The following is a 72089-nucleotide window of genomic DNA, read 5'->3' as shown; positions in this document are numbered from 1 at the left end:
CAAAGTATTTTCTAGTTTTTAGTCTTGTTAATGATAATAGCGAATTAATAATAATGAATACATTCATGGATATGTTCATAATCGACATAGTGAACAGATCTGAAAATGTGTCCCCTACATCCACCAAGTCACATGTACTCTAATTATGCACTAAATGTAATTCTGAGCATTTATATATGATCTAAAAACCATTAGAAAATAATGATGGATTTATTATAGGATGAGTAAAAATGCTCAAATAAGGTGCTAACCGAGCATGCTCCTGTGCTAACCGAGTGACTTCGGCGTGCTCAAAAAATATGTTCAAGTCCCCATGACCAGGGCCGGCTCTAGGTTTTCATGGGCCCAGGGCGAAAGAGTCTCAGTGGGCCCCTTAACACATACCACGATTCATGATGCACATGTACGGTAAAGAAATATTAGTATAGTACAATGCCAAATATTTCACTTCTTACATTACATGAGTGATATCTACTGTAAATTCTACAATATATCAGAAACCGGCGAATCCTCAAAGCGCACAGTGTGTGATGTGGGGGGATTCAAAAATTTTCATTTTAGACCAGCCAGTATAATCCTCCATACAGTTTTATGGGCACCACATAGTCCTCCATACGGTATAATGAGCCCCATAAATTGCTCCATACAGTATGATGAGCATCATATATTGTTTATACAATGCCCTCTCCTGCTCCCAACTGCTAACACTTTCTCTGCTCCTTCTCACTGCTGGTGATATCTCTCCAAATCCTGGTCCTCCTCACCACATTCCCACAGTCATTTCTACCTCCCATCCACGCTCTATCACAACCTTCTGTAACCACTCCAACCTTATACCCATTCACCCAGCCCCCGCTTCCCCAGTCCCACTAACAGGAGCTCTGTGGAACGCTCGCTCTGTCTGCAACAAGCTTTCCTACATCCATGATCTTTTTGTTACTACCAAACTTTCCTTCCTCGCCATCACCAAAACCTGGCTCACCCCTTCTGACACAGCCTCTCCTGCTGCACTTTCATATGGTGGCTTCCACCTTTCTCACCCACCCCCCCGCCCCAGCAGCAAACATGGCGGAGGAGTTGGCTTTCTCCTGTCAGATAGCTGCTCCTTCACCCCAATCCCACTGCCACCCTCTGTTACCCTTCCTTCCTTTGAGGTACACTCTGTGTGCATCTATTCCCCCTCCAACCTCCAACTGGCTGTCATCTACCACCCCCCAGGGCCAGCCACCACCTTCTTTGACCTACTTCACCACCTGGCTACTTCATTTCCTTTCCGCAGACATCCCTACTATCATCATGGGTGACTTCAACATCCCCATTGACACTTCCCTCTCAGCTGCCACTAAACTTCTATCTCTCACTTCCTCCTTTGGCCTCACTCAATGGTCTTCTACAGCCACCCACAAAGATGGCCACACACTGGACCTCATCTTCACCCGCCTCTGCTCCCTATCTAACCTCTCTAACTCACCTCTTCCTCTCTCTGACCACAACCTTCTCACATTCTCTTCCCTCTCCACTCCATGTCTACAATCCCCACCCCACAAACTTTGACACCCTCGCAGAAATCTTAAACACCTTGACCTACACTCATTCTCGGAATCCCTCCTCCCTCTCACAGATACAAGTTCCTTACACAATGCGGATGACGCTGCTGCTCTATATAACACCACAATAGCTGTAGCTTTGGAATCTGCTGCCCCACTTACACATACCAAAGCTCGCAAAAACAACAGACAGCCATGGCACACCAGCCTGACCAAAGAACTGAGGCGAGCTTCCAGGGCTGCTGAGCACAGATGGAAAAGATCCCACTCCAACGAGCACTTCATCGCATTCAAACAGTCCCTAATTACTTTCAAGACCACACTCGCCACAGCTAAACAAACCTACTTCTCATCTCTCATATCCTCCCTGTCTCACAACCCTAAATAGTTATTCAACACCTTCAATTCTCTCCTCCGTCCCCCAGCACCTCCTCCCTACCCACTCATCTCAGCTGAAGACTTTGCCTCATTTTTCAAGCAGAAGATTGATAACATCAGAGACAGTTTTGGTCAACAACCCCCAGAGCCCTTCCTCCCGACTTCCCAGCCCTCCACCTCCAAAACCAACTTCTTCACCATTACAGAAGATCGACTCTCCACTCTACTCTCAAGATCACATCTCACCACCTGTGCACTTGACCCGATCCCATCCCACTTCATCCCAAACCTCACCACAGTCTTCATCCCAACCCTAACCCATCTCTTCAACCTATCACTAACAACTGGTGTTTTCCCCTCAAGCTTTAAACATGCCTCCATCACACCAATCCTCAAAAAGTCCTCTCTTGACCCATCCTCTGTATCTAGCTATCGCCCTATATCACTTCTCCCCTATGCCTCCAAGCTACTGGAACAACACGTCTACCTTGAACTGTCCTCCCATCTCTCTTCTTGCTCCCTCTTTGACCGCTTACAATCTGGCTTCCGGTCACACCACTCCACTGAAACTGCCCTTACTAAGGTCACCAATGACTTCTTAACCGCCAAGAGCAAGCGACACTACTCTGTCCTCCTCCTGGACCTGTCGGCTGCCTTTGACACAGTGGTCCATTCCCTATTATTACAGACCCTCTCATCCCTTGGCATCACAGACTTGGCCCTATCCTGAGTCTCATCATACCTAACAGACCGGACATTCAGCGTCTCCTACTCACACACCACCTCCTCACCTCGCCCCCTATCTGTCGGAGTCCCACAAGGTTCAGTCCTAGGACCCCTGCTCTTCTCCATTTACACCTTTGGTCTGGGACAGCTCATAGAATCTCATGGCTTTCAGTATCATCTCTATGCTGATGACACACAGATCTACATACCTGGACCAGATATCACCTCCCTACTAACCAGAATCCCTCAATGTCTGTCCACTATTTCATCCTTCTTCTCCGCTAGATTTCTGAAACTTAACATGGACAAAACAGAATTCATCATCTTTCCCCCATCTCACGTGACCCCCCCAACGAACCTATCCATTACAGTAAATGGCTGCCCACTCTCCCCAGTCCCACAAGCTCGCTGCCTCGGGGTAATCCTTGACGCTGATCTCTCCTTCAAACCACATATCCAAGCCCTTTCCACTTCCTGCCGACTTCAACTCAAAAATATTTCACGCATTCGTTCATTCCTCAACCAAAAATCTGCAAAAACCCTAGTCCATGCCCTCATCATCTCTCGCCTTGACTACTGCAACCTCCTGCTCAGCGGCCTCCCCTCGAACACTCTCGCACCCCTCCAATATATTCTAAACTCTGCTGCCCAACTAATCCACCTGTCCCCCCGCTATTCCCCAGCTTCTCCCCTCTGTCAATCCCTTCACTGGCTCCCCATTGCCCAGAGACTCCAGTACAAAACCCTAACCATGACATACAAAGCCATCCACAACATGTCTCCTCCATACATCTGTGACCTCGTCTCCCGGTACTTTCCTGCACGCAATCTCCGATCCTCACAAGATCTCCTTCTCTACTCCCCTCTTATCTCCTCTTCCCACAATCGCATGCAAGATTTCTCTCGCGCATCACCCCTACTCTGGAACTCTCTACCACAACATATCAGACTCTCACCTACCATCGAAACCGTCAAAAAGAGCCTGAAGACCCACCTCTTCCGACAAGCCTATAACCTGCAGTAACCACCGATCGACCAAATCGCTGCATGACCAGCTCTACCCTTGCCTACTGTATTCTCACCCATCCCTTGTAGATTGTGAGCCTTCGCGGGCAGGGTCCTCTCTCCTCCTGAACCAGTTATGACTTGTATTGTTTAACATTATTGCACTTGTTTTTATTATGTATACCCCTCCTTACATGTAAAGCGCCATGGAATAAATGGCGCTATAACAATAAATAATAATAATAATAATACAGAATAATGGACCCCATATAAAATAATGGATCCCATATAAGGCTGCATAAAGAATAATGGACTCCATATAATACCCCATACAGGACAGGCCCCATATATTGCTCTATGCATAAAAAAATGAAGCTAGGCCTTGTCAGTGCTGTATAATGCGCATATAGACGTGCCTCATATGCTGACAGAGCAGACACAGCAGCTCGGGCTGTAGGTGCTGTGGGAGCCGGCAATAATGGAGATGAGGCGCAGGGCTTCTTGTCAGTGCAGCATGATGTGTAGTAGTTGTTGTCAGGAGCAGTGCGTCTGCGCAGTCCGGGCGCAGCCTCCGCTCCTCTCCAGTGAGCGCCATGCGGGCTGCTGGTAGCTGCAGTGGGACCAGTTGTTGGATTTAGCCGGAGCCGCAGCTGTGAGGGGCACTTCTGCCTTCTTCTGCACCTTAATGCCCCTATCCCCGACTGCCCACATCACCAGCTCGCATCCTGCTCCTAGCACCTAGCCCACTTCCCACCCGTCCTCCATTCAACAAGGAAGTGATGGGCAGGGCGGGAGCACTGCAAGGATGGGCCCACCCCATGGGACCCCTTTACATCACGGTGCAAGGGGGATGAGGGGGGACCCCTATACAACATGGTGCAAGGGGGAGGAGGGAAACCCCTATATATCACCTATATATCACAGTGCAAGGGGCAGGAGGGGGACCCCTATATATCACAGTGCAAGGGGCAGGAGGGAGACCCCTATATATCACAGTGCAAGGGGCAGGAGGGGGACCCCTATATATCACAGTGCAAGGGGCAGGAGGGGGACCCCTATAAACCAGAGTACGGAGGGAGTAGAAGGCCCCCTACATACCATAGTACAGGAGAGGGGTAGGAGGACCGCTATACACCACAATATTAGGTAAGGAAAAGGACCCCTATATATAACTACATACCACAGTACGGGGGGAGGGAGAGGACCCCTATTTACCACAGTACGGGGGGAGGGAGAGGACCTCTATTATAGAGGTTCCTCTCCCTCCCCCCATACTGTGGTATATAGGGGGTCCTCCTCCTCCCCCCGTACTGTGATATATAGAGGTCCTCTCCCTCCCCTCGTAATGTGGTATATAGAGGCTCTATATACCACATTACGGGGGAGGGAGAGGACCTCTATATACCAAAGTACAGGGGGAGGCGGAGGACCCCTATATAACAGTAGAGAAGGCACGGGAGCGGGCAGTCTCCGGTGCAGGCCGCTCACCTGGGCTTCCTGCTGCACTCGGTGACATGAAGGGTTCAGGGCGCAGCACAAGCGGAGGCTGCAAGAGGCCACGCTGCTCCCGGCTCAGCGTCCGCATCCTGGGTCCGGGGACGGGGTCCCGGCTGTACTGTTACTAGGCCCGGGAGAGGGGAGGAGTCCAAAAAGCAAAGGCAGCGGCCATGTCCTACCAGCCCCGCCCACTGATGGCAAGAGGAGCCGTGCCACCACCTCTCCCCACCCCGTCCTCCATACAAGGAAGTGATGGGCGGGGTGGGGAGGGAGCGCCGGAAGAATGGGCCCACCCCAAGGATTCAGGGGAAAATGAATACGGGGCTGCGGCACGCTGTAGGAGACAGCGTGAGTGGGCCCCCTTGTCTTGCCAGGGCCCCGGCACTTGCCCGGGTACGCCGGGTGCTGACGCCAGCCCTGCCCACGACTGCATGTCTCGTGGCTGTTTGACTGCCCTAACACATACATGGATTGCCTGTTTGTTATCCGAACACGTTCGCTTATCACTAATATTTATGTTTACACTTACGCTAAATTGTTGGGCACGTTTTTGTAGAGACGTCTGAAACCAAGAAATTATGTTTCTTTTCTCCATTTTTAATGTATATCATTTCAAAGAAAAACAGATTCAAACATACATGGCTGAAATCATACAGCCAGTGCCAGATACAGCATGTATCAATTGTCAGGTTGCCTTTAACCACTGTAAAGGGATCTGGGATTTTGATTGCAAACTCATTTTCTCCAGCAATGCTCTAGGAGTGCTGAACGCCTATGGAGGAAAACTCGCACACCAGAAAACTTCATCCACTACAAATTTATGTAAAGAATCTATGTCTTCCCTTGCCAAACGGACCTACTTCACCACCATGATCTCCTCCCTATTTAACAGCCCAAAAATCTTTTGACACTTTTCACTCCATCCTCAGTCCGAAAACATAGGCCCCTATCACAGACATTTATGCTGATGATCTGAACTCACACTTTACAGAGAATATAGAGAATATCCATCAGAAAATCCGCTCCCAGCCACCAACTGCTGTAATTCCCATCACTCCCCACATCTCCTCTGGCTCACTCTCCCCATTTGATCTTGTCACAGAAGAAGTCTCCAGGCTCCTCTCTTCCTCTCGTTCTACTACATGCACTACTGACCCCATTCTCTCACATGTCCTACAATCTCTCTCTCTCCAGTCCTCACTACTCACCTAACTAAAATCTTCAATCTCTCCCTCTCCTCTGCCATTTCCCTTGCTCCTTCAAACACGCTATAATTACTCCATTATTAAACATCGCGCTTGGTATTATCTATCTATCTGTCTATCTATCTATCTATAGATATACCAAGAAAAAAATTGGAACAGCACCCAGAGAAAGGATACTATATCCAAAACGTCGCCACTAGAGTTGAGCGAAACGGGTCGAAAAATTTCAAAAGTCGCCAACTTTTGGCAAAGTCGGGTTTCATGAAACAAAACCCGACCCTAGGATGAGGTCGGCCACGAGGTCGGCGACTTACGCGCCAAAGTCGCGTTTCAAAAGTTTGTTTTGCGCTCTTTTTCAGCCAATCAGGATCCACGGACACTGTGGGCAACGTGATGACATAGGCAGGGGTCACCACCATCTTTCAGAAGGGCATGCAAGTGATTGGCTTGCTTTGGTGGGCGTCACAGGGGGTATAAAAGGGCGTGCACGCCGACCGACATCTTACTTCTGCCGATCTCAGTATAGGGAGAGGTTGCTGCTGATTCTGTAGGGAGAGCGTTAGGCAGGGAAGAAGACAAAAAAACTGCTTCTGCTGCTAGCGATTTGGCCTGCACAACACACCAGTCACTGTGTGTGCAGTGCAAGGGGAGGCTATATAGTGGTGTATCAGTGGTGTTGGTTGTTGGGCTGCCTTCTAAGGCTTCCTGACATTCCTGCATTGCTGTTTACCCACTGCTCCGCAAACTGCTTTTTTAAAAGCAATCCCAATTTTTTTTTTTTGTCCTGCTGAGAAGAAAAAAAAACTGCTTCTGCTGCTAGCAATTTGGCCTGCACAACACACCAGTCAAACTGCAAACTGCTTTTTTAAAAGCAATCCAATCTCCCTTATCCCTTAGCCTCTAGTCACTTTGGTCACAGCTGTGCCATCGAGCCTGTCACATAGCGCTCAGATATTCATTGGGCCTCACACAATCCAAAAGTGTCCAGTGTCCAAAAGTGTGTGCAGAGATTCAAAATCTCCCTTATCCTCTAGTCACTTTGGTCACAGCTGTGCCATCGAGCCTGTCACATAGCGCTCAGATATTCATTGGGCCTCACACAATCCAAAAGTGTCCAGTGTCCAAAAGTGTGTGCAGAGATTCAAAATCTACCTTATCCTCTAGTCACTTTGGTCACAGCTGTGCCATCGAGCCTGTCACATAGCGCTCAGATATTCATTGGGCCTCACACAATCCAAAAGTGACCAGTGTCCAAAAGTGTGTGCAGAGATTCAAAATCTCCCTTATCCTCTAGTCACTTTGGTCACAGCTGTGCCATCGAGCCTGTCACATAGCGCTCAGATATTCATTGAGCCTCACACAATCCAAAAGTGTCCAGTGTCCAAAAGTGTGTGCAGAGATTCAAAATCTCCCTTATCCTCTAGTCACTTTGGTCACAGCTGTGCCATCGAGCCTGTCACATTGCGCTCAGATATTCATTGGGCCTCACATAATCCAAAAGTGTCCAGTGTCCAAAAGTGTGTGCAGAGATTCAAAATCTCCCTTATCCTCTAGTCACTTTGGTCACAGCTGTGCCATCGAGCCTGTCACATAGCGCTCAGATATTCATTGGGCCTCACACAATCCAAAAGTGTCCAGTGTCCAAAAGTGTGTGCAGAGATTCAAAATCTCCCTTATCCTCTAGTCACTTTGGTCACAGCTGTGCCATCGAGCCTGTCACATAGCGCTCAGATATTCATTGGGCCTCACACAATCCAAAAGTGACCAGTGTCCAAAAGTGTGTGCAGAGATTCAAAATCTCCCTTATCCTCTAGTCACTTTGGTCACAGCTGTGCCATCGAGCCTGTCACATAGCGCTCAGATATTCATTGGGCCTCACACAATCCAAAAGTGACCAGTGTCCAAAAGTGTGTGCAGAGATTCAAAATCTCCCTTATCCTCTAGTCACTTTGGTCACAGCTGTGCCATCGAGCCTGTCACATAGCGCTCAGATATTCATTGAGCCTCACACAATCCAAAAGTGTCCAGTGTCCAAAAGTGTGTGCAGAGATTCAAAATCTCCCTTATCCTCTAGTCACTTTGGTCACAGCTGTGCCATCGAGCCTGTCACATTGCGCTCAGATATTCATTGGGCCTCACATAATCCAAAAGTGTCCAGTGTCCAAAAGTGTGTGCAGAGATTCAAAATCTCCCTTATCCTCTAGTCACTTTGGTCACAGCTGTGCCATCGAGCCTGTCACATAGCGCTCAGATATTCATTGGGCCTCACACAATCCAAAAGTGTCCAGTGTCCAAAAGTGTGTGCAGAGATTCAAAATCTCCCTTATCCTCTAGTCACTTTGGTCACAGCTGTGCCATCGAGCCTGTCACATAGCGCTCAGATATTCATTGGGCCTCACACAATCCAAAAGTGTCCAGTGTCCAAAAGTGTGTGCAGAGATTCAAAATCTCCCTTATCCTCTAGTCACTTTGGTCACAGCTGTGCCATCGAGCCTGTCACATAGCGCTCAGATATTCATTGGGCCTCACACAATCCAAAAGTGTCCAGTGTCCGAAAGTGTGTGCAGAGATTCAAAATCTCCCTTATCCTCTAGTCACTTTGGTCACAGCTGTGCCATCGAGCCTGTCACATAGCGCTCAGATATTCATTGGGCCTCACACAATCCAAAAAAGTGTCCAGTGTCCAAAAGTGTGTGCAGAGATTCAAAATCTCCCTTATCCTCTAGTCACTTTGGTCACAGCTGTGCCATCGAGCTTGTCACATAGCCCTCAGATATTCATTGGGCCTCACACAATCCAAAAGTGTCCAGTGTCCACAAGTGTCTGCAGAAATTCAAAATCTCCCCTGTCCTATAGACACCTTGTACCTTGTTTTACATTACTATATAGTTTGTTGGATTTTGTCTACATTTCTACCAAAAATGAGGAAGGCTGGTGGAAGAGGCCGTGGAATTGGGCGGGGGTTGGCAGCTGGTAATGATGGTGTTGGTGGTGGATCTGATGGTAGTGGCAAGAGCAAAATAGGACCGAATGCAGGAGGTGTTGAGCCTGCGTTATCGTCTGGCTACATAAGGCCTCGAACGCTTAGTTTTCTAGGAGTTGGCAAACCGCTTTTAAAGCCAGAGCATCAGGAAAAAGTTTTGTCTTACATTGCTGACTCAGCCTCCAGCTCTATCGCCTCCTCTTCTTCAGTTGTAAAAAGTAAAAGCACTGAGTCGTCATTGGAGGCTCATGTTCATGAACCACACCTTTCCTTGTGTCCTTCACCCCAACCAAGATTGAAGGATGACGCAGGCCTTACTACTGATTACTCCATGGAGCTGTTTTCACATACCATGCCTGGATTATCAAGTGAAATGGTGAATTACCCAGGCCAAGATGAATCTGACATGGAGTGCACTGATGCACAGCCGCTGATGGATGATTCTGCTGGTACATTCACTGAGAGCACTACATTGTCCTCGCAGTGTACAGAGCCAGATTCTGACCCTGATGAGACTCAGGTGCCCCTTCCCGCACACTATACCACCATACACGGTGACACAGAGGAAGGTGCACATGACATAGAAGAGGAGGTGATGGATGACCCAGTTGTTGACCCAGATTGGCATCCATTGGGGGAAGAGGGTGCTGCTTCCAATAGCTCAGATGAGGAGCATCCACAGCAGACATCGACATCGCAACAGCTGTTATCTGGCAGGCCCGGAGCACTCCAAAGACAGGTTCCAAACATCAAAAGAGTTGCTGGACAGCTTGTCCAGAGGGTCAAAAGATCACAGTGTGCTAGGCCGCAAAATGTCTGCCAAAGTAGGAAGAGTGCAGTGTGGCACTTTTTTGAACAAAATCCTAATGATCAGGCCAAGGTTATCTGTAAGAAGTGCGCAAAGACCTTTAGCCGAGGGAAAAATCTGAAAAATTTGAATACCAGTTGCATGCTTAGACATTTAACCAGCATGCACTTGCAAGCGTGGACACAACACCAAACCTCAAGTGCCACATGTGCAACTGATCACAACGAAGGTAGTCAGCAATGCTACATTGTTTCCCCCACTGTAAGCCCACCGGTTAGCACAGCAGCAAATGTTGAGGTGTCGTTGCAATGCCACAGCAGTCAGGGAATCCCACTGTTATATCAACGAAAGACTGATTCTAGGCCATCAGAAAGAACAACAACTCCATCACCATCATCAACCCTCTCTCAGTCCGCCCTGTCCACCGCTACTTCCACCATATGCAGCTCTCAAGTCCAGCTCACCCTCCCAGACACTATGAGTAGGTCAAGAAAGTACTCAGTCTCTCATCCGCGTACACTGGGTTTGAACGCCCACATTGCCAAACTAATCTCGTTTGAGATGATGCCCTTTCGGTTGGTGGAAAGCGCAGCTTTCCGCGAACTCATGGCCTATGCAGTACCATGCTATCACCTACCCAGTCGCCACTTCTTCTCTCGCAAAGCCATCCCAGCCCTCCACCATCATGTGAAAGACCGCATTGTCCATGCACTCAAGCAGTCAGTGAGCGGAAAGGTGCACCTCACAACTGATGCATGGTCCAGTCGGCATGGCCAGGGCCGTTACGTGTCCATCACTGTGCACTGGGTTAATGTGGTGGATGCAGGGTCCACAGGGGACAGCGGTGGTGGGACAGTGCTGCCTAGCCCACGGTATAGGAAACAGTTGGCTGTAGGCGTTCGACCCTCCTCCTCCTCCTCCAGAAGCGAAAGCTCGTCCACAGAGCGCAGTCGTACGAGCACTCCATCTGCAGCTGCCACTGTTGCACACGATGTGTCCCCCTATCGAGCAGCTAGTGGAAAGCGTCAGCAGGCTGTGTTGCAGATGATGTGTTTGGGCGACAGACACACCGCCGAGGTACTGGCCGAGTACTTGAAGCGACAAACTGAGTCATGGCTGGGCAGTGTACATCTTGAGGCAGGCAAGGTAGTTAGTGATAACGGCCGTAATTTTGTGGCAGCCATAGCCCTTTCAAAACTCAGCCACATACCTTGCTTGGCTCACACCTTGAACCTGGTGGTGCAGTGCTTCCTCAAAAATTATCCGGAGTTAACAGCCCTGCTCCATAAGGTGTGAAGACTGTGCGCGACCATCCACCGGTCGCCTGTACACTCCGTTCGTATGCAGAAGCTGCAGCGATTGCTCCACCTTCCCAACCACCGCCTCATTATCGACATTGCAACAAGGTGGAACTCCACCCTGCACATGGTGGAGCGGCTGTGCGAGCAGAGGCAGGCCATAATGCATTTGTGGGAGGATACACGGCCAGGCACTTTGAGAGCAGACATGGAGTTGACAGGTGTGCAGTGGTCGAAGCTGAAAGACCTCTGTAAAGTCCTTCAGTGTTTTGAGGAATGCACACGGCTGGTAAGCGCAGACGACGCCATCCTAAGCATGAGCATCCCACTTATGCGTCTGCTCATGCAAACTTTGACGCACCTTAAGGAGCAGGCGTCTGCAGCCAATGTTGATGAGGAGGAAGAGGAGGAGGGAATCCTTGATGACATTCAGCCATTGTCTGCTCAGGGACCTCTCCTGGACGAGGTGGAGGAAGAAGAGGAGGAGGAGGATGATGATGGGGATGATTACTTAGGGGAGGAGGATGCATCTCGTGGGGCAAGTGAAAATGTTGACGTGGCAAGGTCTGGTACAGGGTTTGTGCGTGACTGGAGGGATGTGGATTTGCCAGAAAGTGCTCCTCCAACCAGCACTCGCAGTGCATCATTGAAACCGGGAACATTGGCCCACATGTCAGATTATGCCTTGCGGATCCTAAAAAGGGACCCCCGCATTGCCAAAATGATGAACGATGACGACTACTGGTTGGCCAGCATCCTGGATCCACGCTATAAAGGCAAATTACAAAACATCATGCCACAGGAGAACCTTGACCTAATATTGGCTAATAAACAAGCAACTCTGGTAAATCGGTTGCTTGAGGCATTCCCAGCACACAGCAGCGGTGATGGTTCTCACATGAGCCGTACGGGCCGGGGGCAGCTTGGCAGAGGTGTTCATGGTGCACACAGCAGAATTGGCGTTGGAGACAGGGGTTTCATGACAATGTTGTGGACTGATTTTTCAAATACCGCTCACACAACTTGTAATACTGCATCGATGGAAAGTGACAGGAGACAGCAGTTGTCAACTATGGTTACAAACTACTTTTCCTCCCATATCGATGTTCTCCCACACAGGTCATTCCCCTTTGACTATTGGGCCGCTAAACTGGACACCTGGCCTGAATTGGCCCAATATGCCTTACAGGAGCTCGCTTGCCCAGCTGCAAGTGTGCTATCGGAAAGAGTCTTCAGTGCAGCTGGATCAATCCTGACAGAAAAAAGGACCCATCTGTCAACCCAAAATGTGGATGATCTAACCTTCATTAAAATGAACCATGCATGGGTTTCCAAGGATTTTGTCTCACCTTCCCCTGATGACACATAGGGTGACAGAAAAATGGCTTGCTTTGGTCCACCTCTTCCTGGGACTTCACCTATTTCGCCTTTTGCATCAGCTGAATGTCCAACATCAACATATGCCACTTTCTAAAACTCCCTAACTGTGCTGCCTGCCTCCTGAGACATATATTTTGAATGTGTACGCTATCTATACATGTTATCCGGGGAAACGGTACCCTTTCTAACCTTTGTGCAATCACGTGCAATCCATACTGGGCCTAACACCGTCTGAGCCTGCCTCCTGAGACATATATTTTGAATGTGTACGCTATCCATACATGTTATCCGGGGATACGGTACCCTTTCTAACCTTTGTGCAATCACGTGCAATCCATACTGGGCCTAACACCGTCTGAGCCTGCCTCCTGAGACATATATTTTGAATGTGTACGCTATCCATACATGTTATCCGGGGAAACGGTACCCTTTCTAACCTTTGTGCAATCACGTGCAATCCATACTGGGCCTAACACCGTCTGAGCCTGCCTCCTGAGACATATATTTTGAATGTGTACGCTATCCATACATGTTATCCGGGGATACGGTACCCTTTCTAACCTTTGTGCAATCACGTGCAATCCATACTGGGCCTAACACCGTCTGAGCCTGCCTCCTGAGACATATATTTTGAATGTGTACGCTATCCATACATGTTATCCGGGGAAACGGTACCCTTTCTAACCTTTGTGCAATCACGTGCAATCCATACTGGGCCTAACACCGTCTGAGCCTGCCTCCTGATGTATAGACATATATTTTGAATGTGTACGCTATCCATACATGTTATCCGGGGAAACGGTACCCTTTCTAACCTTTGTGCAATCACGTGCAATCCATACTGGGCCTAACACCGTCTGAGCCTGCCTCCTGATGTATAGACATATATTTTGAATGTGTACGCTATCCATACATGTTATCTGGGGATACGGTACCCTTTCTCACCTTTGTGCAATCACGTGTAATCCATACTGGGCGTGAGAACGGCTGGCGAGCTGTTAAGCAAGCTACAGCACCTGTGGTTTGCACACGTAAGTTTTTCATTTTTTCAGGAATGACGGTTAGGCCTAATTCCGGAACTGCGGTTGACCTGCACTTACTGGGAAATCATTGTTCGCGGGTAATAATTGCAATCAGTGATCCCCATCACTAACGTTGTTCAGCGGGTTATCTGCACCTGTAAGCGACAAACGCTGGCCTTTTCAGTGTAGCACACATGCAGCCACGGACATGTAAGGGCATGACACACCAGTTATTGGCCAATCTCATGTGCCAGAGCCTCACGTGTCCCTCTAGTAAGCCGGACTCGGACCGCGGGGCATGACGGAGTCTCGTTCGTTAACGGAATTAAGCTTGCAATGTGTGCATCTGTTCTGTAGCTGGCATGGTTGAGGTTTCCCAGGTGGAGTCGAATTTAACCGTAGGCTCCACTCCTGGTGGTGCCCTTCTGGACATTCCTTTAAGGTTCAGCTTTGCAACCATACTGCCCACGTAAAACAAACACTTTGCCTTCATGAACGCTGTTTGGAGGGTCATGACTCGTGGGAATAACGCCGCCCAATCAGTTAACCTGCTAGAGAGATCCTTCGTTGCTCCCAAGCATGACATCACATTCCCTAGGAAGAAGGTAATGCCACTGTGGCGACCGTACTCCTGGGGGCGACACAAGTGCACTGATGCCCAGCCACTGCTCGATGAATCTGCTGGTACATTGACCCAGACCACTACATTCCCCTCGCACGCTACACGACCTGAATCTGACCCTGATGAAACTCAGGTTACCCTTCCCATATACAGTTCCATCTTACACGGTGACAAAGAGGAAGCTGCAGATGAAAGTGCAGGTTCGGCCCACCCGCCATCAGACACACCACCGTACTATCAGGGGCCCTGTGCCAGTGCCGTCGCCAACGAGTGGGCCCCCCCTGCTTGCCCAGGATCACAGCACTTGCAAAGTTGAAATACTGTGCAGTGAGATGGAAGATGGGGACGACGAGGAATCCAGACAAGTACAGGGATTCCCTAGCGAGGAGACTTATTTGATTGTTTTCAATGTTGGGACAGCAATTTTTGGGGAGCACTATACTCTGGAGAATGATAGATGGGGCCCACCATACACTGGAACATTCCAAAGGTGGACATCAGACACTGGAGCAGCATTTACAGGGCCCATTATACACTAGAGCATTAGAAATGGGGCCCATTATGTTTGGAGCATTATTTGGGCCCATAAGACAGTGGAGCTTCATCCATGGGGACCAACATATACTGTAGCAAACATTATATGGGACCAATGATTCTGTATGGAGAAATAGATGGGCCTCGTCATGAGATGTAAAAAGTGAGGTATTTTTCATTGTACTATACCGCTATTTCTCTGCCGTATCGGAGCATGATGAGTTGTGGTATGTGTTAAAGGGGCGCTCTTTCGCCCAGGGCACATGAAAACCTGCAGCCAGCCCTCCCCCCCCACAACTTTAGCCAAATAACCCCCATTTTTCAGTGTGTAACTTGTATTATGAAGTTAATTAAGGTTGACAAGCTTAAGTAAGAAGAATTGATGCTTTTGGCATTCAAATGGGCACTGTAGGTGTGTTTCCTGTCCTCCTCTCACTGCCGACTTTTATTCCCCATTGACTTACATTGGGTTTCGTGTTTCGGGACGACCCCGACTTTTCCCTATAATCGGACGATCTTGCTCGACCCGACTTTTGGAAAAGTCGGGTTTCACGAAACGAAACGCGACCCTAAAAAACCAAAAGTCGCTCAACTCTAGTCGCCACGCCATTGGGCAATAAAGTCCACTTTTTTAATCTTTTCGTGCTGTTTTCCCTTTTTTGATCTCTATCTATAGATATATCTAATGATACATGTATCTAATCTATTTATCTATAGATATATCTAATCTATCGATATATCTATTTATCTATAGATATATCTATCTATAGATATTCACTTATATTTGTTTTGTGTGTGTGTAAACATTATATTTGAACATAGTATGTAATGATATTATGGTCTTCAATTGAGAATGTAAAAGAAGAGGTTGGACAAGAAATTACATCACAATTAGTGTTGAGGGATACCACCCGATATTGAAAAATATCGGATCGGATTGGATCGGCCGATATGAAAAAAGTATCCGGTATCACCGATTCCGATCCCGGAAGTCTAATTCAAGTCAATGGGACAGAAATATCGGAATTAAAAAACCCCTTTCTTGCCTTGTACATCCTGTTCGGGAGGGGGGAAGAGTGTGAGCGGTGCGTGGGCGGACACTGTGCATGTCTGTGTGTGCGGGCGGGCTCTGTGCGGGCCTCTCAGGGGTCTGTACCGACTGTCGGTGGTCTGTACGGGCCTCTCGGGGGCCTGTGCCGGCTGCTGGTGGTCTGTACGGGCCTCTTGGGGGTCTGTACAGGCCTGTCAGGGGCCTGTGCCGGCTGCCGGTGGTCTGTACAGGCCTCTCGGGGGTCTGTACAGGCCTGTCGGGGGCCTGTGCTGGCTGCCGGTGGTCTGTACGGGCCTCTCGGGGGCCTGTGCCGGCTGTCGGTGGTCTGTGCCAGCTGCTGGGGGCCTGTGCCGGCTGCCGGTGGTCTGTATGGGCCTCTCAGGGGCCTGTGCCGGCTGCCGGGGGCCTGTGCCGGCTGCCGGTGGTCTGTGCGGGCCTGCCGGGGGTCTTGTGTGTGTGCAGGCATCGTCCGATGGGACTACATGTCCCATCGGGCGATGCCTGCTACAATGACAGTGATTGACACATTAGCCAATGATGGGACAGTAGTAGTCCCATCATCCGGCTAATGTGTTGAATGTAAAAAAAAAAAAAAAATACTACATACATACTACATACATACTACATTCATACAGCATACATACACACTACATACATACATACTACATACATACTACATTCATACAACATACATATATACTACATACATGCTACATATATACTACATTCATACAACATACATATATACTACATACATGCTACATATATGCAACATACATACATACTACATACATGCTACATATATACTACATTCATACAACATACATATATACTACATACATACTACATGTATACTACATTCATACAACATACATACATACTACATACTACATACATGCTACATACATACTACATTCATACATACAACATGCTACAGGCATACTACATACATACTACATACTGCATACATACTACATATATACTGCATACAATACATTCATACATTCATACAATACATACATATAGACATACAGTACATATAACATAGAGTACATACTCACCATCACTTGTCACTTTGATCCCCGAAGCCAGTGTCATCTGTGGAAAAATATGAAAATAACAAACAAACAATATACTCCCTGATCCGCAGAAATCCACGCGTGTCCCACGCCGATCTCCCGTGGAGAACAGCAGCATCAGCTGATGCGACCGCTCTCTACGGGGCTCCAGGAATCCAGTGACGGAAGGTAGGTATCCTTCCGCACTGTATTCCTCCGCCACTGCAAAAAAATAGTCCCTAGTCTCACTTTATGGCAAAAGCTGTGTGGGAACTTTCTCACACAGCAATGCCAAAAGTCAGACTAGGGATTATTTTTTCACAGTGGCGGAGGAATAAGGTGCGGAAGGATACCTACTCCCGTCATTGGATTATTGAAGCCCCGTAGAGAGCGGTCGCATCAGCTGATGCTGCTGTTCTCCACGGGAGATTGGCGTGGGACACGCGTAGATTTCTGCGGATTAGGGAGTATATGGCTTGTTTGTTATTTTCAAATTTTTTCCTAGATGACACTGACTTCGGGGATCAAAGTGACAAGTGATGGTGAGTATGTACTCTATGTTATATGTACTGTATGTCTATATGTATGTATTGTATGAATGTATTGTATGTAGTATGTATGTATGTATGTTGTATGTCTGTAGCATGTTGTATGTATGTAGTATGTACTATGTATGTATGTTGTATGAATGTAGTATATATGTAGCATGTATGTAGCATGTATGTATGTAGTATGCATGTATTATGTAGTATGTATGTATGTTGTATGAATGTAGTACATATGTAGCTAGTATGTAGTATGTATGTATGTTGTATGAATGTAGTATATATGTAGCATGTATGTAGTATGTAGTATGTACGTACAGTATGTTGTATGAATGTAGTATACATGTAGTATGTATGTAGTATGTATGTATGTTGTATGAATGTAGTATATATGTAGTATGTATGTATGTTGTATGAATGTAGAATATATGTAGTATGTATGTAGTATGTATGTTGTATGAATGTAGTATATATGTAGCATGTATGTAGTATATATGTATGTTGTATGAATGTAGTATATATGTAGCATGTATGTAGTATATACGTATGTTGTATGAATGTAGTATATATGAAGTATGTATGTAGTATGTATATATGTAGTATGCATGTAGTATATACACTCACTGGCCACTTTATTAGGTACACCTGTCCAACTGTGTGTTAAGACTTAATTTCTAATCAGCCAATCACATGGCGGCAACTCAGTGCATTTAGGCATGTAGACATGGTCAAGACAATCTCCTGCAGTTCAAACCGAGCATCAGTATGGGGAAGAAAGGTGATTTGAGTGCCTTTGAACGTGGCATGATTGTTGGTGCCAGAAGGGCTGGTCTGAGAATTTCAGAAACTGCTGATCTACTGGGATTTTCACGCACAACCATCTCTAGGGTTTACAGAGAATGGTCCGAAAAAGAAAAAAAATCCAGGGAGCGGCAGTTCTGTGGCCGGAAATGCCATGTTGATGCCAGAGGTCAGAGGAAAATGGGCAGACTGGTTCGAGCTGATAGAAAGGCAACAGTGACTCAAATTGCCACCCGTTACAACCAAGGTAGGCAGAAGAGCATCTCTGAACGCACAGTGCGTCGAACTTTGAGGCAGATGGGCTACAGCAGCAGAAGACCACACTGGGTACCACTCCTCTCAGCTAAGAACAGGAAACTGAGGCTACAATTTGCACAAGCTCATCGAAATTGGACAGTAGAAGATTGGAAAAACGTTGCCTGGTCTGATGAGTCTCGATTTCTGCTGCGACATTCGGATGGTAGGGTCAGAATTTGGCGTAAACAACATGAAAGCATGGATCCATCCTGCCTTGTATCAATGGTTCAGGCTGGTGGTGGTGGTGTCATGGTGTGGGGAATTTTTTCTGGGCACTCTTTGGGCCCCTTGGTACCAATTGAGCATCGTTGCAACGCCACAGCCTACCTGAGTATTGTTGCTGACCATGTCCATCCCTTTATGACCACAATGTACCCAACATCTGATGGCTACTTTCAGCAGGATAATGCGCCATGTCATAAAGCTCGAATCATCTCAGATTGGTTTCTTGAACATGACAATGAGTTTACTGTACTCAAATGGCCTCCTCAGTCACCAGATCTCAATCCAATAGAGCATCTTTGGGATGTGGTGGAACGGGAGATTCGCATCAGGGATGTGCAGCCGACAAATCTGCGCCAACTGTGTGATGCCATCATGTCAATATGGTCCAAAATCTCTGAGGAATGCTTCCAGCACCTTGTTGAATCTCTGCCACGAAGAATTGAGGCAGTTCTGAAGGCAAAAGGGGGTCCAACCCCTTACTAGCATGGTGTACCTAATAAAGTGGCCAGTGAGTGTATATGTAGTATGTATGTAGTATTTTTTTTTTTTTTTACATTCAACACATTAGCCGGATGATGGGACTACTACTGTCCCATCATTGGCTAATGTGTCAATCACTGTCATTGTAGCAGGCATCGCCCGATGGGACTTGTAGTCCCATAGGACGATGCATGCACACACAAGACCCCCAGCAGGCCTGCACAGGCCCCTGAGAGGCCCATACAGACCACCGGCAGCCGGCACAGGCCCCCGACAGGCCTGTACAGACCCCCGAGAGGCCCGTACAGACCCCCGACAGTCGGCACAGACCCCCCGCAGTCGGCACAGACCACGCATCATGATGCGCACAGACCGCGCATGATGATGACATCATTTCAGCAGCCAATCACAGCCACAACAGTGGCTCATTGCATTATGGGGACTTCCGATTCCGGTATCCGATATTGAAAAAATATCGGTACTCGGTATCGGAATTTCGATACAGCGAATATCGGTCGATACCCGATACTTGCGGTATCGGAATGCTCAACACTAATCACAATTCCTTTTTTATTTTGTTAAATAATATATCTTTATTTAGCTTACAAAAACGCATACACATCCGAATGAAAATCCTCATCAAATCCGCATCAAAAATGCATGAAATCCGCATGGATTTTCCATTGTGTTTTCTGCCAAGAGAGGAAGAATCCGTGCAGAAAATTCCACAGGCAAATCTACAACGTGTGCACATACCCAAAAAGTAAGCAAACCTCTGTTACTGACTTTTCTAAGAGCTAATTGGCAAAAAGTGTTCCAGTTAAAGGGAATCTGTCACCTCTTGGATGAATTTAAGCTATTACTACAGGCATACAGGTAATAGAATGATTAAACCAGTCACTGCACAGTAGAAGAAACTCGCCGGTGCCTGCACAGAAGATCAAAGAAGTCTCTGCCCATTGAAGGGCAGATAAGTTTCACATAACCATGGTGAGTGGACGGCGCATGCGTGATATTACAGCGCCGCAACTGAATGTCACAGGTCAGTATGATGTGCATGGGAGAGGGGTGCTATTATAATGAAGAGAGCAGGCAGGGATTTCTTCAGGTACCGCACGCCCCGAAGCCTAGAAGAAATCATTAACATATAATATTAAAACTGCTTTTCTCAACATCTACAGTGCAGCTATGAGGCTTACAGGCAAGACTGGTTTAACCCCTTAGTGACCGGGTCAAATTTTTTAAATCTGACCAGTGTCACTTTTTGTTGTAATAACTCTGGAATGCTTCAACAGATCCCATTGATTTAGAGAATGTTTTTTCATGACACAATATACTTTATGATAATGGTAAATTTAGGTTGATATGTTTCGTGTTTATTTATAAAAAATATCAGAAATTTGATAAAAATTTTAAAAAATGCAATTTTCGAACTGTGAATGATTATCCCTTTAATCCAGATTGTCATACCATAGCAACACATTAATAAATAATAATTCCCACATGTCGGCTTTACATCAGCACCATTAGTAAAATGTTATTTTATTTTGATATCATTTTAGGAGGTTTAAAAATGTAGCAGCAATTTTTTATTTTTCCAAGGAAATTTACAAAATTATTTTTTTAGGGACCTATCCAGGTTTGAAGTTACTTTGGGGGACTTATATATTGGGAAACCCCCAAAAGTGATACAATTTTAAAAACAGCACCCCCTGACATAATGAAAACTGCTAATAATACATAATCAAGGTCAAAAGTGCACTCAAACAATCTCTGTGTGAGTGGTGCTCAGAGAAAGAAAAATTTAGTCAATGTAGTGGAGCAATCTCGAGCACTCAAAAACTAAAGGTGAAATCCACAAAGGGTTAACGGAGTTTTATTGCACTATGCACTGGGAATCCACAGCCAATAAATGAATTTTTCAGCAGAAATTACCTTCCCAACGTTTCGGCCTTAATGGCCTTTATCAAGGGTAAATTCTATTAAACAACAACAAAAAAATAATAACATGAGTATGACAAAATTTACATACTATGAATTGACAATACATATTATTGCACAACATATATCTTTATGACAAATACTTTAACAGCATAAAGTTTATTTTGTGAGATCCCTAGGGTAGCTCAATAATATCAGAAGGAAAAAAATATATTATTATATGGAAATAACAACCTGCCATATCTAAAAAATAATGAAGTCTCAGAACAAGTCCTAATAGAATATATTTGCAAAACTCAATTGCCTGTAACCATAAGGGTAAAATGCCCATGAATAAGATAACACTCCCTAAGGGAGAAGAGCAGACATGGGGTAAGGAGAGGAAAACAAATACCAATAAAATAGGAAAAGACAGAATAACAAAAAAGGCTGACATAGTGCTAATAAATACCTGCAGTGATATGAAAAGGTGCATATGTTTGCGGGTGGGATGTCACATTGGCAGAGCCTCTGAGGTGCTAGACCAACAGAAATCCCCTATATGTGAACTCATTTTACAAACTACACTCCCCAATGAATTCATCTAGGGGTGCAGTGATCATATTGACACCACATGTGCCTCACAGAATTTTATAACATTGAGCGGTGAAGAAAGAATAAATTACATTTTTACCACTAAAATGTTGTTTTAGCCCAAAGTTTTTAATTTTTCTAAGGGCTAATAGGAATTTTTTTTTACAACAAACTTTTTTTCCTGAGTGTGCTAATACATGTAATCGGGAAATATTTTTCAGGCACAGTGCAAAGCTCAGAAGTCAAGGAGCACCAGATTTCACTGTTATGGTTTGCAGGTGCCATGACCTACTGCGAGAGCCCATGAGGTGCAGGAACAGCAGAAACACCCCATAAGTGACCCCATTTTAAGAACTACACCTTTCAATGAATTCATCTAGGGTTGCAGTGATCATATTAACATCATGATTTTGTCACAACACTTTATACCATTGGGCAATGAAGATAAAAAAAACTACATTTTTACCAAAAACTTTTGTTTTAGGCCCAGATTTTAAATTTTCACACAAGAAGTGGGTAAAATTGCACCAAAAATTGTCCCACAATTTCTACTGAATGTGGCAATACCCCATATGTGGCTGTACAGTACTAATTAGCCATACGGAGAACGGTTTGCGGACTCCATATACAAAGCTCCTAATTGCTAGAAGAGCAGAATCCCCCCTCAGGTGACCTCATTTGGGAAACTATACCCCTTGGGGAATTTATCTACAGATGTAGTGACGATTTTGACTCCATGGGTATTTTCCAGAAACAAGTAGCAATGAATGTTGCCAAGTAAAAATCGCAAACTGCCGTTATAGTGACCAGTATGTTGCAGTCACCAGTATGTTGTAGTCACCAGTACGCTATGCCATCCCATGCTTCTGGAGGCATGCATCCATAAGTTAGGCAGGCTCTCATCACTTCAGAAATGCCAAATGTGGATGAGGTATGTGGTTTAGGCTCAGAAGAGAGGGGGCATTTTGATTTGGGAGCACAGAATTTGCTGAATTTCTTTTTGCAGGTGAGGAGCCAGTTATCTTTTCCAGAGCCTTTATGCTACCAGTTAGAGATGACAAAATTGAGTGACTGCTTGCTTTCTTGTGGATTGAGTTGAAGCTTTTATTGGGAACATTTTACATAACGTTTGTGATCACATTTATCCGGCGTTGTACGCTGAGCTCTTACTCCATCTAAATCTCCAAGTGACATAATTCAGATGAAGCCCCCGAGGGATCCATTCACTATAATGAGGCAGCAGAGTTACTCTGGACTCAATCTGTTCTCTGTTCAGTGGTGTCCTTTTCAGAAGTGTAGAAAATTATGGCCGACGGCACTTTTATGCAATCCTAAAAAGATGGACACCCCCAGATAACAGGTCAGGTGGCGTCCACAGTGCCTCCATCTGCCTCAATATAGGGAATCTTCTGCTGGGGGTTCCGTCTGATTTACTATTAGAGAGATTTACACGGCAACCGGTGTAAGCGCTCAGCGTAGAGCGCAGGATAAATGTGCGCTGAGCCTTACTGCGATCTTTGGAAGGCAGAATGAAAGAATCAACAGCGTGTAAAGAAGACATTTTTTATTGAAAAAAATAGTTTTTGCATCACAAGATTTTGAGAGCTATAATTTTTCCATATTTTGGCCCAAAGAGTCATGTAAGATCTTGTTTTTTGCGGGACGAGTTAATGCTTTAACGGTACCATTTTTGGGCACATCACATTTTTGATCACTTTCTATTCCAATCTTTGGGAGGCAGAATGAACAAAACCCAGCAATTCAGTTCAGGCAGTTTTATTGTTCGGGTCAGTACGATTACAGCGACACCTCATTTACCGTTTATACTCGAGTATAAGCCGACCCAAGTATAAGCCGACCCCCCTAATTTTGCCACAAAAAACTGGGAAAACTTATTGACTCAAGTATAAGCCTAGGGTGGAAAATGCAGCAGCTACTGGTAAATTTCAAAAATAAAAATAGATGCCAATAAAAGTAAAATTAATTGAGACATCAGTAGGTTAAATGTTTTTGAATATCCATATTGAAGCAGGAGCCCCATATAATGCTTCATACAGTTCATGATGGCCCCATAAGATGCTCCATACAAAATATACCACAAATAATGCTGCACAAAGGTTAATAATGGCCCCATAAGATGCTCCATAGAATAATATGCCCCATATGCTGCTCCATAAAGGTTATGGCCCCATAAGATGTTCCATAGATTATGCCCCATATGCTGTCCCATAAAATGCTCCATAGATTATGCCCCATATGCTGCCCCATAAAATGCTCGATAGATTATGCCCCATATGCTGCCCCATAAAATGCTTCATAGATTATGTCCCATATGCTGACCCATAAAATGCTTCATAGATTATGCCCCATAAGATGCTCCATAGATTATGCCCCATATGCTGCTCCATAGATTATGCCCCATATGCTGCTCCATATAATAGGCCCCATATGCTGCTGCTGCAAATAAATAAAAAAATGACATACTCACCTCTAGTCGCTGGGGGACAGGTGCCGGTGTCACCGCTGGCTCACGGCCCCAGCACCTGCTATATTCAAATGTCTCCGTTCCACCACTGCGTGCCGCTCTGTCTTCCGGGTTCCTCTGTCAGCGACTGTTCAGGCAGAGAGTGCGTTGAGCACTGACTACGTCATCGCGCCCTCTGACCTGAATGTCACAGACAGAGGGACCCGGAAGACAGAGCGGCGCACAGCGGTGGAACGGGGACAGGTGAATATCGCATATACTTACCCCTCCCGGAGCGGTCTCTGCAGCCCCGTTTCTCCCACGGTCTCCAGCGACTTCCTTCAGCAGTCACATGGTACCGCTCATTAAAGTAATGAATATGCGCATATTCATGATTTTAATGAGCGGTACCACATGAAGCTGAAGGAAGATGCTGGAGACCATGGGAGAAGCAGGGGGGCTGCAGAGACGCGCCTGGGGGGTAAGCATGATCTGACACCTCCGCTCCACCTCCCCCACCGACTCCCTGGCATATATGACTCGAGTATAAGCCGAGAGGGGGACTTTCAGCCTTAAATAATGGGCTGAAAATCTCAGCTTATACTCGAGTATATACGGTATTTTTTTTTATGTTTTGGCCCTTTTACACAATAAAAACTATTTTATAGAAAAGATTATTACTTTTGCATCTCTTTATTCTGAGAGTTATAACTTTTTTATTTTTCCGCTGATGGAGCTGTATGGCAGCTTGTTTTTTGCGGGACAAGATGATGTTTTAAGCGGTACATTGTTTATTTATATCCATCTTTTTAATCACGTTTTATTCCACTTTTTGTTCATCGCTATGATGATAAAGCATTGCTTTTTGACTTGATTGTTTAGTTATTTTTTATGGTGTTCACTAAAGGGGTTAACTAGTGGGACAGTTTTATAGGTCATGTTGTTGCAGAACAAATATGTGTACTTTTATTGTTTTTTTTTTTTTTTCATTCAAATATTTATTTATTTGTCGGATTATTATGTCCACGGGTGATCGTGTGGATATAATAATCCATCTCTGGTCAAATAGGCCAAGAGCACAAGGACGGATTATTATGTTTAATGTCAGAAAAGGGTTAATACATTTTGTCTGACCATTCGTCTCTGGGTAGTAGGCAGAAATAAAGAAACCTTAATACTGATCTTTTTACAGAATGCCCTACAAAATTTGGAAATTAACAGTCACCCGGTCAAAAACTGTTTTTTGGAATACCATGTGAAAGCAGAATATGTTGTATTAATGAGTTTTGGGGGTCAGTAATGAAGTGGAAAAGTGGCTATAAGGAATCCTAAGGGCATTTAAGGACTGGAGAAAACCCAAGGTGTGGGTACACCATGGGGCACCTTGGTTCTGGCACAATTTTCACAAGCAAGCGCATTTTCCCTAAAGTCCCTAACAACGATAGCTGGCCATTGGTATTGTTAATTGCAGGGTAACTTGCAATCACAGACTCCTGAAGAATGCATTGATGAAAATAAGAACTCTTAGGGCCAGTGGAACTCGACGGTAAAGCCGTGAACCAGACTGAAATTCCTTTTATAGGCTGGGTAGAAGTTACTTTCCTGCTCAGGGCCATGGAGAACAGCAACACCATCAAGCTCTTGGTACCTTTTCTTGTGTGATCAGAAAGTGGAAGAGGATCCTATTCTGGGTTATAATGTAATCAGTGAGGTTATCACGAAACTAGAGTTGAGCGATACCGTCCGATACTTCAAAGTATCGTATCGGATGGTATCGGCCGATCTTTAAAAAAAGTATCGGTATCGCCGATTCCGATACCGGAAGTCCCATTCAAGTCTATGGGACTTCCGGTATCGGAATAAGAAAAACCCTTTCCTGCCCTTGTACAGCCTCTCTGGGGTCTGTACGGGCCTTTCGGGGGGCTGTGCCGGCCTGCCAGGGGGTCTGTGCAGGCTCCGGTGGTCTGTGCCGGCCTGCCGGTGGTCTGTGCAGGCTCCGGGGGGCTGTGCCGGCCTGCCGGGGGGCTGTGCCGGCTCCGGGGGGCTGTGCCGGCCTGCCGGGGGGCTGTGCAGGCTCCGGGGGTCTGTGCAGGCATCGTCCGATGGGACTACAAGTCCCATCGGGCGATGCCTGCTACCATGACAGTGATTGACACATTAGCCAATGATGGGACAGTAGTAGTCCCATCATCCGGCTAATGTGTTAAATGTAAAAAAAAAATAAAAAAAAAAAAAAAAAAAATTACATGCTACATACATACAACATGCATACTACATACATGCTACATTCATACTACATACTACATACATGCTACATACATACTACATATATACTACATGCATGCTACATACATACTGCATGCTACATACATACCACATACATACTACATACATACTACATATATACTACATGCATGCTACATACATACTACATGCTACATACATACCACATACATACTACATATATACTACATGCATGCTACATACATACTACATGCTACATACATACCACATATATACTACATACATACTACATATATACTGCATGCTACATACATACTACATATATACTACATGCATGCTACATACATACTACATGCTACATACATACCACATACATACTAAATACATACTACATACATACTACATATATACTACATGCATGCTACATACATACTACATATATACTACATGCATGCTACATACATACTACATGCTACATGCATGCTACATACATACTACATACATACTACATGCTACATACATACCACATATATACTACATACATACAATACATTCATACAATACATACATAGACATACAGTACATATAACATAGAGTAACATACTTACCAATACTTGTCACATTGTTCCCCGAAGCCATTGTCGTCTACGGAATAAATATTAACATAACAAACCACAAAAATACTCACCCACGATCCGAAGCAGTCCACGAGTGTGTCCCACGACGATCTTGGGTAGAGAACTGCAGCATCAGATGATGCTGCCGTTCTCTACGGGCTGCAGGAATCCAATGACGGAAGGTAGGTATCCTTCCGCACTGTATTCCTCCGCCACTTAAAAAAAAAAGTCCCTAGTCTCACTTTATGCCATTGCTGTGTGGGAATTTCCCACACAGCAATGGCATAAAGTGAGACTAGGGATTTTTTTTTTTAAGTGGCGGAGGAATACAGTGCGGAAGGATACCTACCTTCCGTCATTGGATTCCTGCAGCCCGTAGAGAACGGCAGCATCATCTGATGCTGCAGTTCTCTACCCAAGATCGTCGTGGGACACACTCGTGGACTGCTTCGGATCGTGGGTGAGTATTTTTGTGGTTTGTTATGTTAATATTTATTCCGTAGACGACAATGGCTTCGGGGAACAATGTGACAAGTATTGGTAAGTATGTTACTCTGTTATATGTACTGTATGTCTATGTATGTATTGTATGAATGTATTGTATGTATGTAGTATATATGTGGTATGTATGTAGCATGTAGTATGTATGTAGTATGTATGTAGCATGCATGTAGCATGTAGTATGTATGTAGCATGCATGTAGTATATATGTAGTATGTATGTAGCATGCATGTAGTATATATGTAGTATGTATGTAGCATGTAGTATGTATGTAGCATGCATGTAGTATATATGTGGTATGTATGTAGCATGTAGTATGTATGTAGTATGTATGTAGCATGCATGTAGCATGTAGTATGTATGTAGCATGCATGTAGTATATATGTGGTATGTATGTAGCATGTAGTATGTATGTAGTATGTATGTAGCATGCATGTAGCATGTAGTATGTATGTAGCATGCATGTAGTATATATGTAGTATGTATGTAGCATGCATGTAGTATATATGTAGTATGTATGTAGCATGTAGTATGTATGTAGCATGCATGTAGTATATATGTAGTATGTATGTAGCATGCAGTATATATGTAGTATGTATGTAGTATATATGTGGTATGTATGTAGCATGTAGTATGTATGTAGCATGCATGTAGTATATATGTAGTATGTATGTGGTATGTATGTAGCATGCAGTATGTATGTAGCATGCATGTAGTATGTATGTAGTATGTATGTAGTATGTATGTAGCATGCAGTATGTATGTAGTATGTATGTAGTATATATGTAGTATGTATGTAGCATGCATGTAGTATGTATGTAGCATGTATGTAGTATATATGTAGTATGTATGTAGCATGTAGTATGTATGTAGCATGCATGTAGTATGTATGTAGTATTTTTTTTTTTTTTTTTAACATTTAACACATTAGCCGGATGATGGGACTACTACTGTCCCATCATTGGCTAATGTGTCAATCACTGTCATGGTAGCAGGCATCGCCCGATGGGACTTGTAGTCCCATCGGACGATGCTTGCACAGACCCCCGGACATCAGCACAGCCCCCCGGCAGGCCGGCACAGCCCCCCGGCAGGCCGGTACAGACCCCCACAGGGTGCACAGACCACCGGCAGGCCGACACAGCCCCCCGGCAGGCCGGTACAGACCCCGGGCAGTCCACACAGCCCCCCGGCAGGCCGGCACAGCCCCCCGGCAGGCCGGCAGAGACCCCCGGAAGGCCCGAAATGACGGCGCATCATGATGCGCACACACCGCGCATCATGATGACGTCAGGCCGTCAATCAACTGAACTTCCGATTCCGATGCCGAATTCCGATATTGAAAAAATATCGGAAGTCGGTATCGGAATTCCGATACAGCAAGTATCGGCCGATACCCGATACTTGCGGTATCGGAATGCTCAACACTACACGAAACACAAGTCAGGGAAAACGATGGTGGATCCAATTACAACATCGCTCACCATACCCAACTCCATGGCAGAAAACGTGATTCATCAAGTAAAGAAAGCACAGAATACAATGAACCTGAAAGAAGTCAAGGCAGGCCTGCGCCCAGCCATCATCCCTGCAAACCAAATGGTGAGCGCGAGATGTAGAGACCGGGTGGAACTGGGAAGAAAAGTCCAGAAGAGACTGTTCGTGCCAAAAGACTCCTCCAAACTTCCAGAAGGTCTAGTTCAAGGTGAGACTGTGCTTATGATTCCTACTGGTGGTTTTGCCCAAGTGACAGTGCCGGTGATGAATACCACACAACACAAAATTAGACTGGATCCAAAGACTGTGTTAGGTCAATTTGAAACCGTTAAAGCGTCAAAGCGGTATATCCAATGGGTGGGAGACCTGCCTAGGGGTCTACCGTGAATCAGTCCCCCCACCAAGGAACAGGAGTTGCCCAGGGGAGAAAATTGCATGATCCACCTCAGGATTCTGGGATCCCCCAGTACCCCTGGAACACTTGTTTGCTGAAGATCTAGCGGTAGCAAAACATGCATTCTCTAAAGATGACTCTAATATAGGCTGTATCCCGTCATTGCAGTTGAAAATCAATTTGAAAGACACAACCTCAGTAACCAGAAATTACATGTCGTTGCCAAAACCATTACACCTTGAAGTGAAAGATTATTTACCAGATCTAATCAATAGAGGTTGGGTCCAAAAGTTGATGTCGTCTTATTCTTCTCCTATTGTCTGTGTTAGGAAGAAGGACGGTATGTTGAGACTCTGCTGTGATTACCGGGAATTAAACCAAAAGTCAGTACCTGATCGACGCAAGGTACCGAAGATCCAAGATATATTGGATAGCCTGTCAGGAAGTACCTGGTTCTCTGTCCTTGATAAGGGTAAGGTATACCACCAAGGGTTTGTCAAGGAGTCCAGTAGACCCTTGGCAACATTCATCACTCTATGGGGATTATATGAGTGGTTCCGCATACCATTTGGGCTCAATTCAACTCCAGCAGAATTCCAGAGGAGCATGGAGATATGTTTTGAAGGTTTCAGGGACGATATCTGCCAGCCGTACTTGGATGACAATGTGGAACGCAGCAAAACATTCCATGTTGAACACGTAAGGACCGTACTTCAGAGGTATCAACAACGTGGAGTTAAGTTGACCCCAAAGAAGTGTGAACTGTTCAAACGGTAAGTCTAATTTCTAGGGAAAATTGTGTCAGGAGAAGGCTATACCATGGACCCAGCAGAAATCGCTCTGGTACTGGCCTTAAAAGAAAAGTGGCCCCCTACTGTCGAAGAGGTGAGTCAGATCATAATATTCCTCTCCTACTATCTTACTTATGTCCCGAAATTCTTCAGGATTGCTGCCCCACTATATCTCTTCTTGGGGACGATGACAGAGTCAAGAACACCCATGGAGAAAAAGAATGCGGGCAGGACCAGACTTAAAAGAAACAACGCGGTTTAATCCCAGCAGCCCATTCTCTGGACATCAGACCACCAGGAGGTATTGGAAGAACTAGTGCATTACCTGCTAAAACCACCCATATTGGGATATCCTAATTTCAACTTACCATTTGCTCTTCATTGTGACAATCCTCAAGTTGCAGTGGGAGCTGCCCTGTATCAGCATAAAGATGGGAAATTGAGAGTCATTGGTTACGGTTCCAGAACATTGACAGACGCCAAGAGGAATTACCATCTACATTCTGGAAAATTGGAGTTCCTGGCATTGAAATGGGCTATGTGTGAACGATTTAGAGATTATCTATATTACAGCAAAGAGTTTGAGGTTTACACAGACAACAACCACATGACCTATGTTCTCACTACAGCCAAACTGAATGTGACGGGTCAGAGATGAGTAGCTGAACTAGCTGACTTCAATTTCAGTATTAAGTACAGGCCAAGGAAATGCAATGCAGATGCTGATGGATTGTCAAGAATGCCACTATAGCCTGAGGAGATCATGCAAGAATGCTTGGAGGAAGTCAGTCTGAAAGCTATTGAGAGCACTAACCAAGCAGTACAAGCTCATCAAGAGGAAGACGGTGTCCGTTGACGGTGGAAACCACCATAAAAACTAAAGAACAAGATCACCCCCTGTCCATTTAACAACTACCAAAAGGCACAATCCGTAGAGCACAACGGGAAGATCAGATAATTGGCAGAATACTACCTTAAGTGGACCAAAATCAGTTTCCACATAAATGGGAGAGAGAGAATGAGTCACCAGCAGTATCGGTTTAAGTTAAAAAATGGACAAAGCTCTACCTCAGTGAAGACGGTATCCCGTACTGTATCGTAAAGGAGGACAAAACCAGCAGTTTGTACAACCCAGAGTATTTCGTAGGTTGGTCTTCAAAGAACTCCATGAAAACTTGGGACACGTGGGAGTGGAAAGGACAGCAAACTTGATCCATGAACATTTAATCTGAGAGTACATGCAGAGAACTATTGAGAGGTATGTGACCCGGGCACCTATGGGCAACATACCTCTCATTTGAGATGGTATGAATAGACTTTTTACATCACGAGACGTGCAAGGGAGGTTACAAATAAGTCTTGATGGTGATGGACCATTTTACTCGATTTGCTCAAGCATATGCCACCACCAATAAATCTGGTTGAACAGCAGCAGAGAAGATCTTCAATGATTTTGCTTTGAAGTTTGGGTTTTCTACGAGGTTACACCAAGACCAAGGAAGAGAATTTGAGAACTAGCTCTTTGCCAAGTTAGGAAGGTACTGTAGAATTCAGAGATCCCATACAACACCCTATCACCCAGAAGGTAATGGACAAGTGGAACATTTTAACCAGACATTATTGTCAATGTTAACAGCTTTAACAGCTGATGAGAAGAAAGACTGGAAGAGTTCTCTGTCAAAAGTGGTACATGCCTATAATTATACAAAGAGCGAGGCAACGGGTTACTCACCTTTTTTTCCTATTGTATGGACGATCGCCAAGACTGCCAATCGACATCATGTTCGACACTCCAGTGTCATAGACTTACAAAACATATCCGGAGTATGTTCGGAAAAGGAAGGAACAGATGACAGAGGCATACAACATAGCATCCAAAGTGGCTATCCAAGGAGGAGTAAGGAGTACTATGATCAAAAATGTTTTGAAGCCAAATTAACTCCGGGAAGTCAGGTGCTAGTCAAGAGAACGTATGTGAAAAAGGTGGTCCAGGAAGACTTTGTTCGTACTGGAAAGACAAGGTGTATGTGGTCATAAGGATGAAAGCCGATGACAGTCCAGTGTATGAAATCCGATTGGAAATGGGGGACAAGAAAACCAGAATAGTCCATTGGAATTTACTACTACCCTGTGATTATCTTCCACCACAACAAAACTCCCCAGAAGTAGACTGACATCGACCAAGATGGACTAAAGGACTACCACAGACTGAAGCTCCGGAGGTGGATAATGACCTTGAGAGTTCCGATGAAGAGGAGCATATTGCTGAATCTCTTGGACCAGCAAGGAGAGGGATGTACTATCCTCAGGAGAGTAAACTAAGTCCTGAATCTCCAGAATTTGTACCAAGGAGTACAGATGAAGTCCAATTCAGTTCTGATGATCGAACACCGATCACCGAAGAGACAGATTGACACTCAGGTTGAGCAATATTACCAGACTGTGTGGAAATAGATGATTCAGGAGAAGTACAGGAACTTACAGAGGCCGTTCCAAGAGCATCTGAGGAAATACAAGAAATGAGTGCGGCGGAAGAAACTCCTGCAACCGAAAAACCCATGGTATCTGAGGAACAACCCTCCCAGTTGAGGAGCTGAGGATTTAGAAAGGTGTGGTGCTGTCCAATTAGGCAAAGAAGGGAACTGATTAGTCCAGCTGATAGCACACAAACCTATACTGCAAAATTGGCCTGCAGTACAAGTCCTAGTCAGCTGTTGGACAGTACCTGCACCACCCAGAGCTTCTTATCCGATGTCTCCCCCATCACCAGCGACACTAGCAGAATGAATAGGGTGGCAGCTGCTGACAGGTGCAGGCATCACAGGAGCAGGTCCCGAAGGAGACAATCTCCAAACCTATTGAGCATTACAGGATTGTCTAGTCACTCACTTCTGGTCTGCCTGGAATGCATCCTTGTCATTTCCTGTTTTAAATTGTAAAGTGCTGCAGAATATGTTGGTGCTATATAAATAAATGATTAATTAGTATTAATTATTATTAGAGTTGAGCGACTTTGGTCGGATCGGGTTTCGTGAAACCCGACTGAAACAAAATTTGTTTCAGATGAAACTGGTCCGACTAGGGCAAAAAAAGTCGGAGTTTCGTCCGAAACCCGACCGCAATGCAAGTCAATGGGGAATAAAAGTCGGCATTGAGTGGATGAATGTCATCCGCTCAATGCCGACTTTTATTTCCCATTGACTTGCACTGGGGTCGGGTTTCGGACGAAACTCCGACTTTTTTTGCCCTAGTCGGACCAGTTTCATCTGAAACAAATTTTGTTTCATGAAACCCGATCCGACCAAAGTCGCTCAACTCTAATTGTTATTATTACCTATTATATGACCTTCCTTAGGCACAGTTATGTCTTTTCCAGTCTAGATGGAGTGAAAAAATGACCACTCGCATTATTAAAAGTAGCTCATCTCTCTCATATGGGAATCAATCAGCAGTGATATAACATCTGGCCAGTGCTGATTGGTTAAATGTTCTCTTCCACAGTAAGTTAGGTGGCGGGGGCTGCCGAGGCTTTTACCGGGTACTAAATATTTGTGAACTGAATAAATTATTAAGAACATGTTGATGTATTCGACATCTCACAAGAGGAAAAGTGCTCAAGTAAAACAATATACCTATAATTTTCCATTCCATGTTAATCACTGCTCATCAGCTAGCTTGGGGCTACAAGTTTTTATTTTAGAGTAAACTTTTGGGGAAGGCCCCCAGGAGGCTACAGGATTCTCATAGAGATACATGTCTTCATTACTGTACCTAAGTTATTGGGTAACAGAAACGTTTCCTATATTAACATATGCTAGTGGCAGGCAATGAGGTCTTGATATGCCCTGGATGTCCCTTGGAGCCTTTCCCTATCTTACTTCAGGGATTGCCACCCTAAATGTGTTTGTAAGTGGCACTCCCACTCCTTGTCATCTTACACTTACTGAGACCTCATGAACCACACAAGAGGTGATAAAGATCAAAATAAGCAAATGAGTATGGGGGGGCACATCCACTGTAGGAACATACAAACAACACATTTTTACCATTTGTCATCATCTGGGGTGTTTGGTATATTCGGGGTAGAGGCTATTTAACCAACAAAGTTCTAATCACAAGGTGGCAAATAACGTAGTAACAGCTCATAAAGTTTACTATGAGATATTACCCATAGTGTCATTAGCATCTGTACATCACCTATATGTATGAACACCAAGGTTCAAACATTATAGAAGGGCAGTAAACCCAGCAAACTGCACATTGCCAGCGTTGTCACCATGTAGATGACACAAATCACTGAGTCTAGTGATTGACTACAATGGTCACATGTGCTATAACTGTGGCATCATTGCTGCAGCCTGTAAACAAGGAACAGGGAGGAAGCACTGGACCTGTTGAGGGCAATAATAACTGTGTTTGCTATTTTCTACACCTACAAGCCTATAGGGAAATATAAATACTAAAAGACCCCACTTTAGAACTCTGAAGTTCTTTGTGACCCAGAAGACATGAAAAAAAATAAACTGAGAGCTCAACAAGTTTTTTTTGTTACCTACTGGAGCAGTATTTCTTTTATTCATAGAATGTAATATATAGCCCCCCACAGGATTCCATCTTCAGTTGTCATAGCTTGCACTGCTTGATGAAAGCAGGAAACATGCCGACTGTGATTTAACATTATGGTCTGGATGCAGGAACATTACAATGACTCAATATTCCAAATGCCATAGTTATCTCTCTCCACATTTGTACACAACAATATTCATCTATCCTCTGGAATTCTGGTGTGCTAACCAAGATAATTTTATCAGGTATGAATGTATGCAGTCATATTTTTCCGGCACAGCTTGATGTGCGTTGTAGTCAGAAGTTTAGGAGATAGATCATTTTTCCTCCAGTTGTCTTAAACTAATCAACATTGAACAGCTTGCTAAAAGCAAATATAATTTTACTCAAAAAAAGTTTAAAATGCACTATATCCCCTGGTATTGTTATTGCGGTGTAATTTATCAGTTCTTATCAAGACTTTTTCTTGGTAAATTACATTGACAGATCCACACAGTAAGGGCTCATACTCACATGCAAGAAACTCGGACGAGTCTCGCACGTCAATACCCGACACTGCCGCCGGCACTCGGATCGGAGCGTTCAGCTGCATACATATACATGCAGCTGAACGCTCCGATCCGAGTGCCAGAGGCAGTGCCGGGTATTGACGTGCGAGACTCGTCCGAGTTCCTCACATGTGAGTATGAGCCCTTAGTGTTCAATCAAAACAGATTACTTTTTCATAATAGTAATTTTCAACTATTCACTCTTGAGATTTCCAAGATGTTACAAAGGGATACAATAGCAATAGGACACACCAGTAGAGAGAAGAGCATAACATTATATATGGAGTACTGTATATACCTCAGTAGATCTTCTAAAATTGCTGACAGACCTAATTTGATACTTAAGGATTTGATCGATGATTTTTGCCCAAGTGAAGTTATATAACAGTGCATAGAAGCTTTATGACAGCACATAAAGACGTGAACTGTGCCCACAACTATGCCAAAACTGCAGTGTATTAAAACTGGCCATACACAAGAGATAGAAGTCGTCTATCTCTCCTTACTCCCTCATACACATGAGCATTCCACTCGATTTTGAGCGTGAAGAAATAAGGAACAAGCATTGAAATACCAGCTGCCAATCCTTCTCTTCACAACATTATCTGATATTATGTGTTAGGCTATGTTCACGCTAGGCGTTTTTCAGCTTTTTTTAATGCAAATTTTCAGCGGTATTTTACAGCAAAGTCTATGATATTTCAGAAATCCCATGCATACAGCTTGTTTTTTTCTGTCCCCAGTATTTTGTGCTTTGCTTGTTTTTATTTTATTTTTTTTGCTCAATAGAGCATGTCAGTTATTTCAGTGTTTTTTCAGCGTTTTTCACCCATTGAAAGAAACGGGTAGTGGAAAAAAAAGCTGAAAAAATGCAGGTATCAGGTTTTGTTGCATTTTAGTTAAAAAACAAGAACACAGAGAAACACAATACAACAAATGTGAAAAAATACTCTGCTGTAAAAAAAAAATTTTCAACAATAAACAGCAAGTGCTAGTAAAAAGATGAAAGGAAAACAGGATATTTACTTGATACGTTTTTTGCAAAAAATGTATGCCAAGCCGCTCTACCAACGCCAAGGTATACCCATCAGAGCAGTCCTATCCAATGTATTTAAAACCTGACCATGTGAACAGTACCTAGATGAGCAGGGTTCAGAGAGGTAATGTCTGATGTGTACATGCTGTGTGAGATGGCTTTATATGTGCATGGCCCGCATGAGAGGGGAGGAGACCTCCCAAAAACTTGCAGAAGCAAGAAACCAATAGAATACAAACGCATGGGCCATGCACATACAGTGAACAAGTCGGTAAGACAGTGTTCACACCACCAAGAGAATCGAACACAGAGAAACGCAGTACAACGAACGTGAAAAAATACTCTGCTGTAAAAAATTCAACATGTCCACATCAGACATTACCTCTCTGAACCCTGCTCATATACTGTAGGTACTGTTCACATGGTCAGGTTTTAAATACACTTGATAGGACTGCTTGGCATTGGTAGAGAGGCTTGGCATTCATTTTTTGCAAAAAATATATCAACTAAATACCCTGTTTTGCGATCATCTTTTTACTAGCACTTGCTGTTTATTGTTGAAAATTTTTTTTTTACAGCAGAGTATTTTTTCACGTTTGTTGTATTGTGTTTCTCTGTGTTCCAGTCTCTTGGTGGTGTAAAAACTGTCTTACCAACTTGTTCACTGTATGTGCATGGCCCATGTGTTTGTATTCTCTTAGTTAAAAAACAAGTACAGCAGTAGGTGAAACCCATTTATTTTTGTGATTTTTTCAGGTTTACCATCTTGCTTTGGTCACCTGAGATGGCAGTTGGGATTAGTACACTTTAATTAAATTAGTGATGTGAAAAAAGTAAACATTGGCTGACCAAGGTGTGAGATTGAACAATGCCCGAGCAACTCAGTGGCAGGCCAAAGTATGAAAGAACAGTGTCCTACAATCTCAATGTACTGCATGTGTCTTAGTTAATTATTTCAGACCGATTCACCTTCCCCAGCTGTTACATTTGTATGTGTATTTTTTTCATGAACATACTGTATGTCTTGCATTGGTGAAATATGTTCATGCTTCTGTGGTGGAAGCAAAGCTAAAATTTGGGATTCTGAAAAACGCAACAAAAAATGCACGAAAACATGCATTTTTGATGCTGCTTCTTTTCTGCCAATAGTGCACGTTTTGCTACAGAAAAAAAACGCAGAACAACCGCCTAGTGTGAACATAGCCTAAGTGTTGCTCATTTTTTGCAAAGATAATATATTTTTAGAGTTTGTTAGATTTTCTTGCAGTGGCTATGCACAGATTTGGGGGGTCAGCTTTCTGAGATTCCAGTTTATTACACTTGTAACCTGAAAAATGTCCTTATGTAAAAACTGCAACAGTATAATTACTTTAATCTGTTTGTGCACATGTTGTTGATGATATTTAATAAAGCAATTTATTGATATCTATTTGGTGTCTAGCCAATGATTGAAGGTTGAACCTTTATTAAGATTAGCGTTAAAAATCAAGGTTTACAGAGTTTAAAAAAATATATTTATCAGGGTGCCAGACTCCTTTATTTAGACATCAAATGAGCTTTTTATCCTATGTTTAGTGGCTCCATCGGAGCTTATGATCGAAACCCCGCAAAACTGGATTTGGACTTATGCGCTGGCAGGACCATTGACTATAATGATGCAATCGCAGTGTGCTCTGTCATACATAATTTTCAGCTGTATATACCTAGTTAATAATAATTTATATAGAGCCAACATATTCCGCAGTGCTTTACAATTCAATAGTTCATATGCAAGTCATAAGTAACAACATTCAAAGTAATACAATAATTAAAGCAAAATAATGATGACCCTGCCCGAAAGAGCTTATAATCTACTATGAGGTGGGGGAGACACAAAATGCAGTGGCTTTTTTACAATGATGGTCTAGTCATCTTGAGGGAATGGGGATGGATAAAGGCTTCATGAGGTAGTCACCAGCCAGTTTTTGTGGTGCTGTTGGGTGCGTTGGAGTTTGATGGAGAGTTGTTCTCAGATAGATAGTGAATGGGTTACACACACAGACACACACACACACACATAAAAGGACTTTGATTAGGGAACATCATAGGCCGTTCTGAACAGATGTGTTTTAAGGGAGCGCCTAACGCTGAGCAAGTTGTGGATAGTCCTAATTTCTTGGGGTGGAGCATTACAGAGGATTGTGGGGTTAGTTGAGGCAGGCATCAAAGGGTACAAGACTGCGTCTTGCTGTCCACCTCAACTAGGCATATATGTGTAAGAGGGTGTGCCAAGAAGACAAAATCCCTCGGAGCCATCTGGCATTTGTGATTGGAGACTGCCATCTATTGTCCAACCTGGGTCCTGTGGTCAAATAAGAAGGGAAAGTATTTTGAGAAGGACAAGTGGAGATGCAGTAGCAGGTCAAGTGACATCTCTGATGAAGTACGCTGATTATATAAAGTGGGAGAGCCAAGGAGGGAATTGAATTGGCACCAAAGAGAGAGAGCAGCAGGACGCCTGCTTGGGGGTACATCATGGCCAAGGTATCGGGCCGCACTTAATAGACCAGACTGGTGGGCAGCAGGGCACCGGCGATTGAGGTCCATACTGCGCCAGGCAAGATCTGTGGACCAGACCATGCTGGTCAAGACCTGAGGCCCAGCCCTGGGGCAGTCAAGATCCAGAGACCAGACTATCCCAGGTCCAGCCCTCTTCCATTCGGACCCTACAGACATCTGTCACAGGTCAAGCCCAAAGATCTGGCGAAGACCCTAATCCAGAAGTGAAGAGCTACGGCAGTGATCAGAAGACGCGAATGATCCAGGCTATCACTTCTGACATTGATGTACAGCACAGGGAACAGTCTGTGTTTGTGTAACAGATGGGGTGGGGGCCTACTAGACTGCAGGAAACCCAGAGAGCACTGATTGACTTTGTCAAAAGAATTTGCGGCTTAGAAAAATCGGAGACCTCCGCTAGAGCCTGAAAGATAAAGAGGATCATTAAAGAGAAGATATCCTCATCACTGTGAACATTGTTCTCATTAGAAACTACAAATATATATATATATATATATATACACTACCGTTCAAAAGTTTAGGGTCACTTAGAAATTTCCTTATTTTTTAAAGAAAAGCAGTTTTTTTCCAATGAAGCTAACATTAAATTATTCAGAAATACACTCTACATCATTAATGTGCTAAATGAATATTCTAGCTGCAAATGTCTGGTTTGTAATGCATTATGTTCATAGGTGTATAGAGGCCTATTTCAAACAACCATTAATCCAGTGTTCTAATTGTACTTTGTGTTTGCTTACTGTGTAAGAAGGTTAATGGATGGTTAGAATACCCTTGAAAACCATTGTGCAAGTATGATAGCACAGCTGAAAGCAGTTTGGCTGATTAGAGAAGCTATAATCTTGACCTTCCTTTGAGCTAGTTGAGAATCTGGAGCATTACATTTGTTGGTTCCATTAAACTCTCAAAATGGCCAGAAAAAAATAACTTTTATGTGAAACTCGACATTCTATTCTTTTTCTTAGAAAAGAAGGCAATTCCATGCGAGAAATTGCCAAGAAACTGAAGATTTCCTACAACAGTGTGTACTACTCCCTTCAGAGAAGAGCACAAACAGGCTCTAACCAGAGTAGAAAGAGAAGTGGGAGGCCCTGCTGCACAACTGAGCAACAAGACAAGTACATTAGAGTCTGTAGTTTGAGAAATCGATGGCTCACAGGTCCTCAGTTGGCAGCTTCATTAAATAGTACACGCAAAACACCAGTGTCAATGTCTACAGTGAAGAGACGACTCTGGGATGCTGGCCTTCAGGGCAGAGTGGCAAAGTAAAAGCCATATCTGAGACTGACTAATAAAAGGAAAAGATTAATATGGGCAAAAGAACACAGACATTGGACAGAGGAAGATTGGAAAAAAGTGTTATGGCCAGATGAAACCAAGTTTGAGGTGTATGGATCACACAGAAGAACATTTGTGAGACGCAGAACAACTGAAAAGATGCTCGAAGAGTGCCTGACACCATCTGTCAAGCATGGCGGAGGTAATGTGATGGTCTGGGGTTCCTTTTATGCTGGTAAAGTGGCAGATTTGTACAAGGTAAAAGGGATTTTAAATAAGGAAGGCTATCACTCCATGCCATACCCTGTGGACAACACTGGATTGGAGCCAATTTCATCCTACAACAGGACAATGACCCAAAGCACACCTCCAAATTATGCAAGAAGGAAGAAGGAAGAAGCAGGCAGCTAGTATTCTATCTGTAATGGAGTGGCCAGATCTCAACCCCATTGAACTGTTGTGGGAGCAGCTTGACCGTATGATACTCAAAAAGTGCCCATCAAGCCAAACCAACTTGTGGGAGGGGCTTCTGAAAGCATGCGGTGAAATTTCTCCAGATTACCTCAGCAAATTATCTGCTAGAATGCCAAAGGTCTGCAATTCTGTAATTGCTGCAAAGGAAGGATTCTTTGACGAAAGCAAAGTTTGGAGGAGAAAATTATTATTTCAAATGAAAATCTTTTTTTCAAACCTTGTCAACGTCTGGACTAGATTTTAAATTAATTTGGCAACTCATTTGATTAATAAAAGTATGAGTTTTCATGGAAAACACAAAATTGTCTGGGTGACCCCAAACTTTTGAACGGTAGTGTATATATATAAAATGCAGCAAGAGTTATAGGGAGTTGATAACAACCTTGATATTATTATCTAATGAACATTGAACTCTGCACATACCGTTAATCACAAATTACCCTTTATTCCAAACACTCCCTTCCCATATATACCATATACAGTATATAAAATAAAAAAGGAGAAAATAATCCAGCTCACCGTACTGCCTTGCTGGTAGAATCCAAATCCTGCGCACGGATCTGACTAGGCAGTCAATCAATAGTGGAAAGGAAAAAGGAAAAATTCCAGCGCCAGAAATGGAAAATTAAAAATCCATTTTATTGTGCCAATGCATATTAAAATTCCAGCAGGTACAGCATATCGGTCGGATGACTGCAGAACAACGCGTTTCGACGCCTCAGGTCTTAATCATGTTCTGACATTAAATGCAACCAACTTCCTTTTATTGGATTCTCCCACCTGCAAAAATCAGAAGCACATGTGTGAACTGCTCCAAAGCAGCTCCCGATATGGTAATGGTGGGAGAGCCAAACAAGGAAAGAAAATAGTATTAAACTAATTATTTCAGTGGGATAGGCTGTTCCAGGAAGTATGAGAGGAGAGGTTTCTCAGAACTCTCCCGGCGTGTATATGCCTGACAGGGGTGGGGAGAAGGCACAGCTTGGAGGAGCATCACCGCAACAGCAGGCTCAGGCAGAGCACATGGAGCTGAGCTCCCTAGGACATCATCCTCTCCAAGATGGCGGACCACCACAGGGAGATGTAAGGATGATAACTCTCCCCTCCCCTGCTCCACTATCATACAGCTGAGTTCCCAAAGTCCCCCAGACCTGTAAAGACACCCCTGAGTGAGGCTGATGACTTTTCCATGGTTTAGTTGTAATTCTCCCATTCCTGGTTGGTTCAGTTTGGTCCACAGGAATAGCCCTGGGCCAGGAGTTTCTAATGGGAAGTATGATACTTATGTTACTAAAGTTTGAGTTCAGTTCTTTTGTCTGTCCTTGTCTTTGTCTTTTCCTTGCCCTTCTGTTTCCACCCTTCCCTCTTGCTCAGGTACGATCTTTTGGAGGGGAGAAAGACTATCTGAAGAGCTCAGAGAATCAATGTCCGCTGAGAAGCCTGAGTAGGGAAACATTTGGGGTTTACTGCTTAATGTGAGTATATCACTTGCTCAACATGACTTGTATAATATCAATGAATGTTAGGGGTCTCAATTCCCCTAGAAAAGGAGGCTTACCTTACAGGAATTGAAGTCTCAGAAAGCTGGCATAGAATTTATACAGAAAACCCATTATGATAATACTGGAACATTTAAGTTTTTGAGTCTTATTCGGCTTTTAATAATAGTAAGAAGGGAGGGGTAGCAATCCTAATATCTTCTTCATGCCCTTTAAAGGTGAATAAGACACATATCGACCCTGCGGGTAGATTTACTGTTCTGAAGGTTTCTCTGAGGGGTATGCACATTATCATATGTAGTTTATCTGCCCCAAATGCAGGGCAGATTCATTTTCTACGGAAAGTGCTTTCCCTTCTGCAGAAACTTCCGCCGGCGTCTTTGCTAGTTGTAGAGGACTTTAATATTTCATTTTCGAAGGTGTTTGATAGGTATTCCACAATACAGTTAGATTAACATTAGACTTTAGGAAATTAATTAGGGCTAATTCTCATTTTGATTTATGGAGGATAGATCATCCTAAAGAAAGGGCCTTTTCCTTTTACTCCCCTGCCCATCAAACCCATACCAGAAATGATATCTTTTTTGATAATATTCTCAAATATATTATCAAATATTATATCTCTTAGGATGCTGGAAAGAGTGGAGATGGGTCAAATTAGCTGGTCTGGTCACATCCTGGTTGTACTATATCTTAAATCTGATCAACCTCACTCTCAGGCCTGTCATTGGTGTCTGAATGAGTTCTTAATTAAAGACCCTTCTATTAGAAAGACCTTATTGGAACATCTCACTGAGTTTTTTTATCTTAATGAGGGCTCAGTTTCTTCTTCAGTTCTGTGGGAGGCCCACAAGGCAGTGATGAGGGGTTATTGCATACAGGAGGGCTCCAGAATGGAAAAAAATGCTAACTTTGAATATGAGAAACTAACCTCCCAACTTAGGGAAGTTGAAAGAAAACTGACTGCTTCATCTGAACTCTCTAGGAGTATTAAGGAAGATGGTAGGGATTAGGAAGAGGCTGTAAGATATTGCCATACGCAAGGTAGATAAACTACTCCTATATGCAAAACAAAAATATTATGAAAAGGGTAACAAGGCTCACACATTATTGGCAAGGCAGTTTAAGGAGAAAGTCTCATCCTCTAATCCCCTGGCTCTTAGGGGGAGAGATGGTATGATTCATTTATAGTCGAGCTAAAATTTCAAACTTATTTTATGATTTGTATAGCAAATTATATAACCTGAAAGACAGCCTTCCCCCAAATAAGGATGCTAGAGATAACCTATTGCAAAATTATTTTGTAAGTCTAAACCTCCCAGTGCTTCCCCCAGAAGCTATAACATTTCTTAATCAATCAGTTACTAATGAGGAAAATGCAGACATCTTAAAAGCTCTACCCTTGGGTAAATCCCCTGGTCCAGATGGGTTGACTTATACTCCCCATATGATCAAGATGTTCAATTCCTTTATGGAAGAGTCTCCCATTCTGGACTCGCTGTCACATTCCTATCTGATCCTTGTTCCTAAGGCTGGGAGGGATCCATTGGATTGCTCTAACTACCGTCCAATAGACCTATTAATTTCTGACCTAAACATTTTCACCCAAATGCTGGCCAATAGGCTTAACTGCTGGCTACCTCGACTTATTGACAAGAATCAGGTGTGTTTTCTCCTCTTTCATCAGTGGGGAGACAATACTAGAAGAGCAATTGACCTGATAGAGGTTTCCAACAGAAATAATGTACAAACCGTTATTTTGATCCTAAACGCAGAGAAGGCATTTCATCGACTGAACTAGTCTTTTTTGTTTGCAACTATGAGGGTGTTTGGTATCTCGGATGCCTTTTTAACGGTTATAGGAGCATTATTCAGATCTCTCAGTCTCAATTAAATTGCGTTTTCAATCTTCTCTTTCGTTTAACATCTCGAATGGCACACGCCAGGGATGTACCCCAACCAATCTTTTTTAAGATCATCGGTTGAACGCGCTGGACCCGAACATCCAGGGTTTCGCCTATCACTAGTCATGGGTCTTTCAGCAGGACAATGTCCCCTAGCATACTTCAGGAAGCACCCAGAAATGGAGTGAAACAAAGTACTGGAGTGTTCTGAAGTGGCCAGCAATGAGTCTGGATCTAAATCCCATTGAACATCTGTAAGGAGATGTTAAAATTCAAATATGAGAATCCTGAAGCGGTTTGCAAAAGAAGTGTTAGGCGTCAGGTTCCTGCCACTGCACAGCAGGAATCCAGAGCCTTGCCCCCAGCGGTATCCCATTCTTCTTCAGCCGCAGTGAACCTGCTCAGCAGATTCGTCTGTCCCGGCGCTCTGTCCAGTGTTATGAATGGGTCACCGAGGAGGAAAAAAACAACAAGCTAAGTCTCAGAAAACCAGAGAGGTTGGTAACTATGCAGATTGCAGATCCATGATCTTAACCACACAACTAGCAGCAGTCGTGGAGCGTTCCTACGATGGTCCTAGACGCTTCATCACAACCTGAGAGCTACATAAGCCTAAAGCAGGAAAAGAGGAAAACTAACTGCCCCAGAGCAGACCCCAAAGGAAAGACAGCTCCCCACATGTATTGACGGTGAAGCAAGATGAAAACACAAACACAGGCAGGAAAATAGGCTGAGCAAACGATGGGGCCCGACTAACTAGAAAGGACAGGAAAGGAAAGCCACTGTCTGCAATCTGCCAAAAAACCCTACCAAAATAATGTCCAACACGTCTGATAGCAAAATTAACCCTGAAGTCACTAGACTTCTCCCACTATATCAGCACTCTGAAATATTCTGAAACAGAGCAAAAAGAGGCCAATCTAATAAGGGACAAAAAAGGCAAATTGGCAAATACAGATAAATAGGAGTGGAAGTTCAGCATAGCCCCAGCAGGGGCATGCTGACCACACAAGAAACTGAATTGACCAACAAGTGCAAGTGTGAACATTAGCAAAAAACAAACTTAACTTGAGAAGACTGGATGAGAGCTGAAGTCCAAGACCTGAGAAGCAGACTGAATCACCAGCACCAGGATAGGGCGTCGGCTGTCTGATACTCCAGAGATCCAATAGTTATCCTCCTCATCAGGTGGCAGATCACTACCACTTAAACCAACCTCACTACCTCCTGTCACCATCAAAGGGAGAACGGAAGGAGAACTCTTGTTAGGGTTTCTAGGTAGAAAACCCGAGAGTGGACCCTCTGGGTCGTGGCTCCAGAGCCCCCGAGGGCGAGCGGACCAGGTGATGACCACCCCCTATACAGGGAGTGTTAGGGGCAGGCCCAAGGGAGATGGAACCACGACAGCCGGAACCAAAGGGACGACCCGGGGTAAATACAGGAGAGCAGATCAGATCAGAGTGGAGAAAGGTATACGAGGGGTAGCGCAGATCCAATGAAGTAGGAGGCAGGCTGTGGAAGCCCGAAGGGTCAGGACGGAACCGGGACCAGAAGCTGAAAGGAAGATGAGGGAAAGGGGATTAGGAAAGGCTGGGCCTGGGAAATGAGACAAGGAATGAGACAGGGGAAGGAGCGTAAAATACAGGAGGGAGGTAACAATAGGGCAGAGGTACAGGGACCGGCACGGGAACACAGGAGGAGGAAGCAGAGGAACCAAGGAGGACGGTAGGCAGAGACAGGGAGACACGGGAGCAGGCTCCAGAGGGAGACAAAGGCTGAGATACAGGAGAGCGCAGCACAGAGGGTGCGTGGGGACCTGATGGCCAGGGGTGATGCTGCGCAAGGATAGCGGCGCCACGGACTAAGACAAACAGGCGTCTTACCTGTCCCGACGCCCGGCTGAAATACCCGGTGGGCGCCGCCATGATGGGGGAGGAGCCACCGGGTCACATGCCCCCATGATGCACAGAGGCCGAGGAAGAGCGAGCGCGCATGCGCGGGCCTCCGACGTGCCGAACCCCTGCAAAGCCAGAGAGGGGACGGCGCGAGAGCGGAGAGGAGGGGCGCCGGCTGGAGGAGGACCCCAGGTGAGCGCCGGCAGGCACAACAGTACCCCCTCTCTTACTCCCCTCCCTCTTAAGGCGGGACAAGAATTTTCTCATGATATGAGGGGCATTGATGTTCTCTCGGGGTTCCCATGACCTCTCCTCAGGACCGAACCCTTTCCAATCAATAAGAAAAAAGGTCCTACCCCTGACGATCTTTTTTGCCAAGATGTCCTTGACATCAAAGATGTCTTCTGCGGTGCTAGGTTGAGGGGCGCGGGAGGAGGCTGGGTGAAAGCGATTAAATACTGTGGGTTTGAGGAGCGAGACGTGGAAGGTATTGGGAATTCGCAGAGAGGCAGGTAGCTTTAGTTTATAGGCCACGTCGTTGATGCGACTCAAAATCTCAAAAGGCCCAATATAACGTGGACCCAATTTATAAGAGGGGATCTTAAGGCGAACGAAACGTGATAGCCAGACCTTATCGCCCGCCTGATAAGGAGGAGCGTCAAGGCGTTTCTTGTCGGCATACCTCTTCATCCGATCGCTAGCTCTTTCAAGGGCCCCTTTTGTCTCCTCCCAAATTTTAGAGAATTCTGAGGACAAGGAGTCTGCCGCCGGCACGCCCGAGGCGGGGGAAACGGGAAGGGGAATGCCTGGGTGCTGTCCGAAAACCACAAAAAAGGGGGACTTAGAAGAGGATTCGTTGGGGTGATTGTTGTGGGCGAATTCAGCCCAAGGAAGCAGCGAGGCCCAGTTGCTCTGGTGTGCATTAGAAAAATGCCGAAGATAAGAGGTTAACACTTGGTTGATTCGCTCCACTTGGCCGTTGGATTGCGGGTGGTAGGCAGAAGAGAAATCCAGGGCTACCTTCATTGAGCCGCAGAGGGCTCTCCAGAAACGGGAGGTGAATTGAACACCACGGTCAGACACGATGTGCTGGGGAAAACCATGAAGTCGGAAAATATGTTGCAAGAAGATCTTCGCCAACTCGGGTGCCGAAGGCAGACCAGGCAGAGGGATAAAATGGGCCATCTTGGAAAAACGGCCCACCACCACAAAAATGACAGTGCAGCCGGAGGATGGAAGTAGATCCGTGATAAAATCCATGGCGATATGGCTCCAAGGGACCGAAGGTATAGGCAACGGATGTAAGAGACCAGAGGGTAACTGTCTTGGAACTTTATTTTGGGCGCAGGAGGGATACGAAGCGGTGAACTCCAAGACGTCCTCGCGGAGCGATGGCCACCAATAGTGGCGGGAGATGAGGGACAGAGTCCTTTTGGCTCCAGCATGCCCGGCGACTTTAGAGGAGTGCCCCCAACACAGAATCCTTACTTTGTCATGGTCCAATACCAAGGTCTTGCCTGGTGGTGGATTGACCAAACTTAGAGGAGCTAAAGTGACGATCTTCGCTGGATCGATGATGTGAGCAGGACCCTCCTCTTCATCCGTAGGGAGGAATGACCTCGATAGCGCATCTGCTTTGGTATTTTTATTACCCGGCCGAAAGTGGAGCTCGAAATCGAAGCGACCAAAGAATAAGGACCATCTGGCTTGCCGAGGGTTGAGCCTTTGAGCAGACTGGACGTAGGCCAGATTCTTGTGGTCGGTAAATATTGTGAAGGGGTGGACGGCTCCTTCGAGAAGGTAACGCCATTCCTCTAAAGCCAGTTTTATCGCAAGTAGTTCCTTGTCCCCAATGGAATAATTGCGCTCGGGCGGGGAAAAGGCTTTAGAGAAAAATCCACATGTAACAGTCCGACCAGTGGAGGTTTTTTGCAGGAGAACGGCTCCAGCTCCAACAGATGATGCGTCGACCTCAAGAATAAAGGGTCTATCGGCATCCGGACGGTGGAGAACAGGCGCTGTAGAGAATTTCTTCTTCAAAGCTTGAAAGGCCTCCTCTGCCTCAGGAGGCCAGAGGTGGGGTTTTGCCCCTTTGCGTACGAGGGCAGAGATAGGCTTGGTTAAGGTGGAGAAGTGCGGAATAAATTGCCTATAATAATTGGCAAAGCCGAGGAAGCGTTGGATGGCTTTGAGTCCAAGGGGACGAGGCCAGTTCAGGACAGCAGACACTTTCTCAGGATCCATCCTCAGTCCAGACCTCAAAATGATGTATCCTAGAAACGGCAGGGACGGTTGCTCAAAGACGCATTTCTCCAACTTGGCAAAGAGGTGGTTCTCCCTAAGACGCAGCAACACTTGCTGAACGTCCCGCCGATGGGTAGAGAGATCTGGGGAGAAGACAAGGATGTCGTCAAGGTAAACCACGACACAGGAATAGAGGAGGTCTTGAAAAATATCGTTGACGAGTTCCTGGAATACTGCGGGTGCATTGCAGAGGCCAAAAGGCATAACAAGGTACTCGTAGTGACCGTCACGCGTATTGAACGCGGTCTTCCACTCATACCCAGCGCGAATTCGGACCAAGTTATAGGCTCCTCGGAGATCAAGTTTGGTAAATATCTGGGCTCCTCTAAGGCGATCAAAGAGTTCGGGGATGAGGGGCAACGGGTACTTGTTCTTTATCGTGATGCTGTTTAAACCTCTGTAGTCGATGCACGGGCGGAGCGACCCGCCCTTCTGCTTGACAAAGAAGAAGTCTGCGCCCGCAGGAGAGGAAGACTTTCGTATGAAACCCCTGGCCAAGTTCTCCTGAACGTACTCAGACATGGCTTGCGTCTCTGCCGGCGAGAGCGGATAAATCCTGCCCCTCGGAGGGATAGCTCCAGGGACGAGGTCGATGGAGCAATCGTAGGGTCGGTGCGGCGGGAGGTTCTCGGCCTCCTTCTTGCTAAAGACGTCCGAAAAAGAGCTGTAAGCGATGGGCAACCCGGAGACCAGAGGAAGGGAACGAGGACCACCCACGGGATGCACCGGCAGCAGACACCCCGCCCCACAGGACCCTCCCCAGCGCAGGATATGGCCCTTATGCCAGTCTAAGGTAGGCTCGTGGGCCCGTAACCAGGGAAGACCAAGAAAAATAGGGTGCGAGATGCCCGCCAGGACATAAAAGGCGATCTTCTCTTTGTGCAAAGCCCCTACCTGGAGTTCTACCTCCTGAGTGATTAGGGTAACTGCCTCTTGAAGAGGTTTACCGTCCACGGACGCGAGGATCCGTGGAGTTTCTAGGGTCTTAACCGGAACCGAGAATTTAAGAACCTCCTCGAGCCTAATAAAAATTCCTGCTGCGCCGGAATCTACATAGGCCGCCAAGGAAAAACGTTTACCACCAACGTGCAACAAAACAGACAGAGTGAGGGGTGGAGAGGTATCACATACACCTAGGGAGGCCTCTCTTACCTGACCTAGGCGGAGGAGTTTTCCGGACGCTCCGGGCAGGCACGGACCAGATGGGAGTCGCTGCCACAATAGAAACAGAGACCATTGGTACGCCTCTCCTCTCGGCGTTGTCCCGATAGTTTAAGCCGGTCTACCTGCATGGGTTCTGGCATAGAGGCTGAAGCGGATATCCCAGACGGAGAGCAGGGAGGTCCATGGACGGCTGGGGAAGAACGCGGGAGCTTCCTCTCACGAGCACGTTCCTGGAATCGTAGATCGATACGTGTGGCCAGAGAAATCAGTTCCTCTAAGGTGGTGGGTGTATCACGACCAGCCAGCTCGTCCTTAATACGACCCGCGAGACCTCACCAGAAGGCCCCTACCAATGCCTCGTTGTTCCACCCCAAATCCAAGGATAGAGTCCGAAACCGGATGGCATATTGACCCACGGTTTGGGACCCTTGGTGGAGGTTGAATAAGGATACTGTGGTAGAGGCCAGACGGCCCGGTTCGTCGAATTCTCGACGAAATGTCTCAAAAAAGGCACTTAACTGGGAGACCACAGGGTCATCCTGCTCCCAGAGAGGGTTAACCCATGCCAAAGCGTCTCCCTCGAGGTGGGAGACAATAAAAGCCACCTTGGCCCGTTCAGTGGGGTACTGCTGGGGCAGGAGTTCGAAGTGGAGACGGCACTGGTTCAGGAAACCCCGACACAGCTTGGGGTCCCCGTTGTAACGAGGTGGCCGAGCTAGGCGGGGCGGTGGGTGAGGAGCCAAAGCTGAGACGGGAGAGGCGGCGGCCGCCTGCAGGGAGTGTAAGCGGTCATCTATAGAGGCCATGTAACTAAGAATATGGGCCTGGGAATATCTCTGCTGTGCCAGCTCTTGTTGCAGTCCAGCCAATTGGGAAGCGTTCCCCGGGTCGGAGGCCTGGAGCGCAGAGAGACGGGAATCCATGGACTTCATGAACGCCATGATACGGGTTTGGTTCTCCCGTAAAAAGAGCAGCTCCTTTTGAACCGCAGCGGCACCGGCAGGGTCCATGGCCTGTTTGTTCTGTTAGGGTTTCTAGGTAGAAAACCCGAGAGTGGACCCTCTGGGTCATGGCTCCAGAGCCCCCGAGGGCGAGCGGACCAGGTGATGACCACCCCCTATACAGGGAGTGTTAGGGGCAGGCCCAAGGGAGATGGAACCACGACAGCCGGAACCAAAGGGACGACCCGGGGTAAATACAGGAGAGCAGATCAGATCAGAGTGGAGAAAGGTATACGAGGGGTAGCGCAGATCCAACGAAGTAGGAGGCAGGCTGTGGAAGCCCGAAGGGTCAGGACGGAACCGGGACCAGAAGCTGAAAGGAAGATGAGGGAAAGGGGGTTAGGAAAGGCTGGGCCTGGGAAATGAGACAAGGAATGAGACAGGGGAAGGAGCGTAAAATACAGGAGGGAGGTAACAATAGGGCAGAGGTACAGGGACCGGCACGGGAACACAGGAGGAGGAAGCAGAGGAACCAAGGAGGACGGTAGGCAGAGACAGGGAGACATGGGAGCAGGCTCCAGACGGAGACAAAGGCTGAGATACAGGAGAGCACAGCACAGAGGGTGCGTGGGGACCTGATGGCCAGGGGTGATGCTGCGCAAGGATAGCGGCGCCACGGACTAAGGCAAACAGGCGTCTTACATGTCCCGACGCCCGGCTGAAATACCCGGTGGGCGCCGCCATGATGGGGGCGGAGCCACCGGGTCACGTGCCCCCATGATGCACAGAGGCCGAGGAAGAGCGAGCGCGCATGCGCAGGCCTCAGACGCGCTGAACCCCTGCAAAGCCAGAGAGGGGACGGCTCGAGAACGGAGAGGAGGGGCGCCGGCTGGAGGAGGACCCCAGGTGAGCGCCGGCAGGCACAACAACTCTCAACTGGTGGAGCAGAAAATGAGTTCATAACAGTACCCCCCCTTGAGGAGGGGTCACCGAACCCTCATCTATGCCACCAGGCTGATCAGGATGGGCCCGGTGAAAAGCACGAACCAATTTATTGGCATGAATATCAGAGGCAGAGACCCAAGAATTATCCTCCTGGCCATAACCCTTCCATTTGACCAAATACTGAATTCCCAGATTGGAACAAAAGGCTTTCCAGAATCTGGAAACAAACTGGACCCCTCTATCGGACACAATGTTCTCAGGAATCCCATGTAACCGAACCACCTGTTGTAAAAACAAGGGTACCAACTCAGCGGAAGATGGCAACTTTGGGAGTGGTACAAGATGGACCATCTTCGAAAATCTATCACAAATTACCCAGATAACAGTCATTCTCTGAGAGACAGGAAGATCAGAAATAAAATCCATTGAGATATGCGTCCATGGCCTCTTGGGCACCGGCAGGGGCATCAGCAACCCACTAGAACGAGAACAGGGTTTAGACCGAGAACAAGTCCCACAGGACTGTACAAAATTCCTGACATCACGAGAAAAGGCAGGCCACCAAAACGACCAACTCACCAAATCTCTGGTACCAAAAATACCCGGATGACCAGCCAATGCGGAGCAATGGACTTCAGACATCACTCTCTTTCTCCACTGGTCAGGAACATACAATCTTCCCATAGGGCAACGCTCAGGTTTACCCTCCTGAAATTCCTCCAGGGCGCGTCTCAAATCGGCCGAAATGGCAGAAAGAACTACCCCCTCACCTAGGATAGTAGTAGGCTCGGTCACATTAAGAGAATCAGCAAAGAAACTCCTAGAAAGGGCGTCTGCCTTAACATTCTTAGTGCCCGGAAGAAAAGAGACCACAAAATTAAAACGCATGAAAAACAAGGCCCATCTAGCCTGTCTAGGATTCAAGCATTTGGCCGACTCCAGATAAATCAGATTCTTGTGATCGGTGAGGACCACAAATTGATGTCTAGCTCCCTCCAACCAATGTCTCCACTCCTCAAATGCCCATTTCATGGCCAACAATTCCAGATTCCCCACGTCATAGTTTCGTTCAGATGGGGAAAACTTTTGAGAAAAGAAGGCACAGGGATTCATCTTAGAAGTCACAGGATCTTTTTGGGACAAAACAGCTCCTGCACCAATCTCAGAAGCATCTACCTCCACTTGAATTGGAAGTGAGACATCAGGTTGCTGTAAAACTGGAGCTGAAGTAAATCTCCGCTTAAGCTCCCAAAATGCTGAGACAGCCTCAGGAGACCAATTCAGCACATCAGCTCCCTTCTTGGTCAAATCAGTCAGTGGTTTGACAATACTAGAAAAATTACCTATAAATTTACGATAGAAATTAGAAAAACCCAAAAACTTCTGGAGAGCCTTCAAAGAAGTAGGCTGAACCCAATCATAAATGGCCTGTACCTTGGCCGGGTCCATTTCAAAAGTCGATGGAGACAAGATAAATCCCTAAAATGAAATTCTCTGTACACCAAAGAGGCACTTCGATCCCTTAACAAACAGGGAATTCTCCCTCAAAATCCGGAACACAGTCCGGACATGTTCCACATGGGAATCCCAATCACTAGAAAAGATCAAAATATCATCCAGATAGATGATAAAAAACTTATCTACAAAGTCTCGGAAAATATCATTCATAAAGGACTGGAAGACAGAAGGGGCATTAGAGAGCCCAAAAGGCATCACCAGGTACTCAAAATGTCCCTCCGGAGTATTAAACGCCATCTTCCATTCATCCCCGTGCTTGATGCGAATAAGATTATACGCCCCCTGAGGTCAAGCTTAGTAAACCAGCAGGCACTCTTAACTCTGGAGATTAAATCAGACATCAGAGGTAACGGGTACTGATATTTAACCGTCATCTTGTTAAGGGAACGATAATCAATACACGGTCTTAATGAACCATCTTTCTTGGCCACAAAAAAAAACCAGCGCCTAAAGGTGTCGAGGATGGTCTAATATGACCCTTCTCCAATGACTCCTTAATATAGGATTGCATAGCATCATGTTCGGGTACAGATAAGTTGAAAAGCCGACCCTTGGGAAATTTACACCCAGGCATCAACTCAATTGCACAGTCATAACTCCTATGAGGAGGCAAAGACGCAGACTTACTGTCACTAAATACATCAGAGAAATCAGCCAGATAATCAGGAATATCATGAGACTGAGGAGAGGTGGAGAAAACAGGAGCGTCCCTAAGAACACACTGACAACCCCAACTCACCACAGACACAGATTTCAAATCCAAAACTGGGTTATGAGTTTGCAACCAGGGGAACCGCAGAACAATAGTATCGTGCAAGTTATGCAGCACCAAAAATTTACAATTTTCTTGGTGGTCTGGGGCAACTCGCATTATCACCTGGGTCCAAAACTGAGGTTTATTATCCGCCAAAGGAATGGCATCAATACCCCTCAAAGGAATAGGCATCTGCAGAGGCGTCATGGACAAATCACAACGTTTAGCAAAGTCTAAATCCATCAGATTCAGAGCTGCTCCTGAATCCACAAAAGCCTTAGTGGAAAATGTGGACAAGGAGCAGATCAGAGTAATTGCCAAAAGGAACTTAGGTTGTATACTGCCCACAGCAAATGTGTGTGCAAAACGTTTCTCTCATTTAGGGCAGACAGAAATAGTATGAGAGGCGTCTCCACAGAAAAAACACAGCTTATTACACCTTCTAAACTCCCGACGTTGCGCCCTAGATAAAACCCCATCACATTGCATAGGTTCAGACATTTGTTCAAAAGGTGGCAGCGCCTCCCGTGTAGTTTTACATTCACATCAACGCCGATCAACTTGAATGGCTAATGACATAGAGCCATCCAGACCAGAAGGAACAGGAAATCCCACCATAACATCTTTTACGGTCTCTGACAAACCTTTCCGAAAGAGAGCTGCCAATGCACTATCATTCCATGTAGTAAGGTTCGCCCACTTTCGGAATTTTTGACAGTACAACTCTGCAGGATCCTGACCCTGGTCTAATGCCAACAGGTTTCTCTCAGCTTGATCAACGGCATTAGGTTCATCATACAACAACCCCAAGGCCAGAAAAAATGCATCCACATTAGTCAGAATAGGATCTTCAGGTCTCAGGGAAAAAGCCCAATCCTGGGGATCGCCGCGCATCAAGGAGATGACAATTTTAACCTGCTGCACAGAGCTGCCCGATGAGTTAGGCTTCAAAGCAAGAAATAATTTACAATTATTCTTAAAATTCAGAAATTTAGACTGATCCCCAGAAAACACATCAGGAGTAGGAATCTTGGGTTCAGCAGCAAGGGACTGAATAAGGTAGGTGGAAATTCCCTGTACTTCAGCAGCAAGTTGCTCCACACGATCAGACAGTGGCTTAATCTCCATTAGGAGAGGGAAAAAAATCCTCCTAGGGCCCCAGAGAAAAAGAGGAAAAAATATAAATAAAAAATAAAAAAATTCTGACACTTTTTTTTTTCTTTTTCTCTAACAATTCCTTCCTGCTTTTGAGTACCCTAGAATCTGCGGTATGGCTGGTTATTCTGTTATGAATGGATCACCAAGGAGGAAAAAAACAACAAGCTAAGTCTCAGAAAACCAGAGAGGTTGGTAACTATGCAGATTGCAGATCCATGATCTTAACCACACAACTAGCAGCAGTCGTGGAGCATTCCTACGATGGTTCTAGATGTCTCGTCACAACCGGAGAGCTACATAAGCCTAAAGCAGGAAAAGAGGAAAACTAACTGCCCCAGAGCAGACCCCAAAGGAAAGACAGCCCCCTACATGTATTGACAGTGAAGCAAGATGAAAACACAAACAAAGGCAGGAAAATAGGCTGAGCAAACGATGGGGTCCGACTAACTAGAAAGGACAGGAAAGGAAAGCCACTGTCTGCAATCTGCCAAAAAACCCTACCAAAATAATGTCCAACACGTCTGATAGCAAAATTAACCCTGAAGTCACTAGACTTCTCCCACTACTGTATATCAGCACTCTGAAATATTCTGAAACAGAGCAAAAAGAGGCCAATCTAATAAGGGACAAAAAAGGCAAATTGGCAAATACAGATAAATAGGAGTGGAAGTTCAGCATAGCCCCAGCAGGGGCAGGCTGACCACACAAGAAACTTAATTGACCAACAAGCGCAAGTGTGAACATAAGCAAAAAACAAACTTAACATGAGAAGACTGGATGAGAGCTGAAGTCCAAGACCTGAGAAGCAGACTGAATCACCAGCACCAGGATAGGGTGTCGGCTGTCTTATATCCGGTCTGATACTCCAGAGATCTAATCGTTATCCTCCTCATCAGGTGGCAGATCACTACCACTTAAACCAACCTCACTACCTCCTGTCACCAGAACGGAAGGAGAACTCTCAACTGGTGGAGCAGAAAATGAGTTCATAACAGTCCAGGCCAACTCCGTTGGTTTGCTTGCTGCTGCCACCTCTGGCACAGCTATGACAATGCATGCTGCTCAGCAGCGAGATTCTCCAGGGACTAAGTCCTCATGTCGGGCCACTGAGCATGCCCGTGGAGTGATCTCCCATTGGAGATCGAGGGTCACGTGCTCAGGTCCTGCTCGGGTTCGGATTGGCCCATCCGAGAAGCCAGGAGGTCCCGGACACCCATTGCTATAAAAGGTTCGCATGGCCGCTCGCCCATGCGATAGGATAGACTGTTGTTATGATGAGTCACCGGAGGAGGAAAAAACAAAATACCAGCTAAGTCCAGAAAAACCAGAGAGGTTGGCAGCTATCGGATTGCAGACCCCTGAACCTATCCACAACAACTAGCAGTAGCCGTGGGGGGTTCCTACGGTGCCCTAGAGCCCTCGATCACAGCCGGAGAACAATATAGCCTAAAGACAGAAAGGGGAAAAACTAAACTGTCCCAGAGCAGACCCCAAAGCAATAGGCAGCCCCCAACATATAATGACGGTGAAGCAAGATGAAAACACTAACACAGATAGAAAGATAGGTTGAGCAAATGATGGGGCCCAAGCTAACTACACAGGACAGGATAGGAAAGCTGCTGTCTGCCATCCGCAAAAACCCTATCAAAATGAGCCAACCGACTGATAGGAAAAACAGGCCCTGAAGTCGCTAGGCTTCAAAAGACTATATCAGCACTCAGGTATATTCTGAAGACAGAGCAAAATATCAACAGATCAGAGACAAAAATGGAATTCAACTCACCCCCGGCCGGGGATGGCAGAACTCCCAAAAAACAAGGCAAAACAAAAACAAAACTGAAGAGTACAAAGCAGAGCAGAAAAACTTAGCTTTGAGATGCAGGAATCAGACTGGTCTCCAAGAATCCAGCAGGAAAATCACCAGCCAGGAAGAAGGGCGTCGGCAGCCTTATATCCAGTCCTCAATTCCAGCCACTCAGTCATAATCTAGCTGCCCAGGTGTTTGGTAATCAGTCTCACTACCTTCCTTCACTAGAGGAGGGAGTTCATCAGACCTCAATGGTGAAGGGAAAAATGAACTCACAACAGTACCTCCCCCTTGAGGAGGGGTCACCGAACCCTCATTCATGCCACCAGGGCGATCCGGGTGAGCCCGATGAAAGGCACGCACCAATCTTTCGGCATGAATATCAGAGGCAGAGACCCAGGAATTATCCTCCTGACCATAACCCTTCCACTTAACCAAATACTGGAGTCTCCGTCTAGCCAGACGGGAATCCAGTATCTTCTCTACCTCATATTCCATGTTACCTTCAACCAATATAGGGTCAGGATGTGCCACCACAGGAACTACTGGTTCAACAAACCTCTTCAAAAAGGACTTATGAAACACATTATGAATTTTAAATGTGACAGGAAGAGCCAACCGAAAAGGGACCGGATTAATAATCTCCAAAATCTTGTAAGGTCCAATAAATCTAGGCTTAAACTTAGGAGAAGCCACCTTCATAGCGATATTTTTTGATGACAACCAAACCATATCACCCACCTTAAACTGGGGACCAACGGTCCTACGCCGGTTGGAAAACCGCTGGGCCTTTTCCTGGGAGAGAGACAACTTATCCACTACTTGGTCCCAGATCTGGTGCATTCTCTCCACCACAGTGTCAACACCTGGGCAGGCAGAAGGCTCCACCTGCCCTGAAGAAAATCGAGGGTGAAAACCAAAGTTACAAAAAAAAGGTGACATCAAAGTGGCAGAACTAGCTCTATTATTTAAAGCAAATTCGGCCAAGGGCAAAAATGAAACCCAATCATCCTGATCGGCAGAAATAAAACATCTCAAATACGACTCCAAAGTCTGGTTTGTTCTCTCCGTCTGCCCATTGGTCTGAGGGTGAAACGCAGAGGAGAAGGACAACTGAATTCCCAGCTTGGAACAGAAAGTCCTCCAAAATCTAGACACAAACTGAACTCCTCTGTCAGATACAATGTTCTCAGGAATCCCGTGCAAGCGAACCACCTGTTGCAAAAACAAGGGCACCAACTCAGAGGAAGATGGCAACTTAGGGAGTGGTACAAGATGGACCATCTTAGAGAATCTATCACAAATCACCCAAATAACAGTCATTCTCTGAGAGACAGGCATTTCAGAGATAAAATCCATTGAAATATGGGTCCATGGCCTCCTGGGCACCGGCAAAGGCATCAACAAGACACTAGAGCGAGAACAAGGTTTAGACCGGGAGCAAGTCCCACAGGACTGCACAAAATTCCTGACATCACGAGACAAGGCGGGCCACAAAAAAGATCGACTCACCAGATCTCTAGTACCAAAAGTACCTGGATGACCAGCCAATGCAGAGCAATGAACTTCAGACATCACTCTCTTCCTCCACTGGTCAGGAACATACAACTTTCCACTGGGACAACGCTCAGGTTTGTCCTCCTGAAACTCTTCCAGAGCACGTCTCAAATCGGGCGAGATGGCAGAAAGAACTACCCCCTCGCCTAAGATGGTAGCAGGCTTAGTCACAACAGGAGAATCAGCAAGGAAACTCCTAGAGAGGGTGTCTGCCTTGACATTCTTAGTGCCCGGAAAAAAAGAGACCACAAAATCAAAACGTGTGAAAAACAAGGCCCACCTAGCCTGTCTAGGATTCAAGCGCTTGGCCAACTCCAGGTAAATCAAATTCTTGTGGTCAGTAAGGACCACGACTTGGTGTTTGGCTCCCTCCAACCAATGTCTCCACTCCTCAAATGCCCATTTCATGGCCAACAGTTCCCGATTCCCCACATCATAGTTACGTTCGGATGGGGAGAACTTTCAGGAAAAGAAAGCACAAGGATTCATTTTAGATGTAACAGGATCTTTTTGGGACAACACCGCTCCTGCACCAATCTCAGAAGCGTCCACCTCCACCAGAAACGGGAGTGAGACATCAGGTTGCCGCAAAACCGGAGCAGAAGTGAATCTTCGCTTCAGCTCCTGAAAGGAAGAAACAGCCTCCGGAGACCAATTCAGCACATCAGCACCCTTCCTAGTCAAATCCGTCAATGGCTTGGCAATACCAGAAAAATTAGCTATAAATTTCCAATAAAAATTAGCAAAACCCAAAAACTTCTGGAGGGCCTTCAAAGAAGTGGGTTGAACCCAATCATAAATGGCCTGTACCTTGGCCGGGTCCATTTCAATAGTTGACGGAGACAAAATAAATCCCAAAAATGAAATCCTCTGTACCCCAAAAAGGCATTTTGATCCCTTGACATACAGGGAATTCTCCCTCAAAATCCGGAACACAGTCCGAACATGTTCCACATGAGAGTCCCAATTCTTGGAGAAGATCAAAATATCATCCAGATAGATAATCAAAAATTTATCCACAAAGTCTCGGAATATATCGTTCATGAAGCACTGGAAGACAGAAGGGGCATTAGTGAGCCCAAAAGGCATCACCAGGTACTCAAAATGTCCCTCCGGAACATTAAACGCCATCTTCCATTCATCCCCATGCTTAATGCGAATAAGATTATACGCCCCACCTGAGGTCAAGCTTGGTAAACCAGCAAACACCTTTAACTCTGGAGAATAGATCAGAAATCAGGGGTAACGGATACTGATATTTAACAGTAATTTTGTTGAGGGCACGATAGTCAATACAAGGCCTTAATGAACCATCCTTTTTAGCCACGAAAAAAAACCCAGCACCTAAGGGTGAAGAGGATGGTCTAATATGACCCTTCTCCAATGCCTACTTAATATAGGATCGCATAGCCTCGTGCTCGGGTACAGATAAATTGAAAAGCCGACCCTTGGGGAATTTACACCCCGGGTTCAGCTCAATAGCACAGTCATAACTCCTATGAGGAGGCAAAGATGCAGACTCATTCTCACTAAATACATCATAAAAGTCAGCCAAATAGTCAGGAACATCATGTGACTGGGGAGAGGTGGAGAAAACAGGAGCATCACTAAGGGCACACCGACAACCCCAACTCACCACAGACAAAGATTTCCAATCCAGAACTGGATTATGGATTTGCAACCAGGGAAACCCCAGAACAATAGTATCATGCAGATTATGCAATACCAAAAATCTGCAATTTTCTTGATGGTCTGGGGCGACCCGCATTACCACCTGGGTCCAAAACTGAGGTTTATTCTTCGCCAAAGGAGTAGCATCAATACCCCTCAAAGGGATAGGCGTCCGCAGAGGTGTCATAGGAAATCCACAACGTTTAGAAAAATCCAAGTCCATCAGGTTCAGAGCTGCTCCTGAATCCACAAAAGCCTTGGCGGAAAATGTGGACAGGGAGCAGATCAGAGTAAGTGCCAGAAGAAACTTAGGTTGAACACCACCCACAGAAAACGTGTGTGCACAACGTTTCTCTCGTTTAGGGCAGACAGAAATAATATGCGAGGCATCTCCACAAAAAACAGCTAATTACGCTTTCTGAACTCCTGACGTTGCGCCCTAGACAAAACTCTATCACATTGCATAGGTTCAGACATTTGTTCAACGGGTGGTAACATCTCTCGTGTAGTTTTGCGTTCACGTAAACGCCGATCCACCTGAATGGCTAATTACATAGAATCGTCAAGACCAGAGGGAACGGGAAATCCCACCATAGTATCTTTTACAGTTTCTGACAAACCCTTCCGAAAGAGGGCTGCCAAGGCACCATCATTCCAGGTAGTAAGGACCGCCCACTTTCGGAATTTTTGACAGTACAACTCTGCTGAATCCCGACCCTGGCTTAATGCCAACAGGGTCTTTTCAGCCTGATCAATAGCATTAGGTTCATCATACAACAACCCCAAGGCTTGAAAAAATGCATTCACATTATTCAGAATAGGATCATCAGGTTTCAAAGAAAACGCCCAATCCTGGGGATCGCCGCGCAGCAAAGGGATGATAATTTTAACCTGCTGCGCGGGGTTCCCCGACGAGTTAGGCTTCAAGGCAAAAAATAATTTACAATTATTCTTGAAATTCAAGAATTTAGACCTATCCCCCAAAAATACATCAGGAGAAGGAATCTTTGGTTCAGCAGCATGTGAATGAGCAAGATAGTTGGAAATTCCCCGCACTTCAGCAGCGAGCTGCTCCACACGATCAGACAATTGCTTCATCTCCAATGAGAGAAAAATTCCCCCTACGGCCTCAGAGATATAGAGGAAAAAATATGCACACAAAAAAAAAAAAATTCTGACACTTTTTTTTTTTTTTTTTTTTTTTACAATTCTCTCCTGCTATTGAGTACCCTAGGATCTGCGGTATGGCTGGTGATTCTGTTATGATGAGTCACCGAAGGAGGAAAAAGCAAAATACCAGCTAAGTCCAGAAAAACCAGAGAGGTTGGCAGCTATCAGATTGCAGACCCCTGAACCTATCCACAACAACTAGCAGTAGCCATGGGGGGTTCCTACGGTGCCCTAGACCCCTCGATCACAGCCGGAGAACTATATAGCCTAAAGACAGAAAGGGGAAAAACTAAACTGCCCCAGAGCAGAACCCAAAGCAATAGGCAGCCCCCAACATATAATGACGGTGAAGCAAGATGAAAACACTAACACAGGTAGAAAGATAGGTTGAGCAAATGATGGGGCCCAAGCTAACTACACAGGACAGGATAGGAAAACTGCTGTCTGCCATCCGCAAAAACCCTATCAAAATGAGCCAACCGACTGATAGGAAAAACAGGCCCTGAAGTCGCTAGGCTTCAAAAGACTACACCTGCAAAACACCTACACCTTCACCTACACCTTCACCTTCACCTACACCTTCAAAAGACTACACCTGCACTCAGGTATATTCTGAAGACAGAGCAAAATATCAACAGATCAGAGACAAAAATGGAATTCAGCTCACCCCCGGCCGGGGATGGCAGAACTCCCAAAAAACAAGGCAAAACAAAAACAAAACTGAAGAGTACAAAGCAGAGCAGAAAACTTAGCTTTGAGATGCAGGAATCAGACTGGTCTCCAAGAATCCAGCAGGAAAATCACCAGCCAGGAAGAAGGGCGTCGGCAGCCTTATATCCAGTCCTCAATTCCAGCCACTCAGTCATCATCTAGCTGCCCAGGTGTTTGGTAATCAGTCTCACTACCTTCCTTCACTAGAGGAGGGAGTTCATCAGACCTCAATGGTGAAGGGAAAAATGAACTCACAACAGACTGTATTTACAGACTATGTGGAGTGAGTGATGTATGCATGCATGAATGTCTCTGGTGAATGACTCATTAAGAAACCCCTACTCTTGGTATGCATGTGTTGTGCAGCCTAGCCTCCTAACGCCCAGGCTTAGGCGTAGGTAGGACAGAGGTTGAGTCAGGCATCAGTCCTCACCAGGGACTCGGCACGCCTCAGTGCACGTGCTCCATAGCCAGCGTCTATAGCGGCGTTGGCCGCAGCGACGCCACGCGTTCAGTGGGCCTAGAAGGACTCTAACCCCGTGTCCTTGGGGTAGAGTTCTGTGGCCGTACACTGTGCGCTCTTTTAGCCGAGCTCTGTGAACACAAACAGGCTCTGGCGTTTATGTTCAGCGGTAGTGCGGCTCTGTGAAGCAACAGAGTCGCCCCTGTACACACCAGGTGACGATAACCCACGTGTGTTCTTATAGTATACCGCCATATAGCATCCGCCATTGCTGAGCAGCAGGTTACCACCCCTGCATGGTGGACCCCGGGCTGCGAACGCACCTTATTACCATCTTTATTATTTGGTACGTTCCGCCAGCCCTAACATTATCCTAGCGCCAGGGTCTGGCTAGTAATGGCGGATGAACAGCGACTGCTGCAGTACATCCGGCAGCTGCAGGGCAGGTTGGCAGCTCTCGAGCGTTCAGCCTCAGCTGCAGATGTTACTGCGGTCGCTGTTCAGGCAGCCACAGAGGCTGTCTCCCGTGTGACCACAGCCATCCCTGCCCCGACTTTGTCCCGCCTCCCGCTGCCCGAAGAGTTCTTGGGTGATAGTGCTTCTTGTAGGGGTTTCATAAGCCAGTGCTCTATACAGCTGGAGCTGCAGGCCACACGATTCCCCTCTGAGCGGGCTAAAGTGGGATTTATTATTTCCCTCTTGTCGGGCAGGGCTTTGGAGTGGGCCACACCACTGTGGGAACGTGGTGATCATGTGGTGCAGAGTGTCTCACGGTTCTTGGACACTCTGAAGCAGGTCTTCCTGGGACCACCCATGACACCGCTCTCTGGCTGCTGGTATTGTCACAGGGCTCGTCCATGGTCAGCCAGTTTGCCATCCAGATCCGGACGCTGGCCTCAAAGTTAGAGTGGCCAGATAAGGTCCTCATTCTGGCATTCTGGAGAGGTTTGGCTGGCCATGTGAAGGACGCTCTGGCCACCAGGGAGATTCCCACTACACTGGAGGAGCTTATCACTGTCTCCACCCGTATAGATCTTCGCTTCGCCGAGCGAAGGTTGGAGCGGGACCAGTGTAGGCAGAGGTTTAGGTTGGCACCTAGTTTTGCTAAACCTCTGGAATCTTCCGATCGGGCGTCTGAGCGTCAGGGGGCTTCCCGTGAGGGATCCAGGCCCCGGTCTGCTTGAGCTCCTGTGAGCTGTCATGTTTGCCGGCAGTCCGGTCACCTTGCCAACCGGTGCCCACAGCAGCGGGGAGAACACTCGTGCCTAGTGGCCGTAGGAGGCGGGTCACTAGAATCAGCGACGTTTTCCTCCAAGCTGTCCTTTAAGGGGACACTTGAGTTTGATTCTTCCACTCGGGCGGTGGAGGTTTGCGTGGATTCCGGGACAGAGGGCAATTTTATGTCGTCAGCCTTCGCTCAACAGCACGCTATACCCCTGGTTATGATGTCTACACCAGTCACCGTCAGAGTGGTGAACGGCGCCACTCTGCCCTCACAGATAACCCACCAAACCGTCCCCTTGTTACTCTCACTGGCTCCATCTCATCAGGAGATGATATCCCTCCTCATCATGCCCGAAGGTATTGACCAGGTACTTCTAGGGGTCCCCTGGCTGCGGTACTACTCCCCTCATATAGAGTGGTCCTCCGGGAGGATTATTGGGTGGAGTAAATCATGTGAGGGTAGATGTCTGAGGGAGTGCGTTCAGGTTGCCTCCACCGAGGTTCCCGCTGATCTCTCCTCGCTCCCCAAACACTATCGACAGTATGCGGACGTGTTCTCCAAAAAGGCGGCGGAGACCCTTCCACCGCATCGCCCCTATGACTGTCCTATTGACCTCTTGCCTGGTGCTGAGCCTCCCCGTGGTCAAGTCTATCCCCTATCTCTCCCGGAGACAGAGGCCATGTCTCAATACATCAGGGAGAATCTGGCAAGAGGATTCATTAGGAAGTCAGTGTCACCAGTGGGGGCGGGATTCTTCTTCGTCCAGAAGAAGAGTGGGGAACTACGTCCTTGCATTGATTACAGGGGTCTTAACGCCATCACCGTTAAGAATAAGTATCCTCTGCCCCTTATATCAGAACTGTTTGATAGGCTACGGGGAGCGAGGGTGTTTTCCAAACTTGATCTGCGGTGGGTTTACAACCTGATTCGCATCCGTGATGGGGACGAATGGAAGATGGCATTTAACACCAGAGATGGGCACTATGAATACCTGGTGATGCCCTTCGGCCTCTGTAATGCCCCGGCCGTCTTCCAAGACTTTGTGAACGATATCTTCCGGGATATGCTCACCACCTCGGTTGTAGTCTATCTGGAAGATATTCTCATCTACTCTCCAGATATTGACTCCCACCGGAGAGATGTTTGCAAAGTTTTGGATTGCCTGCGGGCAAACTCCCTCTGTGCCAAGTTGGAGAAGTGTGTGTTTGAGCAGGAGTCCTTGCCTTTCCTGGGCTATATCATCTCCGCCCGGGGATTGGCCATGGATTCTGCCAAGCTACAGGAGGTGATGGATTGGCAGGAACCTCATTCTCTCAAAGCAGTGCAGCGCTTTATGGGGTTTTATAAATTATTATCGCCAATTCATCCCCCACTTCTCGACTTTTGTAGCACCCTTGGTAGCCCTTACCAAGAAGGGTGCAAATCCCAAGTTGTGGTCGGAACCGGTCTCCAAGGTCTTCTCCTCCATTAAGTCCCATTTCGCTAGCGCTCCCATTCTACATCGCCCCGATGTAGATAAGCCCTCCATTCTGGAAGTGGATGCCTCTTCCGTCGGTGCTGGAGCGGTTCTTTTTCAGAAGGACACGCAAGGTCAGAAGCAACCATGCTTCTTTTTCTCCAAGACCTTCACACCGGCGGAGAGGAATTATGCCATCGGGGACAGGGAGTTACTAGCAATGAAGTTGGCCTTCTCGGAGTGGAGACACCTCCTGGAGGGGGCTCGCCACCCTTTCCAGGTGTTCACCGACCACAAAAACTTGGTGTATTTGCAAACAGCCCAGCGGCTAAACTCTCGCCAGGCCAGATGGTCTTTGTTCTTTTCCCGGTTCCACTTCATCCTCCATTTTCTCTCCGGGGAGAAGAACGTCCGGGCCGATGCTCTCTCCCGCTCCGTGGTGTCATCGGAGGAGGAGCCTCGGCTGATCAACCCATCTGAGAGCCTGAGGACTGTGGCTCCGGTTGCCCTTGAGTCAGTACCTCCGGGCAAGACATTTGTCCCTGCCCGTCTGCGACCGGAGGTCCTCTCTTGGGCTCACTCGTCCAGGGTGGGTGGACATTTCGGGACAAAACGGACCTCTGAGCTTTTGGTGAGGACGTACTGGTGGCTGCATATGGCCCGTGACGTCAGGGACTATATTCAGGCATGCGTCTCTTGCGCCCAGAATAGGACCTCTCGGCTGCGGCCCGCTGGGCTTCGTTTTCCTCTGCCGGTAGCGGACAGGCCCTGGGAGATAGTCGGTATGGACTTTGTGGTGGGGCTATCCAAGTCCAGTGGCAGCACGGTCATTTGTGTTGTCACCGACCATTTCTCTAAGATGGTGCACTTGGTACCTCTCTCCCGGTTACCTTCTGCGTGGGGCCTGGCAGTGTTGTTCATTAAGCATGTTTTCCGCCTGCACGGCATGCCGGACAAGATTGTCAGTGACCGGGGTCCTTAGTTTGCACCCCAGTTTTGGAGAGAGCTTTGTTCCCTGCTCAGCATTGAGCTGAATCTCTCCTCGGCCTATCATCCTGAGACGAACGGGTTGGTAGAGAGAGCCAACCAGACCCTGATCACATATCTTCGACATTTTGTCTCAGCCTGGCAGGACGACTGGGCATCCTTGCTGCCATGGGCAGAGTTTGCTTTGAACAATGCTGTGGCCGACTCCTCCGGTCAGACCCCATTCCTCCTAAATTACGGTCAGCATCCGCGTGTCCCTGTGCCCATGCCCGTGTCATCCACCGACTCCAGGGTGGCAGACTGGGCGGTGGAGGCACGTGACCTTTGGGATTGCACCCAGGATGCTATCCGGGCTTCCAAGGAGAGAATGAGGACCTCCGCTGATGCACACCGGCGCCCTGCTCCGACTTTTGCCCCTGGCGACTTGGTGTGGCTCTCCGCCCGAAACATCAGGCTGCGGGTAGAGTCCGCTAAGTTTGCACCGCGCTACATTGGCCCCTTCAAGGTCCTCGAGCAGATCAACTCTGTGGTCTACCATCTTGCTCTTCCACCACGCTTGGCTATCTCTGATACATTCCATGTGTCCCTCCTTAAGCCTGTTCATTTGCCCCGGTTCTCCGAGTCATCTGCCGGGACATCAGACTTGTCTTCGGACGAGTTTGAGGTCAATGCCATCATGGGATGCAAGGTGATGCGGGGCAAAAAGTTTTATTGGGTGGATTGGAAGGGTCATGGTCCAGAGGCTTGGACCTGGGAGCCAGTGGAGAACATCCACGCTCTGCTCCTCATTGTGGCGTTTGAGCGTAGCGAGGCTCATGGGGGGGCACTAGGAGGGGGGTAATGTAAGGCGTCAGGTTTCTGCCACTGCACAGCAGGAATCCAGAGCCTTGCACCCAGCAGTCTCCCATTCTTCTTCAGCCGCAGTGGAGCCTGCTCAGCAGATTCGTCGGTCCCAGCGCTCTGTCCAGGCCAACTCCGTGGGTTTGCTTGCTGCTGCTGCCACCTCTGGCACAGCTATGACAATGCATGCTGCTCAGCAGCGAGATTCTCCAGGGACTAAGTCCTCATCTCGGGCCACTGAGCATGCTCGTGGAGTGATCTCCCATTGGAGATCGAGGGTCATGTGCTCAGGTCCTGCTCGGGTTCAGATTGGCCCATCCGAGAAGCCAGGAAGGTCCCGGACGCCCGTGGCTATAAAAGGTTTGCATGGCCGCTCGCCCATGCGCTAGGATAGACTGTATTTACAGACTATGTGGAGTGAGTGATGTATGCATGCACGAATGTCTCTGGTGAATGACTCATTAAGAAACCCCTACCCTTGGTACGTATGTGTTGTGCAGCCTAGCCTGCTAGCGCCCAGGCTTAGGCGTAGGTAGGACAGAGGTTGAATCAGGCATCAGTCCTCACCAGGGACTCAGCACGCCTCAGTGCACGTGCTCCATAGCTAGCGTCTATAGCAGGGTTCGCGGCAGCGACGCCGCGCGATCAGTGGGCCTAGAAGGACTCTAACCCCATGTCCTTGGGGTAGAGTTCTGTGGCCACACACTGTGCGCTCTTTTAGCCGAGCTCTGTGAGCACAAACAGGCTCCGGCATTTATGTTCAGCGGTAGTGCGGCTCTGTGAAGCAACAGAGTCCGCCCCTGTACACACTGGGTGACGATAACCCGCGTGTGTTCTTAGAGTATACCGCCATATAGCATCCGCCATTGCTGAGCAGCAGGTTACCACCCCTGCACAGTGGACCCCGGGCTGCGAACGCACCTTATTACCATCTTTATTATTTGGTGCGTTCCGCCAGCCCTAACAAGAAGAGAGGTCCAACCAGTTGAAAGGTGTAAGAAGCTTGTTGATGGTTATAGGAAGCGATTGATTGCAGTTATTCCAAAGGGTGTGTAACCAAGTATTAAGTTGAGGGTACCAACAATTCTGGGGGTTTTGTGTTTAGTTATGTTCATTTGCCTTATTTTTTCTTAGTTTTTTTTTGTGTTGAGCCAATACACACAAAGGAAATAAACATGTGTATAACTAAACATGTGTAATTGCAATAATTTTCGGGAAGAAATGCTTCATTTTCTGGAACAATTTCAAGGGTGCCAACACTTTCAGCCGCGACTGTGTATGCAGTATATACGCACACGTATGTATATATAATATATGTGTATATAAAATATTCACTTTTTAAATACATTTTACTTATTTATTTAATTGATCACATAGTTCAAACAATAGCAGCAGAAATACAAAAGAGCATGCATACAATTTTCTTACTGAAATCGTTTACTCATGTTTTTAATCCTTGACCACACAGTCACATTCTACTAAAGGAGCTTTTTTATGTAGTAACATTTGAAGGTCCCTAACATGCTATGTAGGACCATTTCGCTGCTGCTTTATATTTTGTTTGTTATACCGACCTTGTTTCATTTTTACAGAATGGAAGTTAGTGTCGGTCACACATAGTCCAAGGGAATTTTCTCTTTGCATATTTCCAAATAGAAAAACAGTTTTTATTGAAATACCTCACTAAGCAATAAATGACTACAAAATTAGTAGTTATAATCTAGCCTTACAATAGCTAATCAGTGGCCATTCAACAAATGGCAGTCACTGAATATTAATTCAATTGACAATAAGAGTCAACATTCATTCTCACATGAACAATGGCTCATGTCCATGGGCTTACTGAAATAATACATCTGGATAATTAAGAATAAATGTTGTGCCGTCTCAGGGCCAATTCAAAAGTTTGGGCGCCCTTGGAGATTTGTGTGCTGTCATGGTTGTGGACAGGGTTTTTTCCCTGTCCTCTCGGGGTTAATTTGTATAGCCTCCTTTTGGTTTGGGGAAGGCTATATCTACCCGCCTTCATCTGGGGATCCTTGTCAGTGATACATCTGTCTTGGCTGTGTGTCTGACCCCCTGGTGTGCTTGCATTCTGTTTAGTCCGATTGCTTTCTTGTGTATGATTCTGTCATGATACCAGTGCAGGTTTTGACCTGCACATCAGGGGTTAATGTCTTGGGCTCAGTGCAGGCTTGGCCTGCACACCGGGGGTTAATTATTGTTGCCTCTCTTTGGCTCAAGGAGGGCTTCTTATAGCCCTGGGAGACTCCAATCCCTGTCAGTTATACTTTTGCCTTTGGCCGACTGTGGCGACCCCTGTGTGCCTGTGCCTTCTAGCTTGCTTATATGGTTCTGACCTGGTTCTGTCCCCTGTTGTGAGTTTGTCTCTTGATTCTGTACTGTTTATCTGCTTCTCTGGTTTCTGACTCATTGCCTATGTCCTGACTAGTCTCTGATTGCCCCTCTTGTACTTTGCTGCTATCTCCGTGTATGACTCATTGCTTCCGTTCTGACTACTCTCTGCTTGTCCCTCTGGTACCGCGCTGCCCTCTCTGTGTATGACCCCCATTTGTCTGATTTGAGGATCCCTGTAGTAGAATCCTGCACTTATCTCCAGCAGCAGGACGCTAAGCCCCGCCCCCTGCAGTCACATGATCGTAGGTCCTTCACTGCTTTCTACCTTCAGTGACACAGGTCCTGTGAGCCTGGAGCACGCATCGTCACCACTGCTGCCCCGCTCCACAGGTATCTTTGGGCACAGGTTTTCACTCAGGACGTGTGCACTGGCTCAGCGAGCAAGTGCAGTGCGGTGTTCATGACAGACTCAGCCTGTTTTCTCATACTATGCTTTGCCTTGTAACTCTTTGCTTATTCTCTGCTTACGTCTCACCCTTTTGGCACTTCATCGACCTCCCGGCTTGACCTCGGCACGTTCAAGCTAGTCTCCGACTTCGCCGGTCACCACCGCTACTCATCTGGCCCCACCACCATCCACTCCCCCAGAGGTCACATGCTTCAGGTCCTGCACTCCGGCAGGTATGCTCACCGCAGCGCTCCTTACTCTCTCCCTGTCCTTCTGTAACAAGTGCACAGACTCCTGCTGTAAGTCTGCAGCAGGGCTCTTAACATGTGCTCAGACAATTTTGACCAAGATTTCAGACCTTAATTAGCATTTTAAGGTTATGTCTTGTTCACTATCATCATAAATGAAAGGTCAGGTGATGCAAATTTCCCTGCTTTAGAACAACCCAGTCTCCTCTAACCCTGTGCCAAAAAACAGCAACAATGGGTTTCTAGCACTCTGAAAATGAAAATGGTGAAAGCCCACAAAGCAGGAGAAGGCTATAAGAAGACAGCAAAGCATTTTAAAGTTGCCCTTTCCACAGTTTGCTATGTAATTAAGAAATGACAGTGAACAGAAACAGTGGAGGTCAAGATAAGGTCTGAAAGACCAAGAAAAATTGCAATGAGAGCTGCTTGTAGGATTGCTAGAGAGGCAAATCAGAACTGCCGCTTGACTGCAAAAGTATTCAGAAAGATTTGGCAGACTCTGGAGTTGTGGTACATTGTTATACTGTTCAGACACACATGCACAAATATGGTCTTAATGGAAGATTCATCAGAAGAAAACCCCTCCTGCATCTTCACCATAAAATTCAGCATCAGAAGTATGCAAAAGAACATCTAAACAAGCTTGATGCATTTTGGAAACAAGTCCTGTGGACCGATGAGGTTAAAATAGAACTCTTTGCCCACAATGATCAAAGGTATGTGTGGAGAAAAAAAGGGGCACAGAGTTTCAGGAAAAGAACATCTCACCAGCCATTATGTATGGGGGGTGAATCAATCATGCTCTGGGGTTGTGTTGAGGCCAATGGCATAGGAAACATTTCACAGGTAGGTGGAAAAAAGATTCAATCAACCTTTGACAAATTCTTGATGCAAACATAACACCATCTGTAAAAAAGCTGAAGTTTGAAAAAGGATGGCTTCTACAAATGGATAATGATTCTAGACACATGTCAAAATCCACAATAGACTACTTCAAAAGGCACATGCTGTAGGGTTTACAATGGCCCTCACAGTGCCCTGATCTGAACATCATTGAAAATCTGTGGCTAGACCTCCAATTAGTAGTGTATGCAAGACGACCCAGGAATCTCACAGAACATGAAGAATTTTCCATGGAAGAATGGATGAAAATCAAAATAAGAATTGAAAGACACTTGGCTGGCTACAAAATGCGTTTACAAGCTTTGATACTTTCAAAATGGGGTGCTAATAGGTGCTAACTATCCATTTGCCCATTTTACTTTTTGTAATCTTTAAAATGTAAAAGATCAATATATTCACCAAAAAAGAAATACAGATGGCACTCACCGGTTAAAATCTTCTTTATTCTATTTCTTTAAAACATCGGAATAGGGAGGATGGGAGCAGGAGTGGAGATGACGACAGCTGTTTCGCGCTGCAGTGGCGCTTCTACTGGTCTCAGAGGGGAGTGAGCCCAGTCTCACTTCTTAACAGAGGGAGACAATCAAACCCTACCCCCACTGCTTCAACACAGCAATTATCAATGACAGTTAAAATATTCTAGAAAATAAAATAAAAAAACACATATACAATCATGAAAGCTTATTATAGAAAAACAGACATATCCAATCTCTCATTTAGACCAGCAGATTCTTGTGCCCGAGTGCGCATAATCCATATGGCCTCTCTTTTCAATAGAAGTTTATGTAAATCTCCCCCTTGCACTGGAAGAGACACCCTTTCCAAGCCAGCAAAAGAAAGTACCTCAGGATTTCCTCCATGAGATTCCCTGACATGTTTAATTAGGCATGGGACACCTTTACCTGATCCAACCGAGTTATAATGCTCCCTAAATCTCACATATAGGGGGCGAATGGTCTTACCGATGTAAAAAGCTTTACAACAACATAAAACAACATAAACCACGTGAGTTGTTTTGCAGGTGATAAATTCCTTAACAACATGAGACACTCCCCCGATGCACAGTGTTCTATCTACAATATGGTAACTACAGAATGGAAATGTCCACACTTAAAATTGCCATGTGGGACACTCTTGCTTAACCATTTGCTTTGTTGCTTCACCATCCGTTTTTTTACTACTATGTCACCCAAGGTAGTACCCCGTCTATTGGAAATA

Source organism: Dendrobates tinctorius, unplaced genomic scaffold, assembly GCF_039654945.1.
Source record: "Dendrobates tinctorius isolate UK_male_01 unplaced genomic scaffold, ASM3965494v1 ptg000223l, whole genome shotgun sequence".
Taxonomy (NCBI): Eukaryota; Metazoa; Chordata; class Amphibia; order Anura; family Dendrobatidae; genus Dendrobates; species Dendrobates tinctorius.
The sequence above is the reverse complement of the archived record's forward strand: the minus strand, read 5'-3'. Positions refer to the sequence as shown.